Source organism: Protopterus annectens, chromosome 3.part0 (assembly GCF_019279795.1).
Source record: "Protopterus annectens isolate FY-2018-M chromosome 3.part0, PAN1.0, whole genome shotgun sequence".
NCBI lineage: Eukaryota > Metazoa > Chordata > Ceratodontiformes > Protopteridae > Protopterus > Protopterus annectens.
In genome coordinates, this window is record NC_056731.1 from 269,862,666 (window position 1) to 269,934,754 (window position 72,089).

Below are 72,089 nucleotides of genomic sequence, written 5' to 3' on the forward strand. Positions count from 1 at the left end.
GCAGTTTTATCTGTTCCATGTACTAGCAGTTACAGACAAACATGTGTGAGTGCAAAGTGTTTTATGGCTTTGAAAGCTGCAAACCATTAAGTGCTGCCACTCAGGTACTGGACAGAAGTAAAGTGTCCCTCTGAAAAATGTATAATCTAAAATATGAGACTCTTCAATCTGTCACACTTTTATTGTGTGTGCCTGACAGAGAAGAGCCCAACAAATTTTACAGGTGTTAGCTTCTCACCACTGTTTTGTGGTGGCTGGCACTCTATGCTAATATACTCTAGCATGAGACTAGAGCTTAGTAGTGCTGGGAAGTACTCAATAAAAGTTTGCTATGCAACAAATGACTGGTGCCAGAGTCATGGTCTTAAGTTAAACACAAAAAATGTATTATCATACCATTTGGCAAAAACATGGCCCCTACTGATTACCACATCATCAGCAACCCCCTAAGCATGCAACCTGTGATGAGAGACCTAGGTACTCAGGTTGCCAACAATCTCACATTCGACCATCATGTAGCAGTAGTAGTCAGAAAAGCTGTGACACTGGTGCAGTCATTAATTATATTATAGATTGAATTAAGTATAGATGCAAGGCAGGTGTGCTACTTAGGAGAGTAGTAAAGGTGTCAGGACATAATATGCTTTACCCCACGCCCAGTAATTTCATGTTTTTTGTAATTCATATTATGTTTAACAAGGAAATCCTAACTATCAGAAACATACAATTTTTAAGTGAAACTTTGTTCTCTTGTATTAATACAACATGGCAGATAACATAACAATATGTCTTTGAATGAGTGATGTTTCACACATGATACATTACCATATTCTGAAATCTGAAATTTTGTATACACAGTGTTATTCCACCCCCTCACTGAGGTTTTAACTCTTCTAATGATTAAACCATTGAGATCGGCTCTCTCTTCATCAAGAGTTCAAAACTGTCTTCACATTTAAGTACAGATTATACACTGTTAGTTAACATCAGTGCTCCCAAGCTACATGCCCAGCTGCAAGGCCATGGAAAGGACGGAATAAGCTCTGTGTTGGCTAAATGCTTAAAAGCACAGCCTGAGGAGTGCCTTCAATGCATGTACTGGAAAGGTTTTAAGGTGCAGCTTAACCTCTGTATAGTTTATTGCTCCATTAAATCTAAGCTATATACTGTGTTTCCTTCTACAGCAGTGCTTGAGACTGCACTAATATGGGTCATGAAGGTATATTGTGCAAAAATGCTGAGTAGCTTGTACTTAATTTCAGAAAACACAGTTCATCTTTGGCTAAAAAATATCACATTTCAGTTTATCTTGAAAATACACAATGGAATCATAGCTATTATTTTAACTAGGCTAGGACAAAGGCCCAATGCATAATAAATCTCTCCTCATTCGGCAACAATACAAACATACACACACACACACACACACACACGCACTTTTTTTTTTTTTTTTACTTCAAGCATGATTAAATAATCGCTAGAATTTCCTCAAGAGTTGATCTGTAGTATTTTCCCTGTATTGTTGCCTTAGGGACAGATTGTCCCTTGTCACAGAAACCTAAGGGACAGAAGGCTACGCTACAGGGTAGCTCAGCAGGACACTGGGATACTGATGAAACAACATTCACCTAATGAAGGCATAGCCCATAGCCACTGCTGATATGCCATATGTTTGAAGAAATGCAAATGACTGTATATTAAGCATCCTTTTCATCTTAATACATGCAAATGTGTTTATAAATGATGCTTTATAAATATGTCATTACATTTTTAAACACAAATTTAATATTGCCTATGCTTCTTAGATACAGTTTATATGCCACTACATTTTAAGTACACATTTAATGTTACCTAGCTCTTCATCGATGCAGATTAATTAAACATCTAAGAAGATCTGCTTAATTATTCAGTGTTAGAACATGTGAAATATTTTGTAGCCTCTAGAAAATGTAATAACATTACAAAAAATGGGCTAATATTTTATTAAGAACATTTTTCTAAATAGTAGAGCTACTGTAAACAGTAAATAGAGATGTGCAAACTGACTGTATTTTGGGACATTATACAAATAGTATGACTGTGAGAACATTTTATTTATTTTTTACATCATAATGCCATATTTATTTCAACATAAAAGTCTCAAAACAGAATATACCATTAAGCTGACACTGAAGGATTTTAGGGGTAAACATGCAATAGGCATCCTGGACACTTTTTCCTCTTCTGGAAAAAGAAGCAACACATTTACCTTTGGGTAGCTGGCTACGGTGTGTGAGTACTCTGTGGGGTTTCTGTAGTCAATAGTTCGGTGCAACAAATTGTGTTTTTTTTAAATTCCAGTATAGGCCTCCAAGCTATGATGACCAACTTTATTTACCTAAATCTCATGACAGCAATCATTTAAACAAAATAAACATCTTTCTAAACTGTCATAGTAAATATAGATGCTGAAATGAAAATAGCTGGAAAATTTCTGCTTTCTATTTCCTAATAGACATGTCCCACAAATCCTGTTTCTCATTAGACATTCAGGCATCTGATCCACAGGACCACCCATCCATATGTCGTGTACTCTTCTAGTATTAGTCACACAACTCACACTGTTTAGATTTTAGAACACTTGTGTGTCTTGTGGTCACACTTCACAAAGATTTCTTCATTGGTCTGTCATTAATACTGTAAGAACAAACATACATCATTTTACCTGCTAGCCGACTCTTTACATTTTGCCTTCATGAAGTTGGTTTTCTCATTCTCTTGTTCTCTCTCTATCTCTCACACATTCACTCAAATTTTAAAACTTGCTCTCTACAATACATCTTTGAAAAGTTTTTGTTCCTTCAGGAAAGTGATAATTTTGACTTCAGTTCAATCCCATTTAATTCACTAATAATATACACAATGGTATTCCTTTTTATATGCTTGAATTTATCCATTTATTAAGAAAGTAAATACACTAGGCAAGACTGCCTTCATTTAAGGATGATGCAATAAGACTGAGTGATTGACTTATTTAATCAGAATCATAAACGTTGTAAATGGCGATTGATGATGTCAATCCCAGGAATTAATAGCTGTAATACTCTTTGCTAAACTGACAGTTTTACTGGTCTTTCTAAAATTTACACAGGTGGCCTAGAGTCATTTCTATATACACACATCAAACAGTTGGGACGATTGTCATTAAAAGCATATCATTGATTCGTGTGGTCAGGGTGATTTCTGCAAATGACTGTTAGTAACTGCCTCTCACTCATGACCTGTTCCTCTCCACCACTGCCAGCTTCTTTTTAATCCCAAAGAGGGAATCATTCTCCAGATTGCTGAACAGGCATGATTACTGGGCCCGATTACTCTTTTCATGAAAAAAACATTTCATTATACTTGCCCTGAAATGGTCAAAGATACCAAACAGTCAAAGACCCTTTACCCATCTGCCTCTCTGCACTTCTGTGTTAGCCCCTTTTCCTGCAAAAACTCATTGCATAATTCTTATATCACCCCATCCTTCCTTTCCTCCATGCTATACATATCAAGAGTTCCTTGCCTGTATTTTTCATCTTAGCTTCCTACATCACTCCTAATATTTATCATTGTTATCTAAACACAGGCCCCCTTATAAAGCATTGTCTTTGGGACTGTACCAAGTATTCCATTTGAAGACATACTAATACTCTGTACAAGGACAGGATGGTCTCATTGCTTCTGGGGTACACATTTCAAATGTTTCTTGTAAGAAATATGTTGTCTTAGTTTAGTATCTTCTCATATTATGCAAGATGGTTCAGCCTAGGTGTTATAATGACTTTGAGAATTTATATAGATTAATACTAGGCTAGTTGCCCTTGCGAGCCATTTTAAGCCTAGCCAATTATCCCTTGTGAGACTCAAACCCAACAAGAATGTTTTATCCCCACATTGTTTAGATACACCTGTCTAAGTTCATACTTCCATTCTAGTTGCCCCCCCAAAAAAAAGAAGCTTGTTACTGTACATTCTACCACTGAAAACAAGCTGCTTTCTTTACCCCAAATCTTCTAGCCTGTCCAAAGATTGTTGTAGCATTGTACCTCTGTCAGGTGACATTAGCAGAAAATCAATGTTATTTCTTAATAGAGAGCTTATGTCATAAACCCCCGAGTAGCAAATGTTCTAAAATGTTAAATAACTACAAGACCAAAAGATAGCCTCGCCTCACTGCTGTGATCTGAATCCTATCCTTGAGAAAATGATGTACTCATCTTGTTAGATTAGCCATCATTCCTTCTCATGTGAGCCTCCTTCTTTAGCTTCTAGTATGCCATGTTAAAAGAGGTCTTATGCATCTACTGGGCTCCTGTGAGCCTGCTGAGTTCTGACCCAAGAACAGTAGTAAAGGCATGGCAAGGTATGCTATAAAGCTGAACAGGGCTCCACATTCCATAACACTGGAAGACCACCAATAAGACCAATGATCTGATTAGCTGCTCAACTGCCTTGCAAAAGAATGCAGAAAGTATTTTCCTTAGCCCATTCCTTCCAGCGCCTAATGCACAGAAACTGCTGCTGCTATTATCCATTTATCCACAGAAATGTGCACAATTCTAGTAAGGAACTAGTAGTCCCATCAGCAGCTCATCTTGATCACCATTCAGCTTTTGCAGCATCCACGTGAAACATGTCTGGGCCCTCTTCATACCTGTCAACCTCTTAGAGCAAGAAATCTGGACAAAGCCATACATAAAAGTGGGACAGAGGCCCAAAAATAGGGATGATTTTTAAATATTGCTCTTACAAACTTATAAAGTTGATGGAATAACAGGTTTTGCATTAGCATATGTTTTCTGAATGGTATGAAGTCTGAAACTCAAATGTCTGTCATTATTTTCTAACTTCAGTGTTTGAGTTGCCACTTTTTCTTCTTTTGGCTTTTCCCGGTTAGGGGTCGCCACATTGGACGTCGGTCCACTAATGATTTGCAGTTGATTTTTATGGTGCCGAGGTGCCAGCCTTATACCCAACCTTCAACGAAGGCATGCCCATTCACACGTCTTTTGAATGCCACTCGACATGCAGACTCCACACAGATGGCACTCCAGCCGAGAATCGAACGGGAGAACCTCTTGCTGTGAGGCGACAACGCTACTGCTGTACCACCACGTATAGTCATTGAGTACTAATTTGCCAAAAATAACCCCACAATTTTATGAAAAATGGACCAAAAATATGAGGCAAAAATCTGGACATTCTGTGAAAATCTGTACAGTTGAGAGGTATGGCCTCTTTCTTACTTCTCAGAAAATGCCTGAACACCTGGCATCTATGTTACACTGCCACCTTTGCACATCCTTTGCTTTTCATTCATGAAGATTAAGGTAAGGTACTCTTTAAGCATTTTCATTCTGATTAGCCTTCCTTTGTTTCTTGTTGTCCTTCTGCAATGTAGTACCTTGCTGCTGTCTCTCTCTCTCTCTCCTTTGTATACCTATATAACTTATAATCAGCTCATTTAACAACAACAACAAATTACTTTTCAACCTTTCTATAAACCTTGCTGTATGTTTTGCTTCTTTTTAAGACTAGAGCCATCAGCTTTCTAGTCTGGCAGTTAGTGAATAGGATTAGGGCTCTGAATTTTTGATGGGATGTTTCCTGTAGCTCATGGTACAGGCTTGATGCCTTTTTCACTTAACTAGACAGTGCTCCAGCAGGTACCCAAGCTGCTAAGTGAAGTCAGGTCACTTGTATTGCAGTCAGGACTTATGCCTCTCTGTGTCAATGGAAATGGCTTTGCATTTCAAATTTTAATGTGAAACTGTTCATTCCAATGTCATTTTAATGCCACATTTAAAATGCTAGCTTTTTATATTTGACACCTTGAGCAAAGTTACTGGAGACATTTGTGTTGTAAACCATGTCATTCAGAAACATTACTCTTTGTGAATTTCTAGAGGCCATTTTGAACTCTGTCTATACAAAGTCATGATTTTGTAGTAGTTTGAAAGTTTTGTCTATGTTTTCCAGACAATATATTTGTATAATCAGCTATGTATTGCATGCAGGATGGGCTTTTAGTTTTAAAGGCAATGGAATGCCGGTATCTTAAACATGTATTTATAATTTTGCTATTGTCAAAACTTGTTTTTTTTTTTTTTTTAATGCACTACATGTTAAAATGACAAAACATTTTTTGAGAAATATTTTCTGTTCTGATGTAATACCAGTGCAGTATAGATATCATACGGACTTCTCTTTAGTTTGTTAGGCAGTCCATACAGTTATGTATATATTTGTTGGAAATTAAATAGCACAAAACTGAGTAGCCTAATGGTTGTGTAGGCCTACTGATGTTTTCTGTTAATATAAGAAACATTAATCATGGGATTGTGAAACATTTTTCACACTGTTATAACTGATTTTCAGTGAAAGGTGGCCACACATTAGGTGGGGGGGGGGGTGACTGAGGCACACATTCAGCACATTATGTCAGGCCAGGAAATTCTGTGGTCCACATAATCCTAAAATGGAAGTATAATGACATGGAAATGAGCAGCATTATTAACATTAGGACAATGGTAGATGCAAATGAAGTTAAGAAATATAGTGGAGTAAATTCAGAAACATATATATTTTGTATGGAAAGATGCCACCACAAGAGTGTCTTATGCAGTAAAAGCCTGGAATTAAGGGAAGCAGACCAGACTTCCACATTAGTGAATATGTATACGCAAGAGGCTGTTGTCATGCAGTAGACACAGAAGTGCACATTGTCACCCTCAGTGCTGCTGAATAATCCCTCCATGTCAATCATGCTATGCCCCCCATGAAACAGAAATACTGGACCACTGCCATGTTGACAGAAGCACTATGCAAAGGCTGGTCAAGTGTTACCATCATATAATTGTGGAAACTACAGTATGTGTGGCTTTGAGAATATTAGCTATAGGAACATTTCAGTGACCAAGGGGGTAGATGGCAGGTGTATCCTTGGCATCTGCCTCAAGGATACTCCATCAGTTTCTCAATGCTATGCTGCCACATGTGGGGGGAGAATATATGGTTTACAAACACCACAAAGGAGCAAAACACCTTACAGGTATTTTAAGACATATCCTGGTACTCTGAGGCAGTGGGAGCAATTGATTGCACCCATATTGCAATGTAGACCCTACTTGGGAAGTAGAGACAATGGTGTATCACCCTTAAGAGGGTCTACCCCTTCTGTCAAGTGTTCTGCCTTGTACATGGTATACTATACAATGATTCAACAAGCCACACCTTGCACATGAGCAGCTTATACCAATGGTTTTTGCATTGTGATTTTTTTTCCCTCAGGTCAGTTTTACTGGCAATACATAATATGCCCTAGAGCAGTGGCTAATGCCACCAATTAGTTACCCACAGAAGATGGCAGAGAATATATCCAATACTGCCCTTTCATATGCCCAAGTTATTATAGTGTGTATCTGGAGTGCTAAAGACCTGCTTCTACTCTTTAGATGTCTTTGATGATATACTACACAGTGTCTGCATTATTATACAACATACTGATTTGCAAACAGTTACAGCATAACAGAGGCACTTGGGAAGGAGGAAATTTCTGAGTCAGCTGTGGAGAAGGTGTCTGATGAGGAGCTGTGTAGAAGCCAACTGCAAGGAATGACAATATGAGATGGAGGTCGGCACAGCATGTCATGGCACTGACTAAGAGGTAGCAACTAATTCATAGCTATAAACCACAATAAGCACTGCACAGAACAGTAGAATGAAGCAAGCAAAAGTACATTCAGGCTGACTGTACTATGCATAACTTGTCATTCCATGCTTCAGACATGCATTAATGTGTTAACAGAGTACTGAAGTCAGGGTATAGTTGTCACTATATTAACAGGTGGGAAAGGGCACAGTGGCAAGTCTCAATAATGAGCATTATATGTGTGAAGGCAGGGGTGAAGGTTACTGCTGTGTGTGTGTGTTTGTCTGTCTGGCCTGCTTCTCTTCTTGGGATTGGTGCTAACATTTTGCTTCTGGTGAGAGAAGAAGCAAAGGAGTACTGTATCCTACCAGAGTAAAGCTGTGGTGAGACCAGCATTAGTAGTAGTCAGGCAGTAGCCATTCATGCGACTCCCCTCTTTTCATCATTCTTGACAAGCTAATTCTTTATTTTTCTTGATTTCTTTCTAACTTCAGAATATCTGCCTAAATACTTCATCCTGAAATTTTCAGGGTCTACATATTAGTTTCCCCACAGGTGTTTGGCAGTGCTCTGCATAGACTCAAACACCTTGAGCAAAATTTTCCTGTAAAAGAAATATATAAGAAAACAGCTCCAGTACTTAGTAATAATGGCCATCCCTCCTGGTATGTCTAAAGGTCACTTCCCTGTGCTGTCTCCTATTAACCTGGTGAACTTGGGCATTCTGAGGCAGTGTAGCAACTGCCTCATGTACACAGACAACCCTCTCTTCTTACCTCCCAACACTCAGATTTGTGAGAGATGCACTTATATATCCAAATTGGAAGCTATGCACTCTCAAGCCAAGACCAGAATAGCTGGTCAAAAGGAGATGGACAACACCTGCACCACACCACATGCAATGCATAACCCTCCAGAACACCCACCATCACAGCTCTCATATAAAAACACAAACCACACACCCAAATTGCGGAGGCTCTCAACAGAAATCTACCCAAACAGCAGACACCTCCAAGGCAGAAACATACTCAACCACCACAACACAGCACAAACCACAAGACACATAGCTCACCTACACAGTGTGCCCCTCAACCTAAGCCCCTAAGGCAAAACAGCTTGCCCAATACACTAATCATAGGTGACTCAATAGTGAGGCACACTGATGTCCCACTCACTAGGTTGAATAAGGAGAAGGTAACAGTCAGCTGTCTATCAGGTGCCAGTATCCGACACATAACACATGCACTCAGGTCACTCCAGAACAAGTACTAGTATGACTCTGTCACTGTCCATGTGGGTGTGAATGACCTGAGATGCACCTCCCTGGACTACATGAAAAGTGACATTGAGGAGCTCTCGGATTATGTGGCCCAGGCAGGTATGACCCTAGCCCTGAGCAGCTTCCTACCATCACCCAAAATGATACCACAGTACAAGCAGAAAATGATTGACTTCAACAATTGGCTAAGTTTCTGGTGTCATTCTAAGGGGATCCAGTATCTGTCTGCTTGGGATGACATGATTGACAGACATAGATGCTTTGCCAGAGATGGCCTGCATTTGCCACCCCTGGGTTTCCAGATACTGGCTAAGGCTCTTGCCACCCCTATAGTGCCTTTTTTAGGCGATGTTCCAAAGACCAAATTGCCACCATAACAGCTATAAATAAATGTAATCTGAGGGTCATGCTGCTCAACGCTAGAAGTCTAAATCTCAAGATGCACTTGCTCAAAGCTCTCCTCAAAATGAAGAACATTGACATTTGTACTGTAACAGAGACCTGGTTTAAAGCAGCAGAAAGCACCACTGCGCTACAAGGCTATAACTCATTCCACACCTTTCATCCCCAGAACATGGACTGAAGTTCCAAAGGTGGTGGTATCTCCATAGTCATAAAAGATATGCACACCTCAGACTAGTAGCCCAGCATAACGCATCTGAGATACTTCAGGTATAACTAACACTGGGTAAAATGTCGATTCAGGTCATAGCCTGCTATAGAGTGCCAACCATGTCTCAAGACTCTCACTCCACATTCCTAAGCACCCTAGAAACTGTTAGGGTCCAACCCAACACTCTCATACTGGGTGGCTCCAACTACCCTTCCATGAACTTGGAAAACTACTCATGCACTAATACACTGGCCCAATGCTTCCTGGAATTCATCAATTCCAATGCCCTGGACAGCTCATTCTTACCCCCACTAGGGGAAGCAACAGCCTTGACCTGGTTATTACTAACATGGGCAACCATTGTTCTATACCAATAGTCAATTTCTCCCTGGTTAGATCCGACCACGAACTAATCACCATGGAAATCCACATCTCACCCACACCCCCTGCAAAGGTAACCACCAGAAAAAAACTTCTCCACAGCTGACTTTTGGCTCCTAAAAACAGAGGTTACTAACTTCATGGCACCCATGTCAATTGAAAATAGATGCATGACTGCCAAATCATACACCAATGCACTATACGAACACGTACATAAATGCATGGAGCTAGCCATACCGAACAGAACCAAGAAGCTCTCCTCCAAAAAAATGAAGCCAATGTGGTGGTTCCCTGTCATTAATAAACTCTACAACAGAAGGAAGAAACTGTTGCAGAAAAAGGTGAAATCCCAAGACTGTAAAACATCCCTTATTAGCCTCAACAAAAAGTTGAGATCCCTCATCAAAACCTCTAAAGCCAGCTATGAAAGCAGAATTGCAACAGACACTAAAAATAACCACAAAGCCTTCTATATTTATATCCAGAATCTCCATGGCAATACCCAGGTTTGCTCCGAGTTACTGCACAATGGTACCTCCTATACTGAGCTAACATATATTGCCAAAATACTGTCCGATAGATTCAGTGCCAACTTTACCCCTCCCCCAAAGGACCAATCACAATACTGGAGGAATACCAGGCACTTAGCATTACTGCAGCACTGGTTAAAGCTGCATTGTCCAAGGCCAAGAATACAGCTTCCATGGGACCTGACAATATCCCTGGATGTGTTCTATATGAATTGCAAAGTGAACTGACACCACATCTGTGTGCCCTATTCAATCACAGCCTCACCTCAGGCTTTGTCCCTACCAAATGACACACTGCTACAGTCATCCCTCTCCATAAAAGTGAGCGACTACAGGCCCTGGGAATTATCACCTCATTAGCATGACATGTCTGATATGTAAGGCTATGGAGCGCACCATCATGGACCTAATAAACAAGGATATAAGGAATCTCTAAACTCTAGATCCCATGCAATTTCGTTTTGTGAAAGGTAGATCATGCCTGATCAACTTGGTTGACTTCTTTGAGTCAGTCACCAGAGCTGTGGATGAGGGCAAGACAGTTCACCTACCTCGATCTGGCCAAGGCCTTTGATACCATTCCCCACTCAGGAATTATTGATAAACTCACCAAACTAGGCAGTAACCCCTATATCACTAGGTGGGTTGCAAATTGACTCACTGATAGAACCCACAGTGTGAAAGTAGCAGACTCCAAGTCAGACTGCCAACCAGTCACGAGTGGAGTACCACAGGGATTGGTCCTGGGTCCTCTCCTGTTTGGAATCTACTTCTCAGATGTCCAGGCCAACATGGAGTGACTCTGGCTGACCAAGTTCACTGATGACTGTAGGCTGGGAGCCATTATTAACTCCCTAAATGATGTAGACATCTTACAGAAAGGCCTCACAGATCAATGACTGGTGTTGAAACCATGGCCTTAAGCTTAATGCCAAAAAAATGCGTTCTCATCCCCTTTGGGATAAACTCAGTTCCCACTAATTACCACATCGATGGGAGCCCACTGAACACTGAAGACGTTATAAGAGATCTCGGGGAAACAAGTTGACAGCAACCTCTCCTTCGACCACTACATTCCCACTGTGATCAGAAAGTCCTTCTATGTGGCACATCTCATTACCAAGAGTTTTGCATCCAGGAAGAAAGAGGTCATCACCTCAGTCTATTCTTCCCTCATTAAGCCACTCATTGAGTATAATGCCCCATTTGGCATGTACCTCACTAAACACATGCAACAGCTGGAAAGGCCACAAAAGTACCTCATGAAGAGGATCCTAGGCCTTAAACATGTCCTACATGGACAGACTCAAAAAAACTCCAGCTATTCTCTGTCTCATAGCCTCTACTAAGAGGCAATATCTGCTTGACTTACAAAGCCATATCTGACCCAGCTCTGTTAGAAATGCTACATCTAAAGAAATCTCAGTCCCTCCAAACCACACGCTCCAGAGACCTCAACCTCATTACCACAATCAACAGAACATGCTGGAGGGACAGGTTTATAACCCAGAGACTGCCCATGCTCTGAAATAGACTTCCCATACATGTCAAGCAGAAGACCTCACTGGCCATCTTCAAGAGAAATCTTGATGAGTGGATGGGAAATAGAAAGTTCACCCTGGTGATCACTCCAGTGGCTCTACTTGACAGAGGCGCTGGGAACTAACATTGGGTGGCATGGTGCCAAGGCACTTCTATTGGCTAGGCTTGTAAAGGCTCCAGGGCCACTAGCCTAGTACACACCTATGAACCTATGAATCTGTGTCTGTAAGGTATGAGACTGATCTCCATTGTATTGTGATGGATGGTGGCCAGTGCAGGTGTGTGTGTGTGTGTGTGTGTGTGTGTGTGTGTGTGTGTGTGTGTGTGTGTGTGTGTGTGTGTGTGTGTGTGTGTGTGTGTGTGTGTGTGTGTGTGTGTGTGTGTGTATACATGTGTGTCTGTGAGTGTGCACATACGCAGTACCAAAAGATACTGCAGCACTGTGCTACAGTCTGCTGAACAGGTCCAGGTCACCCACAGGTGATGTGTGCACTGACAATGCACATCCTCATCCATGGTGACTTCCTCACCTGGTAAAAATCACAGGCACAATACACAATATGCGCAGAGGATGGAGTGCTCCATGAGTGGGAATTGCAGATCATGCTACTGGGGGTCTCTGCATGAACTCCCCATCCCATATCTCTTAACTGTACAGATTTGTGCAGAATGTCCAGATTTTTGCCTCATATTTTTGGTTAGTTTTTCATAAAATTGTGGTTTTCTGGCAAAATAGTGGCAAATCATTGCAAACTGAAGTTAGGAAATAATGAAAGACATTTGAGTTTCAGACTTCATACCCTTCACAAAATTCATACTAATGCAAAACCTGTTATTCTATCAACTTTCTAAGTTTGTAAGAGGAATATTTAAAAATGATCCCTATTTTTGGACCTTTGTCCTGGGTTTATATTGCATCACCAAATGTGTAAAAAAGCGAACGGTGATTAATCGACCCTATGTAAGCAAAAGCTTACAATGTCGAACTGTCAGAACAGCAATTTTTTTCCAAGGGAAAAAAAATCATTGTTCCAACAAAAAAAAAAAAGAAAGAAAGTAAACACTTTAAAACATTACATTAAGTGGGAAGCTTCACCCCCCACACCCCCCTACTTAAATATACCAACTCTGAGACCAAGACTACAGTGCGAAAATGGTAAATGAGCGGCCAAGCAAATTCTTTCCCAGGGAAAGAATTTGCTTAAAAGCCGCTTCGATATTTTGCCTTTTCAGTCTTTTATGTTTGACCAAGACGCATTTGAAAGACTGCGTCTTCAGTCTTATAATAGGAACCCTTTGTCCCACTTTTATTAATGGCTTTGCCAGATTTCTTGCTTTAAGAGGTTGAGAGGTATGCCCCATCCATGTGTACATCAATGATGTCCTATAGTCCCCTCTGCACTGGATGATGGTGTGGTGGTGATGGCACTATGGGCCTTAGACTGTTCCCTTCCCTTCCCATGGTGGGCTCACACACGTGAAATGGAGGTGGACCATCCACAAGAAGTGCGGTGGACATAATGGTTGGCCACACATGGACACCTGCTGTGTACAAACTCCCTATACCACCTGTCCATAATGTTGCGCATCTAGACCATACATTCCCATGTCTTGATACAGACCACATACTATCGCAACCAGCTCAACAATGGCTGTATTAGTCTCTACCTGCCCCTGTATTTTCAGGTCAGGAAGGGTTGAAATTCATGGCATGTTTGGCCACCAGTATGTTGACCCCTTAGGTCATCATCTTACTTAATGGAGCTTTCAGTAACCACGGAAGTGTCTGTAGTTGAAGATAAGGCCACTTCCTAGATGGATATGTCAACCCATACCTGTCCTTGGGTGGTATCCTCAGTCTGTGTTTAGTGTTTCACAGGCTTAGAAGCTGTGTCTATGGATGGGGTGGAGATGTGGCCATCACTTTTTCTGACTCTACCACTAACACTATGACCCTTGAATGTGCCAGGATTCAGCTGCCATCAGCATCATCATCATCATCATCATCATCATCATCATCATCATCATCATCATCATCAGGGCCAGCTAGTTCCCCAAGATCATGCAGGACTATATCCACAGTGGGGGGAGCACAACAACACAGCACCTGTGAAAACTCTCAGAAAATTACCAAACCTAAGGCTGAACCATTCAGCAACATTTATAGCCAAGTGAAACTACTTGTATACAACAGAGTACTATAGAAAAGTAATACTTACAATTCCTTGGTGAGATAACCTTTATACTCACATTCCTCATGTTCCAGTAAAAACAATGAAACCATGCTTGTAATTTCTTCACCCTGCACTGGACAAGTAATGAGAATAATATCTCATGTCCAGACATAACCACCTGAGTAACACCAATGATTATTTGTAGTGCCATGAGCAACTTAGTACAGGCATCCAGCACTCCACCATAGATACCACAGCTGTATGGATCCCCAGACATAGATGTCAGGAACTCCTCTTTGTCTGTCATTGGTGACTTTTTTGGCAGATCCCGACTCATGGCCCTTTGCTACTATGCCAGGCTGTGCAAACACAGCAGAACCTTTCTTCATACTTGCTCATAAACTCAGTTTTAACCACCAACAGCATTAATATACTCTATAATACCCCACTAGACATGCACAGAAGGCCCAGCTAGATCTCTCATGCTGAATCATCTGCTAACCATGCTTATGGAGATCCTGCAGCAGGATGTCATTCTCTGCCTACGGAAATTTCCTTTTATGGCACTAATCACCTTTGGGAATGACAATATGGAATTACAGAGAAACAGACAAGTAATGTGTTGAAGGGTAATGATCTTATGCAGAAAGACATGAAACTGGCCATTGTTGGCAAGACAGTTGATCTGTTGCAATAATGATGGGGGACTGCCCACATGCATGTCTGGCATCCATGTCAAAATCTTATGGACGGTGCTTGCCCAGATGTTGAATTGAGATGGGGGTGTCAAATTACCCTGTGCAGGAAACCTTGCACACACATGGCTGCATGTAGGACACCTCATGTCATCTGTATGTGCATAGGCCATATAGGAAACAGACAGCTTCATGCACACTCAAGTGTGGTGACATGCATCTTCTTACTTTCCCCTTCTTACTTTCTGCTGACTGTGGGCATGCCACAGGAGCAGCACAGGACTGTTACTGGCAGTATTCAGAAACTACTCCTAGCGGAAATATACTCCAATATAGGACCAAGAAATGTGTGTGTATGTGTGTTCCACAGATAGGAGTGGGCCTCCAACAGGAAATCCTACAATATGTGAATGCAGTCATCTACTAGTGTCCACTTACGTCCTCCTATGGGAGTATGTATGTAGTCTTTGCTGCTCCAAAAGAAGTGGGACAGTCTAGATCTGAAATGCCCTGATACAGATGTAGGAAGTGGATGAGTGCTACAAATGCCATTGGGTAAACCCCCCCCCCCACAATGATCCATAACATAGGAAATGCAGATATGTTTGTGGGAGAACCCTGTAGATCCATAGCCTGCAAGTATAATGACTCAGTGTTAATGTCAGGTCCCCACCATACATCTCAATCTGCAAAAATTAAAAATACGTACAAAGGTCCTTGAAAGGTTGGTGCATCAGGCCAAAAATCTGGACAGCTAATTAACATCAAATTTGAATACCTAATAGCACATAACTCTTCACACTTCTAGTAGGAATATGGGATACTACTCTGAAGCACACGTTTAAAGAACAGAGTGACAAAAATGATGGAAAAACATAGGCGCATTACAACATTCTATCACATAAGGTCATTTATTTTTGCTTTTGAAAAAGGGAGATGTAAAATGAGTGTTCTCTTTCTCTAGACTATTGGTGCCACTGGTATGTTAGCCATATGGTTTGTTGTGAACCAGACTGTTCAAAAATCACATGGGATGGAAAAGTGGTTCATAAAACTGTGTGAAGGGGTAAATGAAGCCTGAAAAAAGGTGTATACCTCCACAAATAGGTACATCATGTGCAGTGGTAAATCAGGCCTGAAAATAGGAGCATTCTTCCAAAACAGGGACAGCTCAGAGGTCTGTTCCTCAACCCCAGCCTTATAATACTAGTGTCTCTTTTCCCCACATCTGCAGTCTATAAGAAGGGGTGGTTGTAAAAGTTATATGGACACACCACTCACTAATGCCATGAAGTGATGTTGACAACAAGGTCACTCCATGCACACCTCTGTACTTTGTTGTTTGACCACTTCCAGCAAACACACCTCACAGTACCTCACCCACAGCTACTGCATCAGTACTCTCAACATACAGAGATGCAATACTTATAGGACTCACATATTTTAATACATACTTGCAAGAGATAAGATTCCCATACAAGAACCACAGCATTACTGCCACAGCTGTAAGGTTAATGATCAGGAAACTCAGCACCTCCCAACACTTGAACATCAGCACTGAGTGGGACACACACAGTCCTCAATCTAAATCTTGGACTATGTTACCTGCATAGCATACAAAGAAATAAATCTCACAAACAATCACACTGTGTTTTACTGAATCTGCCACATCAGAACCCCCTGTCAGCACACCCTACCTTAGTATACAGTATCCACACAGTGCACGTCAGTGTCGGTATTTACTTCCCCTCAAACAACACACAAACAAAGCATTGTACTACACAACAGTGAAAAAGTACCAGTTACCTTTAACTTAGCTCTCCTCATATGTGTCTTCTTGTAGTAATTACTAATAGCCTTGTTGATAGCAGTTCTACAGTTTGCTGTTCAGCAACCATCCATAGAGTAATGAGACTAGTGCTGACCTAGTGTTTTTATCACACACTGTTGAAGCTCTTAGTGTGGTCCTTATGCTAATAAGCCATATTCAGATGAATGCTCATGAACTGCAGATTTAGCATGTTATGCATTTCAGCTGTGCTGCTCTAAGAGGCTTGGGCTAGTCTGTGAACTTGCATGATGAGTACCTGCGAAGTGCAGTTACAGATGTGCAAGGATCAATAACCCTAGCAGGGACATGTGAAAATCTGTTGTTGTATTACGGCATATACAGATGCAGTTTTGCACTGTGCAATAGTGGCAGTAAAACTACTAGTCATGCTAAAAAAGATGCACATCACATAGCAACAACAGCAATATGTATGTCCATGAAAAAGAGGTACTATATTCCTCTGGCTTATGACCTGGAGAATGGCCACAGCTTCCAAGGGTACTGAAGATGGCAATGCTCCCAGGTGAGCACCATCTGTACAAAGACAACCAGGAGAACCTGAATGTAGACTCTGATGAGGGTTCTCAATAAAAAATGAATGCTTGGTATATTCTTGGCCAGGAAATGACTGCTGCTACTGGCATAAGATGCTCTTGTGAGCAGTGATTGCACTACTTTAGCATAAGCTATTCAGATGAACTGTGCCAGTGTTACTTCTGAGACCTGAGGAGGCATCATCTGACCTTCTTGGACAATAGAAAGAAGAGGTCAGTGACAGAAATCTTATGATCTGTTGTAATTATGCAGGTCTGATCACTGCACTGTTATTTCTGTTATAGTTAAGTGGGCCCTTGCTAGGCATTTAATTGATGTTTGCTGTATTTTGTTCTTGTTGTTCATCTCAGAAGAAAATATCAGGGAATCCACTTCTGTACCAGATGAGAATGAAGCTTCTGTACAGCTACAGGGGTGAATTTGGTTACAATCATGTTATAGATTTGTTAGCTAAATCAGAGCACCAAACCTTTTATACTGTATGTCAATCCATGTAGACATACAATGTTTTGCACACATGTATGTTCAGGACATGCACACATTACTTACTGACATGGAGATTACAGTAAACGCACCACCTCACAGTGCCCAGTAGAGAGGATAATGCATTTCTGCACTATGGACACTGTCCCACGCTGGATGGATATGGACTGGGGAGTTGGAGATGTTGGGGGGCTGTGAGGGTGCAGGGGGTAACATAGCAGCATAATGTCCCACAGCAGAAACCTTCTCTCACAGCCAACCGTGTCATTTCTTTGAAGCAGATTTCTTAATTAGTGGAAGCAGGACAGTTTGACCCCAGACAATTTGACCCCGATGCAACTGGATACACTTTCATATAAAAATTCAAATTTAATGTCTATGAGAAAATTTATTGTACAGTATGACCCCAGACTATTTGACCCTAATTAAGTTTAATAAAAGCATTTTACTACTTAATATTTTAATTAGGAATTTTACATAGGAATTTAATGTATTATTTAACATTTTAATTTGGAAATGTTAATTTATTTAACATATTATTTAATATCTAAATATAATTAAATTAACAATAGTTTTTAACATGTTAACAATAAAATCAATCAGGAATTTTACATAGGATGTTAACATATTTAACATTTTAAACATTAAAATAATAAGAAATTAATATTAATAATATTATTTTATGTATATCAAATGCAAATGTTTTTTAAAGGTTTGTTAACTAGGGAGTGTTACACTGCCAGCCCAGCTCTTGGCAATTTTGTAAATAAGTACATGTCATTTGAGAATATTAATATGGTTTATGTAGAAGTGTGACAAAAGGAGATACTGCCAGCCCAGCTATATGGAATTGTGTAAGTGGTTATGTGTCATTTGTGAATCCCAAAATAATTCATATGCTTGTCTTACAAATGTGTTAGAACTGTATGTTATTTACTCAGCTAAAATGTAACCACAGCATGCCCTGCTGGCTTAGAACAGAAATGTATATAAACTATTGTAATCGTGTAAATGTATATGTTTTCATAGGTTCATAGGTCGGTACTAGGCTATCGACCCTAGGGCCTATACAAGCCTAGCCATAACATTTCCCTGGCTATTTCTTCCCAGAATATTTACTTGTTTTAACAGCAGGAACTAGAACATAGAGGGTTAACTTGCAAAATTTCAAGAAAACAGTTAAAATTATTTTTTTTATATAATTGCTGGGCCATAAACAAGAGATGTTATCTTTCAGTTTCCGTCAAAAGGAGACAGGATGTCTAGAACTAGGGTGCTTTCTGCATTGTTTTGTAAGTGTTTTATTGTTTCATGTCTTCCAGCTGTTACAAACATCTGATGATTATGTATTTTCACATGGAGATGTTAAATGCTGACACTGAAGGGTTAGCTTGGGAACTAAAGTCAGGTGACAAAAAGTGATGTCATCCAAGCTAACCCAGCAGTGATACTTGATACTAATTTAAGAACTCTCTGAGAGAGTGAGAGAGAGCATTTTGCATCTTGTCTTGGACCTAGAAACATCCACTCACCACTTCTGCCTGCGTGTTACTCTGTAAGTACGTTTTTAGGGCATAGTAACTCTTTTATCTCTTTTAGATTCAGATAAGTATATAGTAAAGTATAGCTTAGATGTTTTCTTTATTTAGTTGAGACTGTCCTGCAATGTTGTTTTAAATATTTCCTGTGATTTTGAACTCTGATGTAACTGATTACTTACTGAGTATTGTCTTGTTCTTTTATTATTTACTATTAAATATATTTAAACTTTTAAATTGTGGCTGGTCTGTTTAGAGATAGTTAAGCTCATAGAGTACTTGCATATTTATTTGGTGACACTGTACAGGCCACTCCTAATGGAGTGGCCACTCTTTGCTGAGGGCCTTAAAGTAGCTGATAAAGAGTGGCTGGTGGCAGTCTGAACTACCTTGTAGTCTGGGCAGAAGGGGGGCATAGATAGTAAACTTGTGCCAGCCTTCCCCAGGTGTGTGTGTGTGTGTGTGTGTGTGTGTGTGTGCGCGTGTGTTTGTATATAAATCAAACTTCAAAGTGTGTGTGTGTGTGTGTGTGTGTGTGTGTGTGTGTGTGTGTGTGTGTGTGTGTGTGTGTGTGTGTGTGTGTGTCAGCCACTTGGGCAGGGATACAAAGCCCTAGTTGAACAGAGAGGACGCTGGAGGTTTTGGTTTGGCCACTCAACTGAGATCTCAACCCTATAGCTGTGTCAGTGGGGAGTCTTACTGGGGATCTGGAAAAAGAGGAAGAAACCAGCCCCAGACTGACTGTGCTCCCTGTGTGCTCTTAAGGGAAATTGTGCTTTACTGTGTGTGTACTTGTCATCCTCCCAGTGTGTACATCCCCCACTGTTGCCAGTGGTGAGAATTGAGTCTCCTTGATTGCTGGGCTAGTGCTGGGGTGTCACAGGGCACAACAGTAGTATCAAACTGTATTCAAAGTGTTACAGATCTAGATATAGTATGTGTTAATGCAGGGGTCAAAATGACAAGGTCAAAATGTCCTGCACCCTAATTAATTACTACGTGAACTATAAGGTTTCTGGTAGTTAACTGATAATTACCTTTGACTCACATTGCACTTTACAGTATCCCAGTGATAGCCTTTGCACAGTTACAAGAGACATGTTTTTGAATTCCAGGGTGTATCTCTAAAAAATAAGGTCTCAGTTCCAAATGATTTACTCTCCATGTGATTTGCTTTCCATGTAAGTAACCAGTGGTTACTTACACGGAGAGCAGTTCTTTTGGAATCTGGTGCCTAGTGTGAGCCTGTTTATACATAGGCCTTAAACTGAAAAAAGTCACTTACACTGAGTGTAAGTTCAGAATCATGGCAGATAGTACACTGAAAGCATCTCTTTTGGAATCTGGACCTAAATAATGTCACACTTCCAGCAGAAAATGTGTTATTCCCCTGGTGCCTTGGCAAACAGACTTCCTGATGAAGGGAGGTAAAATATAAAATAAATCAAGGTTTATATAAAAACATGGCATCATAAATAAAAAAAAAACAATTAGACAATTAAGCATATAAATATAAAGCATATCTCTTTTCTGTGTAGTACACAGATGGTTAGAATCAGCAGGAATTAAGTACAAAGTTCATTTTAGATCTGTTGCCATGCACTTTTAAAATGCATCATAAAGATCAGTTGGAGAGTCTTAAATGTGTAGTTCTTGAAAGGATCAAGATGAATAAACATATTTCGGTAAAACTGTAAAAAATGTTTACAATACCTGTACTAAACAGTTAACTTTATCATGGTCTATTGTCTATCAGGACCAGAATACACCAAATCACCCATGCACTAAAGTCATTAGACCACAAGTACCAGTATGACTTTACTCATAGTCCACATGGGTGTAAATGACCTGAGATGTACCTCCCTGGACAATATCAAGAGAGACAGGCATTATGGAGCTCTTGGACTGTGTGTTCCAGGCTAGTTTGTGCCTAGCATTGAACAACATTCTACCTTCACCAAAGATGATGTCACAGTATGAACAAAGTATGGCTGGACTGACTTCAATAATTGGATTAGTTTCCAGTATCATTCCTAGGGGGTACAAAATCTAACAGCATGGAAGGATATAGTCAACAAACCACATTGCTTTGCCAAAGATGGTTTATGCCAGACCCCTCTAAGCTTTCAAATATTGGTTAAAACATTTCCTCCCATATAGTGCCTTTTTTAGACAATACCAAACTGACAAACCTTCAGCTGTATAAAAACCAACCCAAGAGAATCTAAAGGTGTTACTGCTCAATGCCAGGAGCCTAAACAAGAAGCTCCATGTCCCCCAGGCTCACATCACTCTAGAAAATGTGGACACCTCTGCAGTTACCGCAATATCGTTTAAAGCCATGCAGAGCACCATGGCAGTGTAGGGCTACAATGCATTCCAAATTCAAGCCAGCTGCTACACAGGCAGGGACCAAATGTGCAGGTGTCTCAATCTATATTAAAAACAAACTCACCTTAAGAGTAGTCGACCAATATGACACACTTAAGCTTCTCCATGTCTAAATTTCCATAGGCAAAGTCCCATATCATATCCTTGCAAGCTATAGGTCACCCTCTATGACTCAAGTAACCCATAACTCATATTTGACCTTACTGGAGGCCTTCACCATTCAATCCAAAATCATATTCATGAGCAACATCAAGTAACCCACTATACACTGGGGTATTTACACAACCTCAAACTTACAGAGCAGGGTGAGAGCTTCCTAGACTTTGTAAACACAAACACCTTGGATCAGATAATCCATACATCCACTAGAGGTGCAAACATACTTAACCTGGTACTCACAAACATGAGAGAATGCTATACCCCTCCTTAGTGTAGTGTCCTCTTTAGTAAGGTCAGACAACAATTATATGACTGTGGCAAACCTCATTTACATTTAGGAACTATTCTAAAGCAAACATCCTACTATTAAGTGTCAACATTTCAATCCCTCCAAACCCTGAGAACACAGCTGATTATGCAGGATTGTTCACAGAAACCCTGTACAATCATATGAATAAATACATAGAGACATCTGTGCCTACCAGAAATAAGCCCAGAACTAACTCAAAAAACAAACTACCCTGGTGAAATCCAAACATAAACAGGTTGTACAACTAGAGAAAAAAAGTCATAGCCAACATTAGGAAGTGCTACGCCCAGCATGAGAAAAATATTCTCATCAATCTAAACAAACAATTAAGAGGGAAAATTAAGTCTACTAAAGCCAAATCTGAGGGAACGATAGCCTCTCAGGCAAGGGACAACTACAAACCTTTCTTTAGTTATGTCCAAAACCTCAACTGCAGCACACAGCAATGTACAGAATTGATTGCAAATGAAGCACCAGTATGGAGCCAGAAGATATAGCAAATCTGCTGGCCAACAAATTCAGCTCCAGTTTTGCTTCCTCCTAACTATCGCTAGGGAGTAGGTCCTAGATGCACTCTCTATGGCCAAAAACACTATATTGATGGTCCCCAATAATACCCCAGGATGCCTGCTAAATAGCCTGAATATGACCTATCAGAACCACTAGTCACTGTTTAACCATAACCTCCAGACAGGCTTTGTGCAATGAGAATGGAGAAGTGCAATAGTGACACCTCTGCACAAGGTTGGGCTATCAACAGACTCTAGGAACTATAGACACATAATTCTGACTATTCTCATATGCGAAACCATAGAATGGATTATCATGGAAATGACTAATAAGAATATAGAAAACCTTCAAACAGTGGGTCTAACCTAGTTTGGTTTCATCAAGGGCAGATCATGCTTACTTAACTTGTGGACTTCTTTGAAAAGGTCACCAAGGGAATTGATGAGGACAAAATTATGTATACTGCCTACCTTGACATAGCTATGGTGTTTAATGCCATACCCCACTCAAGTACTGTAAACAACCTCATGGATATAGGCATAAATCCCTATTTTACGAACTGGATAGCCAGATGGCTCTCAGATAAGACCCAGGAAGTTAGGATAGGAGAGACAACCTGTGCAAACAGGCCAGTCATTAGTGGAGACCCTCAGGGCTCTGTGCTAGGACCACTCCTTTTTGGTATATACTTCTCAAAATGTAATTAAATATCAAGATACTCTGGCTGGCCATGTTTGCAGATGGTAGCAAACTAGGAGCAGTCAAGACACTTAAAATCTTACAGGAAAAACTAACACACAAATGACTGGTGCCAAAGCCATGGCATAAAATTTAATGCCAAGGAATGTATAATAGCACCCTTTGTGAAGTCGGCCAATGTAGAACATTAACTCATCAACAGCACTCCCCTAAGAGAAAAAACAGTAGTCAGGGATTGGGATACACACATAGATAGTAACCTGGCTTTCAACCAACATGTGTCTAAGGTAGTAAGGAAACCATTCTGTGCTGCTCAACTTGTAAGTTAGAGCATGTCATCAAGGTTTACAGAAGTCATCATTCTACTGTATTCACCTCTCATTGGGCCCATCACTGAGTGCAATGCCCCCTTTGGTATTTATTAGACCAGGCACATGCAACAACTAGAACTTCCACAGAGGTTGCTTACAAAAAGACTACAGGGAGCAAACAAGATAGTCTATGCAGAAAGCCTCAAAGCCCTACCTCTATACTCTGAAGAGATCTATGCCTGACATACAAGGCCTCCTGTGATCCCACTCTAATGGACCTTATGCCTATCCACAAAATGAATACCATCAGAATTATTCAATCTAGGGTTTTAAACTTTGCTTGTGATACAAATAGGGCATATTGGTAGGACGTGTCTCGGAGAGTTCCCCTTCTCTGGAGCAGGCTTCCATTCTATGTAAAACAAAGCTCTTTCCTAATCCTATTCCAATGTATGGTAAACTGGAAATATACCCTGGATCTAGCACCTATGTCACTAATGGACAGAGTCAGCCTGCAAATCTGGCCCTAGTTTACATATACCCCTTAAATAACCTCTAATGCACATACATTTGCGGGATGCAATTGGGATGGTTGGCTAAGCTTATAAAGACCCAGTGGTCATTAGCCTAGTATACACCTACAAATCTATTTACCTATACAAAGGTAGCCTTTTCATATTAAAATATAGTACTTTGACTACTAGGGGAGTAAATCAAGAATATAACTGGAAGGTTTTTATCTACTTATGTTTATATTTATACATAGTTACATACTACTCTCCTCCTTATTTCTAGACTTGTCTAAAGCCTTTGACTATTTTGTCACAGCAAACTTCTACTTAGAATGTCCTCATTAGGTCTGTCTTTCATCCCACCCTTCTATGGTTCAAAAGCTACCTATCAAATAGGTATCAGGCAGTAAAATGACACTCCACCCTCTCTCCATACCTTCTAGTCAACACTGGTGTAGCACAAGGCTTTGTCCTTGGTCCCTTCCTTTTTAACATTCTCACCAACACCTTCCATACATCCACACAACAAGCCTCCTAATACAGTACATAAAACAAACTACTACTTTTTCCACCAAATCACTTTTCCCACAAAAAAGCAGAATTTAAAGTCCTTTCTTTTGATAATAATAAAAGTCACTTTTCATACCAAATTATTAGGGTTTATAGTGGATGGTAATCTTAAATTTGACCTGCGTATTCAAAACTGTTTAAAAAAAACTCATCAAAAACTAGGGGTGCTTTATAGAGCCAAAAACTTTCTCACTGACACAACTAAAGCTGCACTTGCCACTAATTATCTTCTATCCACACTTCTTTATGGCGCTGCTATCCTTACTAAATTGCAAGCACCACAAAAATCAAAACAGAATCAATGCTATTACAAAGTTGCTAAATTTTCAGAAAATGCCCCTTTTAGAACCTACCACTGTATAATACTAAAAGTCCTAAACTTGTTCGAACTACCCCAGTAACTAATATATACACAGCTTCTTACCACCTATAAAACTATCCAGAATCCATCTGCTTGTCCAGCACTAAATAACATTCTACACAACTATGTTCCCAGTCGGTCATTATGATCTAATGACCAACAACTCCTGTCTGCCTACATACCTATCAAATCTGCTGGGCATTGTCTGTACTCATAGCATGTTGCTAAGGCCTGAAAATCCTTATCTTTATCCATCTAGTCAATGCCCTCCTTCCCATCCTTCAAAACCATTTGGAAAGACTTTCTATCCAAAAGCTGGATCTGTTCTTGCTCAACACCAGGATAAATGCTATTCCTAAATGAGAGCAAATACCTAGTCATACCTCACATCTCCTTATTCTTCATTTTTCATTCACTTCCTTACATCTAACAGTTTTTGACTTTTTCTCTAAATATACCGCAAGCCTGCTTTTCTCTCACTTCTTATTGCAATTCTTGTTTGTGTTATACTAACTTACCTTTAATTTTTCTATAAACTGGCTAAAATTTCTCTAACTATTAAATCATTATCGTATAACCTATATCTGTTCTCAACCAATGTTTTCATATTATGCTTAATTTGGTATAATTATTTAAACTGTAGTTGCTTTTGTATGATTTTTAGAGACTGTAAAGTTATTGTTCGTAAAATGTTTTGTAATACTTTTGAACTTTTCTCCCCAGGTCTCCCCTGAAAAATGGGTTCCTACCAAGTCGGTCTTTCCCGGTAATCAAATGTCAATAAATAAATAAAACTGTTACAAATATTGCTTTGATCCTTAAGTATTTTCTTGTATTTTAATTACTTAATTGTTTTTAATTAATGATGTCATATTTGTATATAAATTTTGTGTTATTATGTATTTTTAGCCTCCCTGGAAGGCTGTTAGCTGACATACTATGGGAGTAAACTTTTTGTTGGATTATTAATTATATTATTTATTATTATTTCTCATACCAGTTTTGTTTAGAATTTTTGTTACGACTTATAGCAGTTTTAATAGTGAATATGTCCCCATGGTTCTAAGAAGTAAAACCTCTGGAACAAAAATAAATATTTATGAGCTTATTTCTAATAATGAAGGAGACAGACCTCCAAGATAAAATTCCCCTATTTCTTTTTAAGAGCTGCATGCTAAGAGTACAATTAATTGTTTCACTAGTTCCTACTGGTTCTAACCATCTAATACACTGAAGGGAATGGTGGAGAATTTATAAAAACAGTGTCAAGAAATACATATGTATTTGCTATATTAGCTCTGAAAAACTACACAGAAATTAAAATTATACCATAGAGCCTATGTGCATTCAAACATCCCCAACCCTTTTGATTTTTACAATACTCTAAAATAATAGTTTCCCTTAAGGTAGACTGCAGTTATGTGTTGCTGTGCCCTTGAACATATCAATATAATGACAGAATGGGATATCCTTAAACAAAACAAAACTGAGCCTGGAATCCAGTTTGTTCATTTACAACTTAAAAATAAATTGTAGGTTTCAGACCATAATAAAATATTACAAGATACGAATTGTAATATGCAAACTTTAAAGTGAATTAATTAAGAGGAAGAAAAGCAGTGTTAAAAATGTAGTACAGATTGTACAAATTCTTGTGGAACTAGAATTGTTGGACCAATCAAAGGGGCAGGTTTGGTGTAAGGTGGCCTACACCAAGGCTATGTCAGTACAAGAATACCTACAGTTTCTTCATATTTTCTTGAAGGTAATTGTATGGAACATTTCAAGCAAATGCAACTTTCAGTTTGCATGGTTTTGCATACCTGATAATTTCTACAATGTTAATAAAATACATGAGGGATAAATAATGTACTATTTGCTGGATACCAGCAACAGAAATAAAAATTAATTCATTTGAAGGCAGAAAATAACAATTATATTATAAAGGTAAAAAAAATCAACAAAATAAGAAGTAAAAATGATTAAAAAGTATTTTTTTTTGATTCTCCTGAAATAATTAACATGCCTCCCTTATACTAAATTAACTATCTGAATACTTAGACTAATGAATTTATAAATGTTTTAAATATAGCTGGTTTTGAATTTAGGCATTAAACTAATACCAATAGTATTGCATCTGTTCTATCAAACATGCATTGATGGCTTTAAACTTGTGAGAAGGTTTCATTTAGTTGATCATTTTTATGAAGTGGACTCAAGTTTTAAAATAACTCTGAATCTTTTCAGAGTTACTATGTTTTAGGTAGTGATGATTCTACTGAGAAATGTTTGTTTTCTTTTTTCTTCTTTGGTTGAAGAAACTGAATTAAATGCTCACTAGCCATTGAATCTCTTATAATTAGACAGTAAAAGTGACTATATTCTTCATTTTTAAAATGAATATATTCAACTGTTTTCTGTTTACAATTTTAAACCTGAAGATTTTTAAAGAGCACGAACAAATAAAGTTATTTATTTTAACTTCAGAGTGGAAAACCTTAAATTGAAATAAAAGGTATCAATTAGCAGCTGATAACATAGACAATTGGCTATTAGGAAATGAGAGCAGTATAAAATGGTTTAGACCTTTTAAATGACCAAAATACATATTATAATGTGGATATTTCGCAGCTCTATGACTGTATTAGCAAATGTTGGAATGTATCACATAAGCTGTTAGATTAAGTAACAAAAAGCACAAAAATGGAGCAGGATACAGGAATAAATATAATTTATTAAGCGCTTTCGTCAAATATTAGGATTGACTTCTGCAGAATACCCACCAGTCAGCAAGACCATCCTTTTATACATACAATTAAGCCATTGATTGAAAACAATTACATAATTGAATAATTAAGCATACAAATGTTTAAAGACATTAAAGGGTGGGAGGATGGCGTAATGGTTAAGGTGTTTGCCTTACAAACACAAGGTACAGGGTTTGATTCTCACATGGGGTAATTGGCTAGGCTTGAAATGGCCCACAAGGGTAGTTAGCCTAGTACTAATCTATGAACCTATGAACATAAACTCCCTTGTTTGCTGTTAGATTAAGTTATTTATCTAAAAATTACATAAAGAAAAAGCCATGTTTTGATAATGCTCCATTTTCTGCATTAAGCTGCTTACCTGTGGTGCATAAATGTTCCCCTCCTCCCCCTGGAAGACCAGTAGTATCAGGTACTAGTTCATTATGTGAAAATATTGATAAAGCATGTAATGAAATCTGCTGTACATTTGTAATTTTCTATTATTCAGATTTTTATATATCACTAGCCTGTACACTATGGAGTTTCTTTTGTGTTTTTCTGGAGATACATCTTGTGCTATTTATTTGAAATTAGATGTTTCTGTCATACACATTTGTTTAATTTGGATGAGCAAATTTACCAACAATTTAAGGTTACTCCAATGGCTGTCCCCTTTGTACCAACTTATTATTGCCTGATTATGGGCTTACATGAACTTAAGTACATTTATACTAGTGATTTTCTTTTCACTGTCAGGTAATTTATTACTTTTACTTCAGTAACAACTTTATTTTCCTGTGAAAGGATTAAAAAAAAGCATGTCAATTTTATTTCTCATTTGAGAAATAATCATTTTACTTTTGATCTTACTTATGAATGCCATTCCCCTGAGTTTATTTATTTATTTTTTGTTTGTATTTATTTATTTATTTTGTTGCAACTTTAAAATGCTCTGAGCTATTAATAAACATTTGTCTTGATGCTCATCTCAAACCCAAGGGCAATTGATTACAATGATGAACCACTCAAACAAAACTGATTTTATTTACTGATGTATAAAGTATATCAATGTTAATTACAAAGTTGTTGTTTCTAGTGGAGTAAACATAGAATATGAACTTAAGACCAGTGATGATTTTCAGCAGTAGGTCAACTGTAAAACACTTGTAAACCTAAATTAAATTGTTATTGAGGGTCCTATAGCAAATGTGGCACAATTTTAACCTGACAAGTGGAGCAGAATAAAATGGTTCTTAAATCTGTTTCCCCCCCAATATTCTAGCATTTAGATTCATAGGTAGTTACCAGGCATGAGATCCAGAAGACTATTGAGAAGTTTAATCCAATTTCCCAGCAACACTGTCTTGGTAAGTGACTAACTCAGAGTCATATAATAAGCAAATGGGCACTGACTGAATCAAACCTTGGAGTACAGGAAGTTGCTTTTTAATAGCTCATATCCTCAGTCCACTGCATTAGATGCCAGACAATTTTGTTTATTTTAACTTGAAAACTAGGCTTTTTGATATGAATAGCTACTCTAGCAAGACAAAGGCCGAATATAATTTTTTGTAAAGAATTTCTACTCTTTTTCCAGCCTTTTTTCAATACAAATGTTATAAATGCAAAAAGCTGCAATAAACAGAACAAGTTGCATAGTATTCTATATTTAGCTAAATTAGTGACTTGAGAGACAGCATTACATCTGGATGCCTAAAACAGACAGTACAGAAAGCATCCTTTATAATAATATAATAAAACATTGTCTCACTATAAAGCAGTCTTCCTTTCAGTTTTCTTACACTCACATGATCCACTCAGTTTCACTAATTAATATTAACCCTTCTCCTATGTACTACATCCTCCATCATCTCATTTTAAAAGCTCTAGCAGGGAGGATTCTAGAGCTTACTTCCACCTATAGCATATCATACATGCTTACCTTTTATCATCTCTCTTGCCCAACTATTGCCCTTCCCAAAAGGAACACATTTGCATATCTTCATTTCTCTTCCTGTTATTACTGTGTCACCTTATATCCTATCTCTTACACTTTCCAACCAGTTTTATTTCTCTCACAAGCACAAATGTGCAATCCCAAACAAATTGCACACCTTATTATTACATCATATCATTTCACAAACCTGTTTAAATTTAGGTAACTGAATTACAACCCTATTCTCCAAAAACTTGACATAATAAATAAGCATAAATTCAAATGTCTATACTTCACTCACTTCCTAAAACCACTGACCCTTAGTGGCAGCATCTATCCTAATCTAGGACATAGAAAGAACCACAAAACTCAATCAGCTCAACAAAGTTATCCAGTTTTTCATCCTCCACATTCCTTAATAGGCTATCTAATGCAATATCTCTCATTCTCACCCTATCATATCCAAAGGATCATCACAAAACTTAAATCACTTTACTTTAAACCTATGTAGCACATGCAATAAACTCACTAAATTACATGCCTGAATCTCTCTGTACACCCCAGACATCTTAGCAATCACTGAAATCTAGTTTAAACCCAGTGTTAAATATACAGAACTCCTTCCAGGTCAATATATAATGAGGAATGATTCAGTCAATAAAAAAGCAGAAGTTACTCTATTATATCCTAATGCATACTCCATTACCCAATATTCAGAACCTAACCCAAACTTCCAGAATGCAGAAATACCCCATCACCTTCCTTAATTTGAACAAAAGAAAAAGTATATGCATTGTTGTATTCCGTATACCCCCAGGTAATAATATTACCATATTGGAAGATATACTCTCCTGGACATTTAATACTATTTTAAATGAAACCATCATTCTATGCGGCATCAATATAGACTGGCATAACTTAACTGCTAACTGACCAACCACCAGTATAAACTAATTTGGATTCACTCAGCTCATTCCTAGTACCATTAGATTTATTTATTTATTTTATTTTTACATTTGTTAACCAGGTTAATCTGTCTGGGATCTTAGATGCCCTTTTTCAGCAGAGATCCAAGGAGAAAAGCTCCCAAAAAAGTTTAAGTAAACAAATAGTAAGAACAAAGATAAACACATATCACATTTTAAGTATACATACTTCTGAAGTAATTACATAGCATGCAATAAAGGAATATATATAGAATGGATAGAAATACAATACAATACGTATATGGAAATTTTCATGTAGTATGGCAAGAAACTAAGCAGAAGTATGGCAAGACTAAGGTCAATACATCGCTGAACCAAGGTACTGGGCATGAAGTAAGTAAATATACAGATAAAGTTGTGTGAACTTTGGAAGTTAATGAATAAATTAAAGAACAGTAATAAGGGATTATGGGAACTGAGTGTAACATCAGCTAACTAGTATGGAATATGACAGAAAAAAATGTGTAGGCAGTAGTAAGAGAGAGAGAGGTAGAAATGATACAGTTAAGTTAGGTTATCTCTGAATGTTTCTTGGGTATTATTTTAGAGCATGAACATATCCAATTTGAGAGGAAAAAAGATTTAAGCTGTTTCTTGAAGGCGTTTTTGTCTTTAAGTAGTCTAAGGGGTAAAGGGAGTGTGTTCCAATTTTTTGCAACTGAGTGACAATAGGGTATTTTCCCAAAGGTTTTGTTTGGCTTATGAACTTCAAGAAAGTATTCATTAGTACTTCTTAGTGGGCATTGAGGAGTATAAAGTGTCAGAGAATTTGCAAGGGATGGGCAGGATTTAGGATTGTTTAGTATATTGTGGGCTATAAGGAGTTGGGATTGAGGCAGTAAGTTGGAAAATTCTGGCCAGTGTACAGCCTTTAATGAGACAGTGATGGGATTTGTAAGGTTGGTTTGCAGCAAATCTAGCTACTTTTTTGTATGTGGTTTCTAGTTTGGATATTAGGTTACTCTGTAGATGGGTAAGAATAGATGAAGCACAGAGTAGGGATGGTAGAAGCAGGGATTGGGCAAGGGATGGCCTGAATGCACAGGGAAGAAAGATTTTGTGACAGTAAAGCAGACCTAGTTTTTGGTGTTTTTTTATTGAGCTATGTATGTGATGGTTGAATTTAAGTTCATCATCAATTATTGCTCCGAGGAGTTTTGTTTGGATGTCAACAGAACTTTTAGTTCCATTAAGGAATGTTATGGAAAACTTCTGTTTTGCATGTTCCAGATTTTTAGGTAGGAAAAGTAGTAGCTTAGTTTTGCTCACATTTAGTAGGAGTTGATTGGATTGTAGCCAGTTTTCAACTGAGTGAAGTGAGTTTTGTGTAAGGGATTGAAGGTTTTCTATGTTGTCAGCAGAGTTGATGATGGTTGAGTCATCAGCATACTGAATAGGATTGGATTGGAGGCAGGATGAGAAAAGGTCATTGGTAAATACATTGAAGAGGAGAGGGCCCAATATTGATCCTTGTGGGACCCCTGTCCTAACTGCTAGAAAGGAGGAGTAGGAAGAGTTCCATCTAACAGCCTGGTGTCTATTAGTAGGGTAATCACAGAACCAGGAGGTGGTAGAGTTTGACAAGCCTAGGTTGGAGAGTTTATGGTGAAGTATAGTATGAGATACGGTGTTGAATGCTTTCAACAGATCCAGAATGAAGGGTTGATGCTATGTTACTATTATCCCTGACTTGAGCAATGTTATTAGTAAAGGATACAAGAGCGGTAGCTGTGCTATGTGTGGGGCGGAAGCCATGTTGAGTTGAAGGCATATGATAAAGGCACCATTCTAGAATGAGTATTGTTTTTTAACTCTGATAAATATTTGACTGCTGGTACACATCCCAGTCCTCTAAGTGACCATCTCCCAGATATGCCCATAGAAGTATAAATCAACTGGCCAAGTCTCATCAATATAAAACTACATGCAATCTGTCAAAATTCAATCAGCAGACATTTATCGATGCTTTAAAAGCCATCAACTGAACTACACTGAAATTTCTCCCTTTAAATGATGCCATCTTTATAAACATTCTAAATAGCTTTGTTCATCTCTGCAATAGAAGAATAAAAAATAACCACTCCCTTTGGCTTTCAGGAAAAAGTAAAAAGACATTATGCATAGTAGAATCAGAGTATGGAAAGACAAAAAAAAACAATAAATTTCAAACCTTTAGGCAACTCGGTAACCAGGTAAAAAAAAAACAAGTTAACCTTAACAAGAAACTATTCCATACATGCCTCTGAGCCAGCCACAAATTTAATCCAAAAAATTCTGGTCTTCAATTAGTTCCCTACTTAACCCATACAAAAATTATAAGTAAGCTGTTAGATGATCGACTTACAGCATGTCAATAATCAAATTAGGCTGAACCCACCTTGCTCTTCAGTGTGGTGTGGTGTTCTGTTTCTCTGTTGTGGACATTGTTTAGGGTGCCAGCTTTTCTGCTAAGGTATTTCACTATTTTTATGTTGTGTTTTGTGATAGATGCTTGTAGCTGCTATACATAGGTTATTTGAGTTTTGTTGTAGCGCATGCTAATGTGCTGTGGTGGGCTTCATATCTTTGCTAACGAGGTGGGGAATGTTTTATTTGGAGTTTCTGGAAACTGTTAATTTAATATATATATATATATTTGCAGTTGTTGGCGAGAGTTGTTTAGTATATATGATACCTTGTTAAGATTTGAGTATATGTAGTTGTTTAGTGGTGTAATTTTTTTTTAAGCAGAGGTATTTGTGTTTTGTATTCAACCTGCTGTTAATATTTGCAACACTGTTTAGAATGCAAAGTCTGTTGATTTTATTCTCATAATAAATGCATTGTGTCTAGTCCTATTTAATTGTGTTTCTCTTCAAGCATTCAATGTAAAGTCATAGACTGGGGTAGTAAGGTTTCTTGTAGCTGTTTACATTTTTCCTTTTTCTTATGTGTATTAAAACGTGTCTTTCAGTGACTGCATGTAGATAATTAGGGGACTTGGTTTTAACTCTTAAAACCTGCTTTGCTTTGGGGAAAAGACCATATGTGATGCTGCCTAGAGTCACTATAAAGTAAGTTTTTTTTTTCCCAAATAAAATGCGTAAGGTAAATGTTTAGATCCCCAGCTTTACTTATCCAGCCACAATTGCTGTGGAATGTGGTATCTCCAGTAGCCTAACACGCACATTTAGATTACTGGGCATTTTTAAAATATCCTGTTAGAGTATGAGCTAAATGTAAATATCTTGTGAACACTAAATGATTCTTGGCAAACTGTAATGTATTCGCAGAAAGTCTGTCTCATAATGGTAGATATCTGTGCATTCGCAGTCTTTATATCCTAATATATTATAATGCAGAAAAAATACAGAGTAAGAGATTTCTGTAAATTTTCACAAATACGGTTTTCATACCTTGGATCATAGATGCATGTAAATTACAAGGTAATTCACCCAAGAGGTAATTTACACCTTAATATTACCCACCCATGGGTCTTGTGTCCAAACATAATTGTATACAGTTCTGGTAGCTGTAAATTCTTGTAGGAAGTAAATGGATTTATAAAGAAAGGAAAATGTAGAATCGGGTGTATCTAGGTAAGGTATTGCAAGGTGATACACACATTTTGAGAGTATAGCTGGAGTTTAGAGTGTGGTAGAGGAGATAAAAGTTAGAAAAGATTTTTGTGAAGTGAGAAAATGGAGACAGGGAAAGAGGTGTGCATGACTGGAATGGGAGTCGACTAAGATGGGGAAAGAAAAATGGAGGAAATGCTGAGATATTTGAGAGTCAGCCTGGTGCTGAGCATGAGTGTGACCAAGATTTTTACAGATGTAGATTGAGCAGGCTTTTAAAATGTGGTTGTTTTTGTCAGAGAGTCTGATGTGTTCCATAGTTTTGAGACATAGCAGGAGCAAAGTGAGTCTCTGGCTGAGTTAGTAATCTTAGTTAAGAACTTGTTGGTAGAGCAGAGGTTTCTTGAAGGTGATTAAAGCAGTAAGATATTTTTAGTGCGGGGCATTTATCTGGGTAATAATTAACTTTATATTACTACCCAGTACAAGCTATCATTAGCGAATCGGTTAATATGACCAGAAAAACTGAAATCTCCTAACCATATAATGAGGTTCTTAAATGAATCTCCAGTTTCGGTCAATGGGCTATATTAAATATTCACACTTAAAACTGTCTCCTGAATCTCATTCACTTAGTTGAATCTCATGTACTTAGCCAAATCTCATGTACTAAGTTTTGATGTATTTATCAGCATATTTTTCTGTGCCCACATGGTTAACTTAGTGAAATTGTTTTGCGGGTGTGCCTTATCAGTTTACCCATTCTCAGGTCATCTGTAGTACAGACTATAGAAAATCTCAGATAAGGAAACAAAAAAAAAGCAAGATCTGAAAGATCCAACCTAAACAAGTTTATGACTAGGACAGAGCTGTGTGGGACACCCAGACTGTAACCTAGAATTTCATCTTTCCATTTGCTGTACGATATTTGCTATGTCCTGTTTGTAAGCCATCCAGCTATTCAGCTTATCAAGATTACATTAATATGTAGTTCTAATTTTATTGATCAGTGTTTTTATGTATGCAGCAACTGGAGAGACCTCAGAGGTTTCTCATTAAGAAAATACAGGGGCTCCAAACCATCATCTACATGGATAGGCTGAAAGCCCTGGCTCTTTACTCTGTATTTTATAGGCTGCTGAGAGATGACTTGCACCTGGTCTATAAGGCAATCTCCAACCCTGTTCTAATGGAAATGTTGCACATCCACAAGTCAAATGCCTCAAGAGTCGCTCACTCTAGGGATCTCAACCAAGCTTGTGACGTTAACAGATCATGCTGGAGAGACAGATATGTCTCCCAGAGATGGATGCTTCTCTGAAATAGACTCCCTATTCATGTAAAACAGAGCTCCTCACTGACCCTATTCAGACGCAACCCAGATAAGTGGGTGGGAGACTGAAAATTTACCCCAAGGGTGGTATCCATGTCCCTCAAGGACAGGGGTAGCCGGTGTTGATCACAAACCTCCTCTGTTCATAAATTCATTCTGCCAACTACCCAAAAAGAACAAATGGGGATACCTGGGATTACCATGGCTAGGCTTTAAAGGCTCTAGGACCGCTAGCCTAGTAACCTCCTATGAACTCATCATGCAAACTGCAACAGATTTCAATACTTACTTTATTGATGGCATTGCCACCCCAACTAAAAACAAACCTACCCCTTACCAAACCCCTTGCATGAAATGTCCATAAATTCCATAACTAATAATGCTCCCCTACATCCAGATACAAACCAGGATAATAGCACTACTCACCCAACCTTCACTTAAACTCCAGTACCTATCAATATAATACAAATGCTGACAGCTACAGTCTCTCTCTCTCTCTCTCTCTCTCTCTCTAAATTCCTACTATGACTATTCACATTTGGACTATATCCCCCTCTATCAACTGGTTCAATAGCCAGCAATCCGATAAATAATGTGTAAAATGGCAAGGCTCTTTTTCTTTCCTTATCTATCCAATCTTACAGGCACCTCACAAGGTGCCATTCTAGACCCCTTCCTTTTCAGTATTTTCATCAATAGCTTGCACACTGCCTTTGTCAGGTCTCACTAATCCAGTCCAGCAATGACTCTGTACTTATATGCAGATCTAATAACCTGTCACAGCTCCAGTAAATAATGCCAAAAGCATTCTCCTCTACTGAGACTTGGCTCACCAATGCCAACCTTCTATTAAGCTTTAATAAAATCAAGATATTCCTATTCTCTCCAAAAGCACAAAGTCAAAATAACAACCAATGTAAAGTATTTTCCTAAATAACACAGAAATTGAAATTGCTTATCATACAAAATGAATAGGTGTAATAAAATATGACAAATTCAAATTTGATCTTCACATTTATAGTATTATCAAAAAACACAGCAAAAGCTAGGAATACTTTACTGAAAAAAAACACTTCCCAAATACACCTACTAGAGCAACACTTGCTGGCACTCTTCTCCTACCCTCTCTGTTTTACAAAGCCCCAGTTTTCACTAACTAACAATTAAAATATTTTTATAACAAGCTTGCAACATTCACAACAAATACCTCCCACCTCATACTGCATTGCTTACCATTTAAAACTCTAAAGTGTCTTGAATTTCCTAATTACCTAACCTATGTACATTACTGAACTTGGATTAAACATTTGTTGTTTTAGAGTGTTTCCAGTTTTCTTTTTCTTTTTGGATTTGATTTTGTGACTGAGAACTGGTTAACTGCCTCACAGCTGTTTTTTGGATACTGTTGTTTGTTTCGGGTGGAGGCAGTCACTCGAGAAATACTGTGGAAATTCTCTTGGAGTGAGAACTGTGATACTAAATATGACATCTGTGCTTATTAAAACTTTTGGAGAGTTGGCAGACATTTCTGACAACCCACTAATAGAAGTTGAGACTATAGAGTGCGAACGGAGCACAGGAGATGAAAATGTGTATGTGAATTTGTTTTCCACTTTTAAATTGAAGTTGAGAGACTTTGAGCATACTTTGATGGCTTATAAATGTTTACAATGGCAAAGGCTTTTGTTTGAAGCCTACTTGAAGTATAAGGTCGTGCCAAGGGGCCTCCGTATATTAAAAATGCCATCTTACAGGGATAAATACCCTGATTTATTACGGAGATGGCAACTGATAAACTTAAGCTGCTCATTTAACTACATGCAGCACACAGCAATGTACAGAATTGATTGCAAATGAAGCACCAGTATGGAGCCAGAAGATATAGCAAATCTGCTGGCCAACAAATTCAGCTCCAGTTTTGCTTCCTCCTAACTATCGCTAGGGAGTAGGTCCTAGATGCACTCTCTATGGCCAAAAACACTATATTGATGGTCCCCAATAATACCCCAGGATGCCTGCTAAATAGCCTGAATATGACCTATCAGAACCACTAGTCACTGTTTAACCATAACCTCCAGACAGGCTTTGTGCAATGAGAATGGAGAAGTGCAATAGTGACACCTCTGCACAAGGTTGGGCTATCAACAGACTCTAGGAACTATAGACACATAATTCTGACTATTCTCATATGCGAAACCATAGAATGGATTATCATGGAAATGACTAATAAGAATATAGAAAACCTTCAAACAGTGGGTCTAACCTAGTTTGGTTTCATCAAGGGCAGATCATGCTTACTTAACTTGTGGACTTCTTTGAAAAGGTCACCAAGGGAATTGATGAGGACAAAATTATGTATACTGCCTACCTTGACATAGCTATGGTGTTTAATGCCATACCCCACTCAAGTACTGTAAACAACCTCATGGATATAGGCATAAATCCCTATTTTACGAACTGGATAGCCAGATGGCTCTCAGATAAGACCCAGGAAGTTAGGATAGGAGAGACAACCTGTGCAAACAGGCCAGTCATTAGTGGAGACCCTCAGGGCTCTGTGCTAGGACCACTCCTTTTTGGTATATACTTCTCAAAATGTAATTAAATATCAAGATACTCTGGCTGGCCATGTTTGCAGATGGTAGCAAACTAGGAGCAGTCAAGACACTTAAAATCTTACAGGAAAAACTAACACACAAATGACTGGTGCCAAAGCCATGGCATAAAATTTAATGCCAAGGAATGTATAATAGCACCCTTTGTGAAGTCGGCCAATGTAGAACATTAACTCATCAACAGCACTCCCCTAAGAGAAAAACAGTAGTCAGGGATTGGGATACACACATAGATAGTAACCTGGCTTTCAACCAACATGTGTCTAAGGTAGTAAGGAAACCATTCTGTGCTGCTCAACTTGTAAGTTAGAGCATGTCATCAAGGTTTACAGAAGTCATCATTCTACTGTATTCACCTCTCATTGGGCCCATCACTGAGTGCAATGCCCCCTTTGGTATTTATTAGACCAGGCACATGCAACAACTAGAACTTCCACAGAGGTTGCTTACAAAAAGACTACAGGGAGCAAACAAGATAGTCTATGCAGAAAGCCTCAAAGCCCTACCTCTATACTCTGAAGAGATCTATGCCTGACATACAAGGCCTCCTGTGATCCCACTCTAATGGACCTTATGCCTATCCACAAAATGAATACCATCAGAATTATTCAATCTAGGGTTTTAAACTTTGCTTGTGATACAAATAGGGCATATTGGTAGGACGTGTCTCGGAGAGTTCCCCTTCTCTGGAGCAGGCTTCCATTCTATGTAAAACAAAGCTCTTTCCTAATCCTATTCCAATGTATGGTAAACTGGAAATATACCCTGGATCTAGCACCTATGTCACTAATGGACAGAGTCAGCCTGCAAATCTGGCCCTAGTTTACATATACCCCTTAAATAACCTCTAATGCACATACATTTGCGGGATGCAATTGGGATGGTTGGCTAAGCTTATAAAGACCCAGTGGTCATTAGCCTAGTATACACCTACAAATCTATTTACCTATACAAAGGTAGCCTTTTCATATTAAAATATAGTACTTTGACTACTAGGGAGTAAATCAAGAATATAACTGGAAGGTTTTTATCTACTTATGTTTATATTTATACATAGTTACATACTACTCTCCTCCTTATTTCTAGACTTGTCTAAAGCCTTTGACTATTTTGTCACAGCAAACTTCTACTTAGAATGTCCTCATTAGGTCTGTCTTTCATCCCACCCTTCTATGGTTCAAAAGCTACCTATCAAATAGGTATCAGGCAGTAAAATGACACTCCACCCTCTCTCCATACCTTCTAGTCACCACTGGTGTAGCACAAGGCTTTGTCCTTGGTCCCTTCCTTTTTAACATTCTCACCAACACCTACCATACATCCACACAACAAGCCTCCTAATACAGTACATAAAACAAACTACTACTTTTTCCACCAAATCACTTTTCCCACAAAAAAACAGAATTTAAAGTCCTTTCTTTTGATAATAATAAAAGTCACTTTTCATACCAAATTATTAGGGTTTATAGTGGATGGTAATCTTAAATTTGACCTGCGTATACAAAACTGTTTAAAAAAAACTCATCAAAAACTAGGGGTGCTTTATAGAGCCAAAAACTTTCTCACTGACACAACTAAAGCTGCACTTGCCACTAATTATCTCCTATCCACACTTCTTTATGGCGCTGCTATCCTTACTAAATTGCAAGCACCACAAAAATCAAAACAGAATCAATGCTATTACAAAGTTGCTAAATTTTCAGAAAATGCCCCTTTTAGAACCTAACACTGTATAATACTAAAAGTCCTAAACTTGTTCAAACTACCCCAGTAACTAATATATACACAGCTTCTTACCACCTATAAAACTATCCAGAATCCATATGCTTGTCCAGCACTAAATAACATTCTACACAACTATGTTCCCAGTCGGTCATTATGATCTAATGACCAACAACTCCTGTCTGCCTACATACCTATCAAATCTGATGGGCATTGTCTGTACTCATAGCATGTTGCTAAGGCCTGAAAATCCTTATCTTTATCCATCTAGTCAATGCCCTCCTTCCCATCATTCAAAACCATTTGGAAAGACTTTCTATCCAAAAGCTGGCTCTGTTCTTGCTCAACACCAGGATAAATGCTATTCCTAAATGAGAGCAAATACCTAGTCATACCTCACATCTCCTTATTCTTCATTTTTCATTCACTTCCTTACATCTAACAGTTTTTGACTTTTTCTCTAAATATACATAAGCCTGCTTTTCTCTCACTTCTTATTGCAATTCTTGTTTGTGTTATACTAACTTACCTTTAATTTTTCTATAAACTGGCTAAAATTTCTCTAACTATTAAATCATTATCGTATAACCTATATCTGTTCTCAACCAATGTTTTCATATTATACTTAATTTGGTATAATTATTTAAACTGTAGTTGCTTTTGTATGATTTTTAGAGATTGTAAAGTTATTGTTCGTAAAATGTTTTGTAATACTTTTGAACTTTTCTCCCCAGGTCTCCCCTGAAAAATGGATTCCTACCAAGTCGGTCTTTCCCGGTAATCAAATGTCAATAAATAAATAAAACTGTTACAAATATTGCTTTGATCCTTAAGTATTTTCTTGTATTTTAATTACTTAATTGTTTTTAATTAATGATGTCATATTTGTATATAAATTTTGTGTTATTATGTATTTTTAGCCTCCCTGGAAGGCTGTTAGCTGACATACTATGGGAGTAAACTTTTTGTTGGTTTATTAATTATATTATTTATTATTATTTCTCATACCAGTTTTGTTTAGAATTTTTGTTACGACTTATAGCAGTTTTAATAGTGAATATGTCCCCATGGTTCTAAGAAGTAAAACCTCTGGAACAAAAATAAATATTTATGAGCTTATTTCTAATAATGAAGGAGACAGACCTCCAAGATAAAATTCCCCTATTTCTTTTTAAGAGCTGCATGCTAAGAGTACAATTAATTGTTTCACTAGTTCCTACTGGTTCTAACCATCTAATACACTGAAGGGAATGGTGGAGAATTTATAAAAACAGTGTCAAGAAATACATATGTATTTGCTATATTAGCTCTGAAAAACTACACAGAAATTAAAATTATACCATAGAGCCTATGTGCATTCAAACATCCCCAACCCTTTTGATTTTTACAATACTCTAAAAGAATAGTTTCCCTTAAGGTAGACTGCAGTTATGTGTTGCTGTGCCCTTGAACATATCAATATAATGACAGAATGGGATATCCTTAAACAAAACAAAACTGAGCCTGGAATCCAGTTTGTCCATTTACAACTTAAAAATAAATTGTAGGTTTCAGACCATAATAAAATATTACAAGATACGAATTGTAATATGCAAACTTCAAAGTGAATTAATTAAGAGGAAGAAAAGCAGTGTTAAAAATGTAGTACTGATTGTACAAACTCTTGTGGAACTAGAATTGTTGGACCAATCAAAGGGGCAGGTTTGGTGTAAGGTGGCCTACACCAAGGCTATGTCAGTACAAGAATACCTACAGTTTCTTCATATTCTTGAAGGTAATTGTATGGAACATTTCAAGCAAATGCAACTTTCAATTTGCATGGTTTTGCATACCTGATAATTTCTACAATGTTAATAAAATACATGTGGGATAAATAATGTACCATTTGCTGGATACCAGCAACAGAAATAAAAATTAATTCATTTGAAGGCAGAAAATAACAATTATATTATAAAGGTAAAAAAAATCAACAAAATAAGAAGTAAAAATGATTAAAAAGTATTTTTTTTTGATTCTCCTGAAATAATTAACATTCCTCCCTTATACTAAATTAACTATCTGAATACTTAGACTAATGAATTTATAAATGTTTTAAATATAGCTGGTTTTGAATTTAGGCATTAAACTAATACCAATAGTATTGCATCTGTTCTATCAAACATGCATTGATGGCTTTAAACTTGTGAGAAGGTTTCATTTAGTTGATCATTTTTATGAAGTGGACTCAAGTTTTAAAATAACTCTGAATCTTTTCAGAGTTACTATGTTTTAGGTAGTGATGATTCTACTGAGAAATGTTTGTTTTTCTTTTTTTCTTCTTTGGTTGAAGAAACTGAATTAAATGCTCACTAGCCATTGAATCTCTTATAATTAGACAGTAAAAGTGACTATATTCTTCATTTTTAAAATGAATATATTCAACTGTTTTCTGTTTACAATTTTAAACCTGAAGATTTTTAAAGAGCACGAACAAATAAAGTTATTTATTTTAACTTCAGAGTGGAAAACCTTAAATTGAAATAAAAGGTATCAATTAGCAGCTGATAACATAGACAATTGGCTATTAGGAAATGAGAGCAGTATAAAATGGTTTAGACCTTTTAAATGACCAAAATACATATTATAATGTGGATATTTCGCAGCTCTATGACTGTATTAGCAAATGTTGGAATGTATCACATAAGCTGTTAGATTAAGTAACAAAAAGCACAAAAATGGAGCAGGATACAGGAATAAATATAATTTATTAAGCGCTTTCGTCAAATATTAGGATTGACTTCTGCAGAATACCCACCAGTCAGCAAGACCATCCTTTTATACATACAATTAAGCCATTGATTGAAAACAATTACATAATTGAATAATTAAGCATACAAATGTTTAAAGACATTAAAGGGTGGGAGGATGGCGTAATGGTTAAGGTGTTTGCCTTACAAACACAAGGTACAGGGTTTGATTCTCACATGGGGTAATTGGCTAGGCTTGAAATGGCCCACAAGGGTAGTTAGCCTAGTACTAATCTATGAACCTATGAACATAAACTCCCTTGTTTGCTGTTAGATTAAGTTATTTATCTAAAAATTACATAAAGAAAAAGCCATGTTTTGATAATGCTCCATTTACTGCATTAAGCTGCTTACCTGTGGTGCATAAATGTTCCCCTCCTCCCCCTGGAAGACCAGTAGTATCAGGTACTAGTTCATTATGTGAAAATATTGATAAAGCATGTAATGAAATCTGCTGTACATTTGTAATTTTCTATTATTCAGATTTTTATATATCACTAGCCTGTACACTATGGAGTTTCTTTTGTGTTTTTCTGGAGATACATCTTGTGCTATTTATTTGAAATTAGATGTTTCTGTCATACACATTTGTTTAATTTGGATGAGCAAATTTACCAACAATTTAAGGTTACTCCAATGGCTGTCCCCTTTGTACCAACTTATTATTGCCTGATTATGGGCTTACATGAACTTAAGTACATTTATACTAGTGATTTTCTTTTCACTGTCAGGTAATTTATTACTTTTACTTCAGTAACAACTTTATTTTCCTGTGAAAGGATTAAAAAAAAGCATGCCAATTTTATTTCTCATTTGAGAAATAATCATTTTACTTTTGATCTTACTTATGAATGCCATTCCCGTGAGTTTATTTATTTATTTTTTGTTTGTATTTATTTATTTATTTTGTCGCAACTTTAAAATGCTCTGAGCTATTAGTAAACATTTGTCTTGATGCTCATCTCAAACCCAAGGGCAATTGATTACAATGATGAACCACTCAAACAAAACTGATTTTATTTACTGATGTATAAAGTATATCAATGTTAATTACAAAGTTGTTGTTTCTAGTGGAGTAAACATAGAATATGAACTTAAGACCAGTGATGATTTTCAGCAGTAGGTCAACTGTAAAACACTTGTAAACCTAAATTAAATTGTTATTGAGGGTCCTATAGCAAATGTGGCACAATTTTAACCTGACAAGTGGAGCAGAATAAAATGGTTCTTAAATCTGTTTCCCCCCCAATATTCTAGCATTTAGATTCATAGGTAGTTACCAGGCATGAGATCCAGAAGACTATTGAGAAGTTTAATCCAATTTCCCAGCAACACTGTCTTGGTAAGTGACTAACTCAGAGTCATATAATAAGCAAATGGGCACTGACTGAATCAAACCTTGGAGTACAGGAAGTTGCTTTTTAATAGCTCATATCCTCAGTCCACTGCATTAGATGCCAGACAATTTTGTTTATTTTAACTTGAAAACTAGGCTTTTTGATATGAATAGCTACTCTAGCAAGACAAAGGCCGAATATAATTTTTTGTAAAGAATTTCTACTCTTTTTCCAGCCGTTTTTCAATACAAATGTTATAAATGCAAAAAGCTGCAATAAACAGAACAAGTTGCATAGTATTCTATATTTAGCTAAATTAGTGACTTGAGAGACAGCATTACATCTGGATGCCTAAAACAGACAGTACAGAAAGCATCCTTTATAATAATATAATAAAACATTGTCTCACTATAAAGCAGTCTTCCTTTCAGTTTTCTTACACTCACATGATCCACTCAGTTTCACTAATTAATATTAACCCTTCTCCTATGTACTACATCCTCCATCATCTCATTTTAAAAGCTCTAGCAGGGAGGATTCTAGAGCTTACTTCCACCTATAGCATATCATACATGCTTACCTTTTATCATCTCTCTTGCCCAACTATTGCCCTTCCCAAAAGGAACACATTTGCATATCTTCATTTCTCTTCCTGTTATTACTGTGTCACCTTATATCCTATCTCTTACACTTTCCAACCAGTTTTATTTCTCTCACAAGCACAAATGTGCAATCCCAAACAAATTGCACACCTTATTATTACATCATATCATTTCACAAACCTGTTTAAATTTAGGTAACTGAATTACAACCCTATTCTCCAAAAACTTGACATAATAAATAAGCATAAATTCAAATGTCTATACTTCACTCACTTCCTAAAACCACTGACCCTTAGTGGCAGCATCTATCCTAATCTAGGACATAGAAAGAACCACAAAACTCAATCAGCTCAACAAAGTTATCCAGTTTTTCATCCTCCACATTCCTTAATAGGCTATCTAATGCAATATCTCTCATTCTCACCCTATCATATCCAAAGGATCATCACAAAACTTAAATCACTTTACTTTAAACCTATGTAGCACATGCAATAAACTCACTAAATTACATGCCTGAATCTCTCTGTACACCACAGACATCTTAGCAATCACTGAAATCTAGTTTAAACCCAGTGTTAAATATACAGAACTCCTTCCAGGTCAATATATAATGAGGAATGATTCAGTCAATAAAAAAGCAGAAGTTACTCTATTATATCCTAATGCATACTCCATTACCCAATATTCAGAACCTAACCCAAACTTCCAGAATGCAGAAATACCCCATCACCTTCCTTAATTTGAACAAAAGAAAAAGTATATGCATTGTTGTATTCTGTATACCCCCAAGTAATAATATTACCATATTGGAAGATATACTCTCCTGGACATTTAATACTATTTTAAATGAAACCATCATTCTATGCAGCATCAATATAGACTGGCATAACTTAACCGCTAACTGACCAACCACTAGTATAAACTAATTTGGATTCACTCAGCTCATTCATAGTACCATTAGATTTATTTATTTATTTTATTTTTACATTTGTTAACCGGGTTAATCTGTCTGGGTTCTTAGATGCCCTTTTTCAGCAGAGATCCAAGGAGAAAAGCTCCCAAAAAAGTTTAAGTAAACAAATAGTAAGAACAAAGATAAACACATATCACATTTTAAGTATACATACTTCTGAAGTAATTACATAGCATGCAATAAAGGAATATATAGAATGGATAGAAATACAATACAATACATATATGGAAATTTTCATGTAGTATGGCAAGAAACTAAGCAGAAGTATGGCAAGACTAAGGTCAATACATCGCTGAACCAAGGTACTGGGCATGAAGTAAGTAAATATACAGATAAAGTTGTGTGAACTTTGGAAGTTAATAAATTAAAGAACAGTAATAAGGGATTATGGGAACTGAGTGTAACATGAGCTAACTAGTATGGAATATGACAGAAAAAAATGTGTAGGCAGTAGTAAGAGAGAGAGAGGTAGAAATGATACAGTTAAGTTAGGTTATCCCTGAATGTTTCTTGGGTATTATTTTAGAGCATGAACATATCCAATTTGAGAGGAAAAAAGATTTAAGCTGTTTCTTGAAGGCATTTTTGTCTTTAAGTAGTCTAAGGGGTAAAGGGAGTGTGTTCCAATTTTTTGCAACTGAGTGACAATAGGGTATTTTCCCAAAGGTTTTGTTTGGCTTATGAACTTCAAGAAAGTATTCATTAGTACTTCTTAGTGGGCATTGAGGAGTATAAAGTGTCAGAGAATTTGCAAGGGATGGGCAGGATTTAGGATTGTTTAGTATATTGTGGGCTATAAGGAGTTGGGATTGAGGCAGTAAGTTGGAAAATTCTGGCCAGTGTACAGCCTTTAATGAGACAGTGATGGGATTTGTAAGGTTGGTTTGCAGCAAATCTAGCTACTTTTTTGTATGTGGTTTCTAGTTTGGATATTAGGTTACTCTGTAGATGGGTAAGAATAGATGAAGCACAGAGTAGGGATGGTAGAAGCAGGGATTGGGCAAGGGATGGCCTGAATGCACAGGGAAGAAAGATTTTGTGACAGTAAAGCAGACCTAGTTTTTGGTGTTTTTTTATTGAGCTATGTATGTGATGGTTGAATTTAAGTTCATCATCAATTATTGCTCCGAGGAGTTTTGTTTGGATGTCAACAGAACTTTTAGTTCCATTAAGGAATGTTATGGAAAACTTCTGTTTTGCATGTTCCAGATTTTTAGGTAGGAAAAGTAGTAGCTTAGTTTTGCTCACATTTAGTAGGAGTTGATTGGATTGTAGCCAGTTTTCAACTGAGTGAAGTGAGTTTTGTGTAAGGGATTGAAGGTTTTCTATGTTGTCAGCAGAGTTGATGATGGTTGAGTCATCAGCATACTGAATAGGATTGGATTGGAGGCAGGATGAGAAAAGGTCATTGGTAAATACATTGAAGAGGAGAGGGCCCAATATTGATCCTTGTGGGACCCCTGTCCTAACTGCTAGAAAGGAGGAGTAGGAAGAGTTCCATCTAACAGCCTGGTGTCTATTAGTAGGGTAATCACAGAACCAGGAGGTGGTAGAGTTTGACAAGCCTAGGTTGGAGAGTTTATGGTGAAGTATAGTATGAGATACGGTGTTGAATGCTTTCAACAGATCCAGAATGAAGGGCTGATGCTATTTTGCTATTATCCCTGACTTGAGCAATGTTATTAGTAAAGGATACAAGAGCGGTAGCTGTGCTATGTGTGGGGAGGAAGCCATGTTGAGTTGAAGGCATATGATAAAGGCACCATTCTAGAATGAGTATTGGTTTTTAACTCTGATAAATATTTGACTGCTGGTACACATCCCAGTCCTCTAAGTGACCATCTCCCAGATATGCCCATAGAAGTATGAATCAACTGGCCAAGTCTCATCAATATAAAACTACATGCAATCTGTCAAAATTCAATCAGCAGACATTTATCAATGCTTTAAAAGCCATCAACTGAACTACACTGAAATTTCTCCCTTTAAATGATGCCATCTTTATAAACATTCTAAATAGCTTTGTTCATCTCTGCAATAGAAGAATAAAAAAAAAACACTCCCTTTGGCTTTCAGGAAAAAGTAAAAAGACATTATGCATAGTAGAATCAGAGTATGGAAAGACAAAAAAAAAAAACAACAACTTTCAAACCTTTAGGCAACTCGGTAACCAGGTAAAAAAAAAAACAAGTTAACCTTAACAAGAAACTATTCCATACATGCCTCTGAGCCAGCCACAAATTTAATCCAAAAAATTCTGGTCTTCAATTAGTTCCCTACTTAACCCATACAAAAATTATAAGTAAGCTGTTAGATGATCGACTTACAGCATGTCAATAATCAAATTAGGCTGAACCCACCTTGCTCTTCAGTGTGGTGTGGTGTTCTGTTTCTCTGTTGTGGACATTGTTTAGGGTGTCAGCTTTTCTGCTAAGGTATTTCACTATTTTTATGTTGTGTTTTGTGATAGATGCTTGTAGCTGCTATACATAGGTTATTTGAGTTTTGTTGTAGCGCATGCTAATGTGCTGTGGCGGGCTTCATATCTTTGCTAACGAGGTGGGGAATGTTTTATTTGGAGTTTCTGGAAACTGTTAATTTAATATATATATATATATATATATATATATTTGCAGTTGTTGGGGGGAGTTGTTTAGTATATATGATACCTTGTTAAGATTTGAGTATATGTAGTTGTTTAGTGGTGTAATTTTTTTTTAAGCAGAGGTATTTGTGTTTTGTATTCAACCTGCTGTTAATATTTGCAACACTGTTTAGAATGCAAAGTCTGTTGATTTTATTCTCATAATAAATGCATTGTGTCTAGTCCTATTTAATTGTGTTTCTCTTCAAACATTCAATGGAAAGTCATAGACTGGGGTAGTAAGGTTTCTTGTAGCTGTTTACATTTTTCCTTTTTCTTATGTGTATTAAAACGTGTCTTTCAGTGACTGCATGTAGATAATTAGGGGACTTGGTTTTAACTCTTAAAACCTGCTTTGCTTTGGGGAAAAGACCATATGTGATGCTGCCTAGAGTCACTATAAAGTAAGTTTTTTTTTTCCCAAATAAAATGCGTAAGGTAAATGTTTAGATCCCCAGCTTTACTTATCCAGCCACAATTGCTGTGGAATGTGGTATCTCCAGTAGCCTAACACGCACATTTAGATTACTGGGCATTTTTAAAATATCCTGTTAGAGTATGAGCTAAATGTAAATATCTTGTGAACACTAAATGATTCTTGGCGCAAACTGTAATGTATTCTGCAGAAAGTCTGTCTCATAATGGTAGATATCTGTGCATTCGCAGTCTTTATATCCTAATATATTATAATGCAGAAAAAATACAGAGAAAGAGATTTCTGTAAATTTTCACAAATACGGTTTTCATACCTTGGATCATAGATGCATGTAAATTACAAGGTAATTCACCCAAGAGGTAATTTACACCTTAATATTACCCACCCATGGGTCTTGTGTCCAAACATAATTGTATACAGTTCTGGTAGCTGTAAATTCTTGTAGGAAGTAAATGGATTTATAAAGAAAGGAAAATGTAGAATCGGGTGTATCTAGGTAAGGTATTGCAAGGTGATACACACATTTTGAGAGTATAGCTGGAGTTTAGAGTGTGGTAGAGGAGATAAAAGTTAGAAAAGATTTTTGTGAAGTGAGAAAATGGAGACAGGGAAAGAGGTGTGCATGACTGGAATGGGAGTCGACTAAGATGGGGAAAGAAAAATGGAGGAAATGCTGAGATATTTGAGAGTCAGTCTGGTGCTGAGCATGAGTGTGACCAGGATTTTTACAGATGTAGTTTGAGCAGGCTTTTAAAATGTGGTTGTTTTTGTCAGAGAGTCTGATGTGTTCCATAGTTTTGAGACATAACAGGAGCAAAGTGAGTCTCTGGCTGAGTCAGTAATCTTAGTTAAGAACTTGTTGGTAGAGCAGAGGTTTCTTGAAGGTGATTAAAGCAGTAAGATATTTTTAGTGCGGGGCATTTATCTGGGTAATAATGAACTTTATATTACTACCCAGTACAAGCTATCATTAGCAAATCGGTTAATATGACCAGAAAAACTGAAATCTCCTAACCATATAATGAGGTTCTTAAATGAATCTCCAGTTTTGGTCAATGGGCTATATTAAATATTCACACTTAAAACTGTCTCCTGAATCTCATTCACTTAGTTGAATCTCATGTACTTAGCCAAATCTCATGTACTAAGTTTTGATGTATTTATCAGCATATTTTTCTGTGCCCACATGGTCAACTTAGTGAAATTGTTTTGCGGGTGTGCCTTATCAGTTTACCCATTCTCAGGTCATCTGTAGTACAGACTATAGAAAATCTCAGATAAGGAAACAAAAAAAAAGCAAGATCTGAAAGATCCAACCTAAACAAGTTTATGACTAGGACAGAGCTGTGTGGGACACCCAGACTGTAACCTAGAATTTCATCTTTCCATTTGCTGTACGATATTTGCTATGTCCTGTTTGTAAGCCATCCAGCTATTCAGCTTATCAAGATTACATTAATATGTAGTTCTAATTTTATTGATCAGTGTTTTTATGTATGCAGCAACTGGAGAGACCTCAGAGGTTTCTCATTAAGAAAATACAGGGGCTCCAAACCATCATCTACATGGATAGGCTGAAAGCCCTGGCTCTTTACTCTGTATTTTATAGGCTGCTGAGAGATGACTTGCACCTGGTCTATAAGGCAATCTCCAACCCTGTTCTAATGGAAATGTTGCACATCCACAAGTCAAATGCCTCAAGAGTCGCTCACTCTAGGGATCTCAACCAAGCTTGTGACGTTAACAGATCGTGCTGGAGAGACAGATATGTCTCCCAGAGATGGATGCTTCTCTGAAATAGACTCCCTATTCATGTAAAACAGAGCTCCTCACTGACCCTATTCAGACGCAACCCAGATAAGTGGGTGGGAGACTGAAAATTTACCCCAAGGGTGGTATCCATGTCCCTCAAGGACAGGGGTAGCCGGTGTTGATCACAAACCTCCTCTGTTCATAAATTCATTCTGCCAACTACCCAAAAAGAACAAATGGGGATACCTGGGATTACCATGGCTAGGCTTTAAAGGCTCTAGGACCGCTAGCCTAGTAACCTCCTATGAACTCATCATGCAAACTGCAACAGATTTCAATACTTACTTTATTGATGGCATTGCCACCCCAACTAAAAACAAACCTACCCCTTACCAAACCCCTTGCATGAAATGTCCATAAATTCCATAACTAATAATGCTCCCCTACATCCAGATACAAACCAGGATAATAGCACTACTCACCCAACCTTCACTTAAACTCCAGTACCTATCAATATAATACAAATGCTGACAGCTACAGTCTCTCTCTCTCTCTCTCTCTCTCTCTCTCTCTCTAAATTCCTACTATGACTATTCACATTTGGACTATATCCCCCTCTATCAACTGGTTCAATAGCCAGCAATCCGATAAATAATGTGTAAAATGGCAAGGCTCTTTTTCTTTCCTTATCTATCCAATCTTACAGGCACCTCACAAGGTGCCATTCTAGACCCCTTCCTTTTCAGTATTTTCATCAATAGCTTGCACACTGCCTTTTGTCAGGTCTCACTAATCCAGTCCAGCAATGACTCTGTACTTATATGCAGATCTAATAACCTGTCACAGCTCCAGTAAATAATGCCAAAAGCATTCTCCTCTACTGAGACTTGGCTCACCAATGCCAACCTTCTATTAAGCTTTAATAAAATCAAGATATTCCTATTCTCTCCAAAAGCACAAAGTCAAAATAACAACCAATGTAAAGTATTTTCCTAAATAACACAGAAATTGAAATTGCTTATCATACAAAATGAATAGGTGTAATAAAATATGACAAATTCAAATTTGATCTTCACATTTATAGTATTATCAAAAAACCACAGCAAAAGCTAGGAATACTTTACTGAAAAAAAAACACTTCCCAAATACACCTACTAGAGCAACACTTGCTGGCACTCTTCTCCTACCCTCTCTGTTTTACAAAGCCCCAGTTTTCACTAACTAACAATTAAAATATTTTTATAACAAGCTTGCAACATTCACAACAAATACCTCCCACCTCATACTGCATTGCTTACCATTTAAAACTCTAAAGTGTCTTGAATTTCCTAATTACCTAACCTATGTACATTACTGAACTTGGATTAAACATTTGTTGTTTTAGTGTGTTTCCAGTTTTCTTTTTCTTTTTGGATTTGATTTTGTGACTGAGAACTGGTTAACTGCCTCACAGCTGTTTTTTGGATACTGTTGTTTGTTTCGGGTGGAGGCAGTCACTCGAGAAATACTGTGGAAATTCTCTTGGAGTGAGAACTGTGATACTAAATATGACATCTGTGCTTATTAAAACTTTTGGAGAGTTGGCAGACATTTCTGACAACCCACTAATAGAAGTTGAGACTATAGAGTGCGAACGGAGCACAGGAGATGAAAATGTGTATGTGAATTTGTTTTCCACTTTTAAATTGAAGTTGAGAGACTTTGAGCATACTTTGATGGCTTATAAATGTTTACAATGGCAAAGGCTTTTGTTTGAAGCCTACTTGAAGTATAAGGTCGTGCCAAGGGGCCTCCGTATATTAAAAATGCCATCTTACAGGGATAAATACCCTGATTTATTACGGAGATGGCAACTGATAAACTTAAGCTGCTCATTTAACTACATGGAACTCATGAATGCTTATTTCTGTTCCTATGGAACAGGAATGCCGCTCCAAGGCTGAAGATCTTTATAATAATTTAGTTTCATGTGGTGATTTTACTGAGTATGGCATGCTTTTAAGTGAATCTTTTGGCAGGCTAGCAGCTTTTAAGAAGAAACTGGCTGCTGGCAAGAAGAAAAAGCTACAAAGAGATCTCGTAGACTTTGAAAAGGGGAATGTCTTCATCTGGCCAAAGGAGAGAGTAGAGACCAATCAGCATGTGCATTTGAATGACGTAGAACAACCTCTGTTGCAAGAACCTCCCTTGCTACCACAAACTGAACAAGGAGAATTTCCTGCTAGTTCGTCTGTTAATAGTCGGTTAACAGTGGAAATAATGCCAGAAGTGGATCTAATGCCGGAAGAAGAAGGGATACCTAACACCAGAATTGGTTTGCAGAGTGGTGTAACAGGGTGGCTTACTACAGATGAGTTACCGGTTGACGTCATGGCTTCTGTGTCAACATTTATAGCTGCAGGAGAAGCCATTGTGAATGGGGATGAGTTTAACTCACCAGTTGAGCAGACAACAAAGACATCATCACAGGGAGGAGGACTGAAGTGAGATATACCAGCATGTGTGGATGCTGTACGCATGAACGCTTTGGATCCAGTGGATTTTCCGCTTCTCCTCAATCAACCCCTGCCCATGCCAAATCCAAGAACGAAGATGCAGAGTCTAGCAAGCAAAGTGTTGAACGAGGATTCCAGCAGGCATCCCTTCATGAGGAGCCAATTAACCAAGTAAATATGGTATTTAACATATCTTCACATGCACTTACACAAGCAGAGCTATCTGTGCTTAACAAAGGCTTGTCATTTGTACCATCTGCAGTATCAGACATTTCAGAAACATTGACTGAGGTTAAATATGTTATACGTAATTTATGTTTGAAAACATGTTTTCCTAATGCTGATGCTGGCTATTACGTAGCTAATGGTTTAAGATGAAGTAGCACCTTTGTGCCATTTAATAATGTTCACTTGCAAGTTTTTGAAAGGATGGTAGAACAAGACATATATAATTTATATATGAAGAATAATGTACCCACATTTTACAATTTAACTAAGGAAGAGAATGCTGCTATTCACTCTTTGATAAATAATTCAGACCTTGTATTAAAAAATGCAGATAAAGGGGGAGGCATTGCTGTAATGAGTAAAGATTTCTATATGGAAAAAATGAAGCTTATGTTGCAAGTGGATGAATATAGTGACAATACAAGGAGTGACAGTAATCAGTTATGTCTCAAATTAAAGGAAGCATTGAATGTTTTCCATGATAGTGGTAAGCTTGATGATAGAACGTTTGACTATTTGTTTGTAGAAAATCCAAAAATAGCTGTTATTTATGGGATACCTAAGCTGCACAAGGATCAGACTAACCCACCCATGAGGCCGATTGTGTCTGCTCGTGGGTGGGTTACAGAACCTCTGTCTAAGTTTCTAGAGAAAAATTTAAGGCCTGTATTAGAGAAAAGAGAAACTATTTTAAAAGACACCAACACCTTTTTAAAGCAGTTGTATGAATGGTCAAGTGGACAACTTCCTATTAGTTCCCATATGGTAAGAATGGACGTTGATTCATTGTTTACATCAATACCTCACATACATGGTGTTGAATGTGTCAGAATATTTTTGGAGAGGTTTTCAGACTATGATACTGAGAAGATCAGGCTATTGTGTGACCTATTAAAAATGGTTGTAACATCAAATATTTTTATTTTTGACACTCGTCTGTATTATCAAGAAAGAGGAGTAGCAATGGGAACAGCAGCTGCAAATACCTATGTGAATATTGTCATGTACATGTGGGAAGAGACATATGTGTTGTCTTTGACTAATCCTTTTAAGAAGTGTATTAATTTTTATAAAAGATTTGTCGATGATCTTTTTGTTGTGGGGGAAGGTAATTGAGATGAATTTAAGCAGTTTATAGTATATGTTAATGGAACTACTACTTTTCTAAGATTCAAACATGATATATCTAAGGAACAGATTACGTTCCTTGATGTAAAATTAAAGAAGGATGAGCATGGTACAGTATATACAGAACTATACAGAAAGGAGGTTACGTGTAATAGTTACTTGCATCATAATAGCATGTATCCTCCATTTATGTTTGAAAATATAATAAATGTGAAACAAGGTACATTTAAATGCAGTGGTGGCTGGTGACTTCAAATTAAAGGAGGGCTGCAGGAGACAGCTGAATGGGTGGGGCCAATGGGATGGGGTGTGGCCAACTAGAAAGGGGTGGAGCTATGCTCAAAACCACAACAACTGGAACTTTAATTAAATACGCTGCCCTGGGTGCCAAACAGTCATTACAAGAGTCCAATCAAGACAAAATGAAGTGTAGAAGAAAAAAATATTTCAATGCATTGGCTACATGATAACTTACTCAATATCCAGATGGAAACAGGTTGTGAGGCATGAAAAAATAAATTACTTTTTAAATACATTACTGGAATGCCAGTCAAAATCAAGTATAAAAAAACAAGCAGCACTCAACTCAAACAACTACTCCTTGCACTGCAGTTCTAATTATAATTTATATTCAGCTTTATAAAATTACCAAGTAACATGCTGAAAGTAGCAATCTCTGTGATACCCCGACTTGTAAAAATGTTTCTTATCCAAAAGACCTGCTGCCTGACACAACTATCTACTTGTTTCATGGGGAAGACATGATCAAAGTAAAAAATGAACAGCAAACAAGAAACAAGCTCAAGATAAATTGCTTAATGGATTCCTGCACAAGTTATGGACCACACATTATAGATTGGCATTCTGTTTAGTTTACGGGTAAAGCCTGCAAAGATGACTGCAAGTCTCCAACAAAAGATGACTGCAAGTCTCCAACAAATGTAATGAGCTTCTGAAAATACTGTAATCCTGTCCTTTTATTACAAATACTGTCATATGTATTTCAATAACCAAGGCTTATACATTATCTAGTTATGTAAATATTCTCTGCATGGCAACAACGAAAAGGCTTTTAATGCTGGTAATTCTTTAACAGTATGCTTATTAAAGCTTACTTGCATCTTACAATCTCTGACAAGCTTACCTGATGGTCATTAAATCATTGCTACTTAAACAGAGCAACAGGGCACTGTGACAGCATGCATTTCCAGAATAATAAGAAGCATAAATCAACAGTATAAAAATATGACAGAAAACCAGATCATTCTGCAAAATCAAGGACAGATGAAAAGCCATGGTCGTACTTGTGGTTTACCTTGGATGGAGGAATGCCCTGCACACTTACAGTGCATAACTGCTCCTTACCTTCCTTGGACACATCCAAAGCCACTACAATGGGGAGTGGGGTGCAACAAGTATGTCACAATTTGAAATGTCTCTGGCTGATGGTGATGGCTCTGACACTTATACCTCTCAAATTCAGAGTAAGAAATCTGGACAAAGCCATACATAGAACTAGAAGTGGGACAGAGGCCCAAAAATAAGGACAATTTTTAAATATTGCTTTTATTAACTTAGATAATAGAACAGTAGTAGGTCTTGCATTAGTACGAATTTTCTGAAGGGTATGAAATCTGAAACTCAAATGTCTGCCATTATTTTCTAACTTCAGTCTTTAATGACATACCGCAAATTTGCCAGAAAACCACAATTTTATGAAAAACAGACCAAAAATGTGATGCAAAAATATAATGATGCCACACAATACAGCTGGGAACCTTTCAAAAAAGGGACAACATTTTAATATTAACACTGTTAACTTGAGCAGCTAACAAAATAAGAGCATCTACATGCATTTCTGAAATAAAAGTAATCTATAACTCTGATAATTACAGTTATATATAATTGTAAACCCTCCACATTTTTTTTCCAAAATTGCCATTTTGAGGAGGGATTATTAGGGAAGAACAACATTTTGAGCCAAAACTGGGGACAATTGAGAGGTTTGGATATTCCTAATTCTACAAAGCGATTTGCACGTACCTCTCAACCTCTTAATGCAGGAAATCTGGACAAAACCAAATATATTGGGGGAACATACAAACACTACTAAAAATTGCTCTTGTATAAACTTAAGACAGTTGATAGAATAACAGGTCTTGCATTAGCATGCATTTTTCTGAAGGTTATGACGTCTGAAAATCAGTGTCTGTCATTTAGTGACTTCATTCCTAAATTATTTGCTAGAAAACCACAAATTTTATGAGGAACAAACAAAAAATAAGAAGCAAATATCTATTCATTCTGCAAAAATATGGACAACTGAGAGGTATAGTTCAACCGGGGCTGTCTGAGTTTGTTACCCTCCCCCCCTCACAAAATCATGGTCGAATGGAACCACCCCCTGCAGCCATTCCAATGTCCCATTCCTTGGTTATTTTGCCCCATTTACCATAAACACTGTAATGTGCATACTGCTTTTCTTCTGCGATGATTTAGATTTCATTTGAAAGTTTTATTTTGCATTTTACAGCACAAACCCTAATAGATATCTGTTAAACAAAGCAATGCAGTCTCACAATGAAAATAGACTTAGCATTAAAACTTCTCTGCCCTTGAAACTCACATGCATTGAAACAGCATTGAAACCCACATTCAAAGAAAATACATTTTGCCAGTGGCAGATAAAGATTAACTTTGGGCTGTTTTCAAAATCATAGGCCCCTTGAACATGAAACATATACATGCTCTTTGATACACCTTCCTGACTGTATTACATTATATTCCTTGTACAATACAGTACAGTTGTTAGAGGGCATTTTAAATTTATTGTTTTGAACATTTTTCCAATAAACAATGAAACAAAATGCATGCACCAATGACAAAACTGCCCAATTCAGAACATTTCCATCATAAAAAGTCTATTTAACCTTCTATAGTCCACCAGTATCAGTAAATATGCACAATCTCTGAAGTAGTAAAATCCACATTAAATAAATCTGTTACTAATAAAGAGGTTGCTGCTAGCAAACAACGTTATATGTCATTGTTTCATTTACAAATAAAGTGCCTGTTGCCCTTGAAGAATAAATTGCCTATGTTGCATGCATTAAAAAAATGATAAGCTAGTAATACCACAATAGGGAATGGATGGCAAACTGATAACAGTTTCATAGTTACTAGGTATCTTTTCTAAAAAGGACTGCAGCATCTACCCCCTTTACAACACAGTACAGTATCAGCAATGCATCTACCTACTGTGGGAGTAGAACCCACAGCCTTCTGCATCAAAAGGAAGTACACTACCTGTTGTGCTATTAACAATGCAAGCAGACTTAGCATAAGCAGCACTAAACTTTTGTTCTCCTGCAGCTCTCAGCTCCTTGTAAAATCTACTCGACACTCAGCTGTATCTCTGAACTTTGCAGCACAAGAAATCTGGAAAAAGCCAAAATTTATTGGGGGGGGGGCACAAAAGGCCAAACACCAGGGGCACATTTTAAACATTGCTTGTATAATGGTGGAAAATTGCTAGAATAAAATGCTGTGTTACCACCATACATTTCACTGCCACGTCTTGAACCCAGGGGGGCCTGTGCAAAACAGTCAGAGAAACATACCACTATGCCAAATCAGCTGAAACAGAGGAAGACAAACTTAAATGGCTACCATTTAGTGAATTCAGTTCTCACCATAGCTGTCAACCTCTTAGTAAAAAACACCTGAAAAAAGCCAATAATGTGGGAATACAGCTGCCAAACATATTCAGTGAATTCAGTTCTCACCATAGCTCTCAACCTCTTAGCAAAAAACATGTGGACAAAGCCAGTAATAGGGGAATACAGCCCCCAAATATTCAATGAATTCAGTTCTCACCATAGCTCTGAACCTTAGCACAAAATATGTGGACGAGACCAATAATGGGGGAATACAGTCCCATAAATATGGGCAAATTTCAAATATCCATGTTATAAACTTAGACAATTGTTAGAATAAAAGGTTGTTTTACCATGTACTTTCTGAAGAATATGAAGTCTGAAATTCAAATGCCTGTTATTTTTAAACATTTGTTAACCAAGAAACTAGTCTGACTTGGAACAAAACAAAGCCAATTTTCAGCAGAGCAGGGAAAAACACCTTTGTAAGGGATGGGAGGACATGCAGACTCCACACAGAAGGCACCCCAGCCAAGAATCAAACCAGAGAACCTGTAGCTGTCAGGCAACAATGCTACCAGTGCACCACTGCACTACAAACATTTGCAAGGAAAACTGAAGATACAGAAACCACAGATTTTATGAGGAACAGAACAAATATGAGGCATTTTACACACACACACACACACACACACACACACACACACACACACACACACACACACACACACACACACACACACCTCCTGATTGAAGCAGCAATGCTCCATTGTCTGGAAAGCGCTCTGCGGGGCAGAAAATGCAGTCTGAGTGTGTCTACGCATGCGCAGTACTCGTAAAAACAATTTTTTTTTTTAATTTTGTTTCACAATTTTTATTTAATTTGTTTCTAGGTGACAGGGCTGCAGTCCGATAGCATGAGCAGCCCCTGTTTAAATGTGGGAATTTTGTTTACTGCATGCATATGTTCACAGAGAAATCCATTACACATCCCATGACAGGTAGAGAGTTTGTTTTACATGCATATGGGAATTGCAGCACAAGCAATTTAATATGCATAGCTAAGTGTGAAATCTGTGATGCTTTTTATGTGGGCATGACAAACAGGAAATTTAAAGAGCTTATAGCCTGTCATCTCAGTGATATTAGACATAGAGTAGTTACAAATGCTGTTAGTAAACACATTATAGAGAAAGGTGATCAACATAGTTTTAAGTTTATGATTTTAAAAGTAATTTATAGACCATTGCGGGGTGGGAATATAAAACTTTTAACTGAAAATAAAGAGATGAGATGGATTTTAAGAATGAGAGTGTTTGTACCACCTGGTCTTAATGACAGTTTTACTTTATAGCCTTATTTAAATATGCTGCATCAGAAGGTGTAATTAGAGTCATGTAACTTTTTAAAATGTATTTAAGTTATGTTGTTTACTTGATGGTATTTATTTCACCTGAAGAAGCATTGAAGGTGAAAGTGTTTACTTGAGAACTTGAACTTGGATTAAACATTTGTTGTTTTAGAGTGTTTCCAGTTTTTTTTTTCTTTTTGGATATGTACACTACTTACAATGCATAAAACTGGGGTCTATATTATATCATCAAAGGTTCAACTCAGCAAACCTCCATTCGTTGAACCCAAAACAGCGAACGTTCACTTAAGTGAGCGTTCACATCAAATAATGTTTTATACAGGGAATAGAATTAGTTGACCAACATTGCATGTGTCGCACACACCACACTTTTTCAAACCCACCCAGCCAGGGCACACCCCACCTATATATATATATATATATATATATATATATATATATATATATACCAACTCTGAGATCGCACTACAGTGGGGAAAGGACAAATTTCTTAATGTTGACCAATTAATTTCATTCCTTGTGTAAAACATTTGCTGATGTGAATTTTCAGTTAAGTGAACTTTGCTGTTTTGGGTTTGACGAATGGAGGTTCACTGAGTTGAACCCTTGATTATATGATATAGACCCATATAACTGTATATAAGCCATTAGCCTTTTGTGCCATAAAATCTCTTCTCCATAGCTACCATCCGAGCAGATCTCTTCCATCTGTAGACAAACAACTCCTGTCTTGTCATAAACCTAATAAAAGTGCAAGGGCAAAGCCCTACTCCTGCTCTAAAGCAAAAACGTGGAACCCTGCACCTTTACCTATCAGGACAAACTCTAACTTTCATGATTTTAAACATATTCTGAAAGACTTCCTTTTTAACTCCTGGCTCTGCTGCAACTCCACTCCAGGCTGAACTTCCTCCACCATTTCCTCTTTCCCTTTCTCATATACCCTTGTCATCTCCATCTCTACTCTGCCATTCTTATCTGTTTTTCTTTTTTTTTTCACATTATCTGACACTCCTTGAAGCTGAACTACATTCTGATCTTTCCTATAGCTGTATAATAACACTTCAGTAGTTTTGTCACATTTCTGATATCTATTTTTCCTTTACTGCATTTCCCAAGTTTTCTTCATGTATGGATGGACAGCCTACATTCTTAACATTGTCCATCTATCTCCATTACTTCAAACTCACCACTCACATAGAAAATGTTTATTGCTGCTGCTGCACAATATTTGTAAACAAAGTGTTTTATTACTTGCTGCAGAAGACACGGACATGTAAAGGACATTTAAATACCTTTTATATATTAGAATCTGATGAAGTCTTTACAGATCAGATGAAAATGCTTATTCCTGGCATTAGTCATTAAAGTTTTTGACCATGTTAGACTCTGTATGCTTTTATTTATAACTAAAATGATTAAATGGCAGAAGCTTTAACTTTTCATTTTCATAATTTCTCTAAGAAAAATGATTTAAAGCATTTAAATAGAGATATTTATGGTGCATTAACATTGAACAATCTATATCAGTTTGATTAAATCAGGCAATAACTGAATAAAAAGGATGTATAGACTGTAGAACTTACATTTGTACCACTGTATAATCTTACTTAGTGAGACTTGCCAGCTAAAGTTGCTCCATGGACGTTTCAAATTTCCTGGATGAATCTGTGACAGTTGCCAGATGAAGCTGTTACATGACTGGTCTGGATAGTTTTTTTTTTAATTTGCGTACTGACTTGTCCTTTGTTCTTATTGTGTTGCTGCTTGCTCTATTTCAAAATTGTTTTATATTAGTCTGACTTTTCATGGAATTTTAAAAGAAAGTTTTTGCTTAGAGCCAGTTAGCAAACATTTATACTGTATTTTTTGTTACAAAATGAATAACTCTATCTGAATTGTGGAAGGAGCTCATAAGTACCATTTTTATTAAAAAAACAACAACAACAAAGTAAAGGAGGGAAAGGTTTAATCTGTGACAGCTGCCAGAAAAAAAAATAGTGTGTGACAGTTTTGCAATTCTGGTTTTATTTGACTTTGTACACTTACTTGTCTTTTACTCTTATTGTATTGTGGATTGTCTTACTTTAAACTTTAAATCTGTTGTTGTTACTTTTTTTAAGTTATAACAGGAAAATTTTAGGACCACCTAGTTAATAATTGTGTTACATTCTTTGACAGAAAATGAATTAACGGTATCTGAATTGTGGAAGAAGCTGAGAAATGGCATTTTTACTTAAGGTAGGCAGAACAGAACAATATTTAATTTGAGAGATCAGCCTGCTAACACTGCTCTCTGGCTATTATGGGTTTATTCCTTTTACATACTTGTCTTTTCCTCGTCTGATTGCACTTTGCATTACATTATTTTTTTAAATATTTTAGTTATAGCTAGTTAACAAGCATTTATGTTGCATTTTTAGTCTACAGAAAGATTAACCTGGGATTCAATAAAGTCTATGCAGGCTTTGCACAAAACCTACATAGAGTTCACGTGTTTGCACAGTGAGCAGCAGTGCTTATCACATATTCATGCCGTGCACCATGTTTAAACGTAAACAAGTGCAGTTTCATGGCTGACAACAGTGTTGCTGGCCAGGAAACCATTTAAAGTAACACAGATAGCAGCAGATATGTAGACCTGTCTACCTACGGGCAAAGTAGGTCTGCGGGATTGCATGGAATGCCAAAATGATTACCAGGGTTAATAATATGGCAGTGTATATGGTCCAAACACATTACAGGACAGTGTATGCAGTACAGAGTATTGTGAAATCCCATTTCAGGTATTCTGTACAAATGTTCTGTAAATGATCCATAACAGTTCATGGACTGCCATGTAAAATAAACAGTCAGGGGAAGTGTGTGCATTGACTAGAGATGCACAGATGAATTGTAAGAATGAACACAGAGAAAGAGGACAGGTAAAACATGTTAAAATACAGCAGATGAGGGCATGTTTATTAAGGCAGTTGTAGCAGGAACACTAACCACATACTAACCATATATCAATGTGACACAGTATGAAATGCACAGTGGAAATATGTATTATGTGACTGTCACACAAACTGGCATAGCAATGGAGAAGGATGCCTTTGTGATATAAGCATCCTGACATGAACAATGGAGAGGACATCTATCAGGGATGTTATATACAATAAGGGTTAGGTGCATATTGTGAAGTTGTGCAAAATGAGTTGCCTGAATATCACTGTAATGTCAGCAAAGGTCTCCACCAAGTGGGACACATAGTTACAGTCTCATGGGCAACAGTAAACAGAAGCACCCACAATCATGGACAATGTCAGAATAATACCACCAGTAATCACATGTCTCCGACATAACATATGTGATTGTGAGTGATCATAGATGGTTCTGCATGAGCACACTTGAACAACTATTATGAGATGTCAGCAATCTATGATGGTAATCAAGTACACTGCCCTGACACTGTAACATCTACTGGAGGTGTTAGGAGAGACACTGCTATACCTGTATGTGACATTATGATCAATCCAGGCTAGTTGACACATGGCATATATATGGCACAAACCACATTGTCACAAACGTAGTCCATGCCATCAATGTTGTCAAATAGCTTTGTATGTAATGTGTGCATCACTGGAACAGGTATCACTTATGGATCTAGTATAACACTTTGATGGGAGTTTCGCACCATCAGACAGTAATGTTTATGCAACAAGAAGAATACCTAGGTATGGTCATTAAGATGTGTGACAACTCACTGTGACAAAGATGGTACAATGCAGTTACACATCACTGGAAGATGTGCAGGGAGGTACATGAAGAAGGGTGCATTGTAATCAGTTATTGGCATGATGAAAGTTGTGAACTATGAAAGTATTAAACCATTTGTTGTGGATGTTCTGCACATATTCAGGAGTTGTGTTACATACAAGAGAGTAGTTACCAATGTGTGTGCATGCTGGTGGATGTCCTACATACCATCTACCTCAGTACATAGGTCACATACCACATGCTCTGTTCATAGGGGTATGATGTCTACATTATCATTGGGTAGTGACTTTGTTTTCATAATGTACCTCTCTGAACTATATGAAGAGACACATGGCTGAACTGTCAGATTATATGCCCTAGACAGGTATGACCTTAGCCCTAGGCAGCATTCTACTTTCACCTAGGATGATGCCACAATATAAACAAAATTGATGGACTTCAACAATTGTCTTAGCTACCAGTGTCAATCCAGGGGGATCCAGTTTCTCTTAGCCTGAGCTTACATGGTCAACAACCACTCTGCTTTCCTAGAGATGGTCTCCTGTAAGCTGTCAGATACTGGCAAAGGTGCTTGCCTCCCCCATAGTGCCTTTGTTAGACAATGTGAAAGCAACAAAAGTTCCGATATAACAACATCCACCGGAGACAAACTAAAAGTTCTGCCACATAATGCTAGGAGTCTAAAAATGAAGATGCACCAGAGGAAATGGCCAACCTGCTAGCTGACAGTTTTGGCACAATCTTCAACCCCCTGGCCCCACCGGTCATACACCAAAGCATACCAGACACCAGTCCCCTGCCTAGTATCTCTAGACATTAGGTTATATCTACGCTCTCCAAGGTTAAAAACCTCAATGGTACCAGATAACATCCCAGATTGCTTACTAAGCAATCTAAAACAGGACCTAGCAGACCAAATTAGCATCCTCTTTAACCATAGCCTGAGAGCTAGCTATGTTCCAGTGGAGTGGAAAACAGCAGCAGTAACCCCTGGCACAAAGGGGGGGGCATCAACCAATGCTGGGAACTATACACCTACAAGTCTGACTGGTCTCATCTGCAAGGCCATGGAAAGAATCAACATGGATCTTATCAACAAGGAAATAGATGACCTTCAGACTCGAGACCCAGCCCAATTTGGCTTTATTAAGGGTAGGCCATGCTTATTAAACCTATTAGATTTCTTCAAGAAAGTCACTAAAGCAGTGTGTAAAGTTAAGACAGTGCATACTGCGCATCTTGATGTGGCCAAGGGTTTTGTCATAATTCTCCACTCAGGTATCATTGAGAAACTCTCCCAGTTGGGGTTAACCCTTATATAACTAGATGGTCAGCCAGTTGACTCACCAACAGAACACATACTGTCAAAGTTGGTGGCTCAACCTCTACCAGTAGAGCCATCACCAGTGGAGTACCACAATCAATTGTGCTGGACCCTTTACTATTCAGAATCTATTTCTTGGAAGTCCAGGCTGAAGTATACAGACTTTGGCTTACCAGGTTTGCTGATGATTGAAAATTTTGTGCAATCACTGAATTCACCAATGAGATAAACATATTACAGGAGGGACTAATGCAGACAAATGATTGGTGGCAAAGCCACATGCACTGAAAATAAATAAACAAACATGCCATTATTTTTGCCTTTTACAAAGTGGAATTCCCTGCTAATTATAGCTCTGACAGAACCCCCCCAGCTCAAACCCAGTGGTGCATGACCTGAGAACACAGGTAGATAGCAATCTGAACTTCAACCCACAAGTTTCCATAGTTGTAAGGAAAGCTTTCTGCAATGTGTACCTCATAAGCCAGGCCATCATATCCAGGTCTGAGGATGTTATAACACCATTGTACTCGACCTCATCAGAACGCTAATAGAGTACAATGCTCCTTTTTGCATGTACCTCCCCAGACACCTGAAGCAGCTGAAGAGACCACAGGAGTTTCTCACTGAGGAAATACAGGGACTACAAATCATGCCATGACATATGTTGATAGACTGAAAGCCCTGTCACTGTAATCTATATCGTAAATGATGAGGTGACCTGTGCTTGACCTACAGGCTAGTCTCTCACCCTACCCTCATGGAAATGTTGCACATCCTCATAATCTGATGGCCTAAGAATCCCTCACTCTAGGGATATTAACATAGCCTGTAACATTAACAGAACATGCTTGAGAGACAGCTATATCTGATGACATCAGCAGAGCCTGGTGAGAGAAAGATAGTAATAGTAGTGTCCAACATGTTGGTGTAAAATTCTCTAATGCCAAGCAAATGCACACACCCCAATTGAGTACAGTGAGAACAGAACCCCTACCAATCTAAGTACACTGACTAGAGAACTCTGTATTTAAGGCAAGTGTCACAGCACAAGTCTGACTTGGAGAGTATCAGACAACAGTTTATAGGTGATGACATCAGCAGTGTCTGGTAAAGAGAAGATGGTAATAGCAATATCTGACAAGCTGGTGTAAGATACCCTCTCTAATGTCAAGCAAGTGCACAAACACACACACACACACACACACACACACACACACACACACACACACACACACACACACACACACACACACACACACACACACACACACACACACACACACACACACACACACACACACACACCATTGGACTGCAGTGAGAACAGAACCCTCTACCTATCAAAGTACATCAACTAGAGACTTTTGCATTTAACACAAATGCCACAGCACAAGTCTGACTTGGAGAGTGTTGGACAGCACTTTGTAAGTGATGACATCAGCATTGCCTGGTGAGAGGAGGATGGTAGTAGCAGTGTCTGACATGTTGATGTAAAATGTTCTCTCTAATGTCAAGCAAGTGCAGAGACAAACACAAAAGTTGACTGCAGTTATAACAGCAACCCTGCCTGTCTAAGTACTCTGAGTAGAAATATCAGTATTTAAAGCAAGTGCCACAACTTGGAGGTGTTGGACAACAGTTTATAAGTGATGACATCAGCAGTGTCTGGTGAGAGGAAGATGGTAATAACAGTGCCCCACATGCTGGTATAAAATGTTCTGTCTAATGTGTCTAATGTCAAACAAGTGAACAAACACACACAGACACACACACCAGTTGACTGCAGTGTGGAAAAGAACCCCTACCTATTTAAGTACACAGATAAGATAACTCAATACTTTTTGCAAGTGTCATGGCACAAGCCTGACTTTTACAAGGCTGCAGGACAATTTATATTGGATAACATCATCATTGCATGTTTAAGAGAAGAGAAAGTCTGCATGAAATGGATGTGAGGGCATGGCCAACTGTAAAAATATTGGTACTCCATGGGATTGCAGTGGTGACTGCACAATACACAATTATGCTGTTTTGACTAGACAGACACACACACACCAATTGGCTGCTGTGAGATTAGAGCCCCTACTTATCTATGTACACAGACTATGGAACACAGCACTTTATGCAAGCACCATGGCACAAGTCTGACTTTTACAAGGCTGCATGACAATTTATAGTGGCTGACATCATTATTGCATGTTTAAGAGAAGATGTTGGGAGGGGTGGATGAGATGGATGTGTAGGCATGTCCAACTGTGAAAATACTGGTACTCTATGGGAGTGTAGTGGTGACTGCAGAACACACAATTATGCTCTTCTGATTAGAGAGAAACAGACTCACACAAGTTGACTGCTGTCAAAACAGAACCCCTACCTAAGTACACAGACTACAAAACTCAATACTTCATGCAGGCACCACAGCACAACTCTGACTTTGACAAGGCTTCAATACAATTTATAGTGGATGACATCATCATTGCATGTTTGAGAGCATTTGCTGGAAGGCCTGTCTGAAATGGATACCTAGCCATGTACAACTGTCAAAATCTTAAAGTTATCCATGTCACCATATTGATGAGTGTGCAATGTATAGTATTTGCTGTTGTGTGCAGGTATGCTTTAAAAGACAGCTTGGCAAACTATATGCAAACAGCTGTCCACATTACTACAACTACTGGAAAATATGATGTGCATGGTATATAAGAAAGCATGTGTTATTTGTTTATGTAGTGTAGTTGATCTATTTCCAAAGAAATACTGAGATACCAAGTCTGCACTGCATGGGGGGAGGTAACAGACAACTGGAGTGTAAGCATGTATTGTTTACTTAAAAAAGTGGCTTCCCTTTGTTTCTGTTATTACAAGTACTTTCATGGGATGAAGACTACATGTACACTAAACATAAGTAATACATGCTATAATGCATTTTCCATAGCACACCTCCAAGCAGCTGGGTTGCACAATTGATGGCAGTGTTTGCAAATGCAAGATGCAAATTTATACTGCTTTCCCTGTTTGCAAGTAGTTAAGTGGCGAGTGAACATGAGACTCATTAATAAGATTCTGAGAGTTCTGAGTTAATGAAATACACCTGCTGCTTAGCCGAGTCTATGGCAGATGATATAGTTTTCAAATCCAGGTGTATCTGATAGTTTAAAATATACATTTATAATGCAATTAAATAATTCTTTATTCTAAATTCACTGTGTGCCACTTTAGTGCAGCATGTTTAACTGGAACTGCGCAGAGGTAACAGTACCAATGAAGACCCGTTTTTCTTCGCTTAAATATAGGTATATCTAATAGTTGTAAATATGTATTTATAATGCAATGAAATAATTCTTTATTCTAAATTCATTACATGTTACTTTAGCAGTGCATGTTCAACTGGAATTGTGCAGAGTTAACTGCATCAATGAAGAGCTGTTCACCTTTCCTTGGCATTGGTGTGCAATGCCAAACACCATGCAAACACAGAGGCCAAAAAGTGAAGGGCTCCATAGCTTTTTTCTTTACTTATGTGTGTGTTGTCTGTGATTCTATGTTTTGACCTTATTAAAGGTGTAAAAATGGGGTAGATAGGAAAGTGGTGAAATGGGGGGAAAGCGCTGGGAAGAACAAAGTGAAAGCAATATAGGAATGTGCAGGAGGAAGATAGGAAAGAACCATAGCTATCCACTTCTTCAACAGTGTAACATGAAAATATGTACAGAATATCAACTGAATTTAGACTGTCACCTCAACAAAGAGGGGTGGCAACAACGCAATCATGTTGTATAACCAATTGGACCAAATCAAGTATGTCAAGAAGACGTGTGCGAAGTAGAAAGCTATGTACGGGACAATATATATATATATATATATATATATATATATATATATATATATATATATATATATATATATATATATATTCTTTTTTTGTGGGACAGGTGCCCATTTTCTTATTTCAGTAAGAGAGGAATGTTGGGTAAGGGACATAGGTATTTCTGGGACAGATAAGTAGGGTAGGTGTGGAAGCAGATGCAAACAAGCAAGACAAACAAGACAAGAGACAGGGATGGTGAGGGACATAATAGTTTAGGGAATACCATGACTGGGGTTAGGGAGGAGACAACAGATGTCCATGCCAATCAAACATGGAGACAGTGAGAATGTAGTCTTCACCTGCAGGACCATCATCACGGTCCCTTTACTCTGCTAGCTGTTTATGTGCTTGATATTTCCTCCTATAGATCATGAGGGAGAGCAGCCTCTCCATCCAGCATAGTGCATTAATGGTGGTGTGCACAACCCTACACACTAACCCTGGCATCTACTGGAGGGTGATAAAATACCCACCTCTGCCAGTACTCCAGGAAGGTATCACAGCATGGTGCCAGGGTAGTGCTACCTGAGGGCACAGGTAGTGCAGGGGCAGTAGAAGCACTACTGCCAAGTTTGGTTCCAGAAGTGCTGGGCATCAGTGCTGGGGCCTGTGGAGTGGGGGCAGGCTGAGCCATTGGGATTGGGCTACCTCCCTGTGCTGTAAAGGATTTTGTGATTTGTCAGAGATGGATGACATAGAAATGTTTTGATGACACATAGAAAAAAAAGAGGTTAGATTTGGGGTGAAAGAAAAAAAAGATAAAATTAGTACTATCATATGTGACATACAGTGCATTATTGCAATAATAACAGAGTTTTATCTAAACTTTTACACTTAAGTATACCTCTTAACAAGTACAAACTACAATTAAGGATTGCTCAAAGTACTTCTTGCAATGTGCAGAAATTGGACATATGTTTGATCCAATTATACAGATAAAGTTCACAGCAGGGCATTTATGCCACTTGTGTATAAATTAATTTATGTAATATTTTTAAAGGATTGTTCTGTTTTATACTTGTTACTTGTGTTATTTGAACCTACAACATCTGATTATAGTCTTACACTTGACTCCTACAGCTGATCTGTGCTACAGACTGGAGCACGCATGCTTGTTTTTACAGTTAGGATATGCATGCTTACTTTGCTAGAATTGTATAGAAAATATTTTTTTTTAATTTAAAAGCTAACTACAATACTTCTCTTGTGCTGCATACATACTCCTTTCTTCTCTGAGGCTCTCGATGCTCAGCATGGGCTTCTCTATTAGCAGTTGTCTCAGCATTGGTTGTAGAATTAACAGAAGAGAACAAGGAAGAGCGTTATGTATACCAGTCTTGCCTGTATGTAGTTTTCTATCTACTATAAATTATCTTTATTAGTATACTTACACAACTGTTGTATGTTACTAGTTCTGAACTCATCCATCTCTTGCACTTTTTAGGTCATTAAAGTAATACCTAAACTGTTCCCCAGTGCATGGCATGCCATTTGCACTAGAGACAGCCTTGGTCATATTATTCCAAGCCTCAGACTTGTACTGGGAGCCAGTATACTCTCCCTGCAAAAGCTTGCAGCTGTGGAAGCTTACAAAGAGTCCAATAAAGATTCTCAATTCCTCAATACCCCATCTCTGTACCAAAAATTGGGGACCTTCCCTTCCAACACCAGACATGTCCAAGCAGAGAAAATAGCAATAGCTAATAATGATTTCCCACCAATTCCTGTTATCATGTTTACTGGTAGTGAGTAAACCCAAACAAAGATGCCAACCTCATATATGTGATGTAAAGCAGAGAACAATTATGCCAAACAGAGAGGAAAGTGTTTTTTTTAATGGGAAGGTTAATGCTTTTTTGTTGTTTTTTTAATGGGAAGGTTAATATAACAGTTGGCAATAGTTTGAGAGTTGTTTGCTGCTGGAACTTAGATAAGTTTGCTTTGCAGACATGTACTGGGGGCATACATTTCATGACCTGACACATTTTTGCTTTGGCTTTATACAGTGATAAAACTGAATTTTACAATGTGGGATTCAAACCAATGCTTAAGAGACAAAAAATTTTCTTCCACAGTGGTGATTTTACATCTTTGCCACAGAAGAAGTGCTTCTCAGACATAGTCATGAATTATATATAAAACACATGACAGATTGAGGGGTTAACCATGTATGTGCGTGACCAAAAAGGTCTTGGTTTATAAATTCATGTGCATATGAGTCTTGTTGAAGTCTGAAGGCCATCCAAGGCCACATAGCACAATTATAATTATAGAAACATAGTAGTCTGTATACCCTTAGTCATACATATAATTCACATGAGCTCCACTGCTATACATACTTATTGTTATTTATAATTATGGTTAACTTTTTTATGTGACATTTAATATAAAGAGAAATGGAACAACAGTAAAATATTTGGAATTTCCTTCATTAGAACCCAGAACCATCTGTAATGTAGCCTTATACTTACACCTGCTGGCACAGGAATAGCTAAACAGAAATTGGATATTTCCCTATCCATTGTTAACTTCTGTGTGCTAACCACCACACAATGCCACTTAGCGTGTTTGAACAGTGCTACACAGAATTAATAGAATTCATCTCTTTTGAATTTGTTGACCATCTAATTCCTGTCTCCAGGTGTTCTGAACCAGCAGGTGTTGGAAAATGCTACTGAATGTAGTGCAATGTTGCTAAGCAGTGTTGCACCATGGAAAGCAAAAAATGCAAAAATGTATCCTTTTTGAAATTAATAATGTCTGCATCCTGTGTGCAGGTGTTCTGTCTGGTAAGTATCATGCAAACAAGCCAAGCAAAGATAAACTTGCTTTTGCCTTGTGAGTAGTGTTTACTAGGCTTCGTCCTTAAAAAGGACAAAGATGTGGCTTCAACCTTGATCTATAGATAGCATATGCTGTGTGGATCAATTCATTTAGCAGATGTGCTACACAAACAAGTAATTGACAAGTATAACTGATGTATTGGTTATCAAAGCAGTACTTTTCAATGACATTGTGTTTATCTATTTACCTTGTTTGCCCTAAACCACACACTATGCAAATACTGGCATTAAAAAAAGAAATCTGTAAAATAAGCACTATACATACATGAAAAATGTTACCCATCACTGGATATGAACTCTCACACCAATGAACCCTCAAACACAATAAGCATGTCTTATCCCTCTTTGCCTCAGAAACAGCTTTGCAGCAGAGAATGAAAAATCATTGTCCATATAAGCAAGTGCAACAACATCCACAGTATTAACAAGACATATGACACTTGTACACTTCTGGGTTGTTTCTACATGTATTAATTTTAGAAGTACTGCACTGAGTGATCACACACCCATTTATGACTATTGCTTGGAGAAATGCAGCTCTGTCCTATCTTTCTGTGTATGTTGCTCATTCTTCTGTTATCTGAGCAATAATCTGAGACATGCAGTCTGTAAGGCATTTTCTATCATTGTTCTTAAAACGTGTGTAAATATTAAATGGCAATATTATACAGTTTTCAACAAATACAAGTGAAGTTGGATGTTACTGAACATAAACTGTGAAATTTGTGCTGCTTACTTACATTTAAAATCTTGATAGAATTAATTCTATACTTTGTAAGTCTATCTTGGCTGGCACACCCATTGGAGGTAATGGAGTCTGGATTGCTGCTGTATTTTCCTTCTCCCTACCAGTAATCATTCACAG